This window comes from Elephas maximus, chromosome 4 (assembly GCF_024166365.1).
Source record: "Elephas maximus indicus isolate mEleMax1 chromosome 4, mEleMax1 primary haplotype, whole genome shotgun sequence".
NCBI classification, from domain to species: Eukaryota; Metazoa; Chordata; class Mammalia; order Proboscidea; family Elephantidae; genus Elephas; species Elephas maximus.
The window spans coordinates 39,059,539-39,131,627 of record NC_064822.1 but is presented as its reverse complement, the minus strand read 5'-3'; the positions used below and the strand labels follow the sequence as shown (position 1 = coordinate 39,131,627).

Here is a 72,089-nt window from a genome sequence, read left to right as displayed (position 1 = left end):
ACCCAGAAGTTTATATTAAAGGGAACATCAACCAAAATAATTGCCCTGGAATAGAACTGACTTTAGTCTCTTTGATTATCACTCCTTTTATATAGCACTGGTTGTTCCTTTTCCTTTTTTTTTTTTCTTTTTGGCTTTACCCATTATTCTTTGCTATAGCCTCTTTTTTATAGCCTCAGAAAGCTATTGGCATTCTATCAAATCATGTCAATTATTTCCTTTACTAGTTTTTCCTATGAGACGATAGCCTGACCTGAGCCCTTGATTCTGCCTTTAATGCTTTTTCCTTCTTTAGGATTTTCTTCACTCTTAAACTGTTAGCATTTAAGGTCCTCTTTCAACACTTTTAGGAGGCATTTTGAAAAAAAAAATTTCATAGTAAACACATTCTTACTGTGAAATGAGGATTATGTGCATTCTTTGGTGATCATGGACCAAATTATCAGTATTATTTGATAATGCCAGGTAAGAGTCTTCTTTGTGTTGTAAAATTATTGTGTATAGTTTAGGTTAAATTTCTCAATTATTATTAAGAATTTTAAAGACTTAAAAAAAAAAAAAAGAAAAGAAAACCTGAAAGCCCATATAGTTGGTTCCATTGTTATTTTTGTGTACTTGACTCTCATTTATATAAAATGATCAGGGAATCCAACTGTGGCTTGTAAATTTCATTTGCTAAGTTATCAATGAGAAAATTAAGTGGATTACTGCCCATCCACATAATGGAACATTGAGTATCTATTAGATATTTATCAGCATTAATAATAATATAAAATAATGCTCATGTTAAGTGAAAAAAAAAACTGGTACAAAACTGTACCTTCAGTGTGATTGCAGCTTTAGAAATAAAAATGTTTTCAAGACTTAAAGGAAATACACTGAAGTATTAATGGAGTTGAGATGCACATGATTATGTTGTTCACCAGTGGTTTTCAGGTGTTCTGCAAAAGCATATATCATCAATTCTAAGATGCACCTTTCACAGTTTAACATCTCTGAGATTGGAACGGATCTTAAAATCGTTGTCAGCCTTAAAATTCTGACAGAGCGCAGTTCTACTCTGCACACACGGGGTTGCCATAAATCGGAATCAATTTGACGGCAACCAAGAACAATATAATTTTATAGAAGCAGATCACCAGGCCTGCCTTCTGCAGAGCCCTGGGTGAGTCTGAACCACCAACCTTTAGGTTAGCAGCCCATCTCAACCCACTTGTACCACCCAGGCTCCACTTGGGGAAGAGTGAGGTATCTAAATGGAAATTTTCAAAAAATTTTCTGTGTGCAATTTTGAATAAACTCCTGCACAGCTTCTAAAAAGGTAACTTAGAAGAAAGGCCTTTCGGAGTCAGACTACTGCTACTGTTTCCGTTCTTTTTTGTAAAATACAGAGGAATGGGTCAAATGACACCCTAGTGAAGGTTTCAATTTTTTGAATTTTTTAAAAATGTTATTTTTCTTTCTCAGTGTCTTTCAGATGTATCCCTTTCTTTCTACCATGACTCACACCCTCATTATCATTGTCGTTAACTGCTATCCTGTCAGTTCTGACTCATGGTTACCTCACGCACAACAGAAAGAAACACTGCCCATTCTCATGCCATCCCCATAATCAATTGGGTTCTGGGCCATTTTGTTCTATAACGTTTTCACTGGCTGATTTTGGGAAGTAGATAGCCAGGTCTTTCTTCCTAGTCTGTCTTAGTCTGGAAGCTCTACTGAAACCTATTCAGCATCATAGCAAAACACACGTTTCCACTGACAGACAGGTGGGGGCTGCACTTGAGATGCATTAACTGGGAATAGAAACCAGATCTCAGTCACACATGGAAGATGAGAATTCTACCACTGAACCGCCAATGCTTAACACAGCTGCAAGGTACAAAACCTCACTTCTCTCCTGGCTATCCTCTGCCTGATCATCATATCGACTTACTCAAAGGCCACTTTAATGTAATTCGTCCTTGCAAAAACTTTCAACACTCAAGTCTAAATTCTTCAGCCTGGATCCAAGACTCCGGAATAAAGACCTCCTATGTTAGGGCTGGAATCCCTGGTGGCATAGTGGTTAAGAGCTACGGCTGGTAACCAAAAGGTCGGCCGTTGAAATCTGCCAGGTGCTCCTTGGAAAGTCTACAGGGCAGCTCTACTCTGTCCTATAGGGTCACTATGAGTTGGAATCCACTTGATGGCAATGGGTTTGGTTTGTTTTTTTCTTGGTTTGTGTTAGGGCTCCTAAGCAAAAGTTTAGTGGTTTGAACCCACCAGCCTCCCCTCAGAAAGAAGATGTGGCAGTCTGCTTCCATAAAGATTTACAGCCTTTAAAACCCTATGGGGCAGTTCTACTCTGCCCTGTTGGGTCTCTATGATTTGGAATCAACTTGATGGAAGCCAGTTTTTTTGTTTTTGTTTCTGTTTAGGTTAGTCAAAATTGTCTGTCACTGCTTTGAGGCCTAAATCTTTTCCTACAGATTAGCTGATACCCTCTTTAAAACTCCTGCCTTCCCTTTATCCTCTCACTCTTCAACTCACATGATTTACTCCTATATCCACACTTAAAAAAAACTCATACAATTTCAATCTGGAAGTTAATTCCACTGGAATTCTATACTTTTTTCCAGGACAAAACCAAATGAAACATTTACTTACCTTTTCAACCCATAATCAGCTTGTTGCTCTCTAAATGCTTGTCCATTTCACACACTTGGGTCAGAATACAGGGTATTAATTGGCTGCGAGCTCACTACGAATAGGCAGTATGGTATAAGTAACAAAATAGTGAATTACTGACTACTCTTGCCCTCCTTGGTTGTAAATATTGCAGACATTTCAGTGGAGAATGACATAATTAAATTATCCCAAGTGGGACTCAAAGAAAGCGTGAGATGTCTGGCCTTGCCTGCAGATATGCTGATGGCCTTTAATAAGGAGAGTTTGTCGATGGCAAATGGGAGAGAAAAAGAAGAGGGTTTATTTTGGTAGAATGTAGTTCTCACCCTCCAGACCCAAGAAAGCAAGCCCCCAAAAGAGTTAAGTTAAATATGTAGTTACATGGCCAAAGAGGAGAAACTGAAATCTTATTTACTGAGCCACATGGGTATGCCATCCCCAATACCATACTACCACCAATACCTCCACCCCAAGTCAGCTTCCCAAAAGGTATAGATCTGAGGCTATGAGGAATAGATGATGCAAATGGGGATTGCATGCTTGCTGGGAACTATTTCATTTAAGGTCAAAGAATGTGCACCAGAGGAATTAAGACTGATGTCACCAGCTGTAAAAACTTCTGTCAATTTAGGCTGAACTTCAGCCTGCACAAAAATACATGTAAATCTTAGAAGAGGTGGCCAATGACTAGAGGAGCCAGGAGAGGCTCCATATACCCGAGGTGAGCCTATAGGCAATTATTTAGATCAGTGGTTATGACTGACAGAGAGGAACCGGAAATCTCACCAATGTAGGGTTGTTCATATAAGGGAATGGCAAAAGGGGACAGACAGTTCTGGATTGGCAGTCGCACTAGGAAATGTGTTCTACTCCTCACTCTCTCCTCTCTGCACTGATATATTAACAAGTCACTCCCCATCTCTTCCATAACTGCTAGGACCTGAGTCCACCCAGTACTGGAGAAAGGAAAATTTTGGAATAGAATACTAGATTAGAGTTTTAAAGTCAAAAGAGGTGTACTAAAAAAGAGTGTTGCCATAACCAAAAAGGACTGAAAATTATGAAATCAAAATAAGATGCTGTTAATGGTAGTGAACCGGATACTCAAAGCAAGCCAGAGTTTCATTCAGCACAGTTGGTAGCAATTACTAGAAAAAGCAAATCATCTCATGTTTAGACATCAACTAGTTGAGAATTTCTAATCCAGCCAGTTATACATGGCTACTAAAAAGGTGAATGCAAACAAGTAATTTGGTAATAGAGATATAAAAAAAAAAAATTTTTTTTTTTTTTATAGAGATATAGAGGCCATGATATGGGCAATGATTGTAAAGATTTTTTTTTTTTTTTAATTTATGGTTTTAAGGAAGTACAAACTAAATGCAGAAGTATCTCAAAATCATATTTGAAGAAAAGAAAATGGTTATCTTTAACTTTTTTTTTTTATAGGTAACTGTCATAGATTGAATTGTGTCCCCCAAAATGTGTGTCAACTTGGCTAGGCCATGATTCCTAGTATTGTGTGGTTGTCCTCCTTTTTGTGATTTGATTTAATTTTTCCCATGTGTTGTAAATTCTAATCTCTATCTGAGGTTAATGAGGCAAGATTAGGTATGTCATAGAGGATTAGGGTGGAATGTAACACCCTTACTAAGGCCACATCCCTGATCTGAGGTAAGGGGAGTTTTCCTGGGGTGTGGCCTACATCATCTTTTATCTTACAAGAGATAAAAGGACAGAGAAGCCAGTAGGGAGATAGGGACCTCATGCCACCAAGAAAGAAGCACCTGGAGCAGAGTGCATCCTTTGGACCCAGGGTCCTTGCACTGAGAAGCTCCTAGACCAAGGGAAGATTGATAATAAGGACCTTCCCCCAGTCCCAACAAGGAGAGAATGCATTTTCTGGGAGCCAGTGCCCTGAATTTGGGCTTCTACCTCCTAGACTATGAGAGAATAAACTTCCGTTTGTTAAAGCCATCTACTTGCGGTATTTCTATTACAGCAGTACTAGGTTTCTAAGACAGTAACTGTCTTCATATATTGGAAGGGATGTCATGTACAAGTATTAGACTTATTCTCTGTGATTTCAGAAAGCAAACAAGGAGTATGTGTGTTAAAGTTATCGGGATAAAAATTTTGTGTCAATAGTGAGGATGGAAGAACATTCTGACAAGATTGTCCCCAAATGGATGGCATTTTCACCTGAAGTGTTCGTGCAGAGGCTAGACATGGAGAGAAGCCCTGTCTGTATTAGAGGGAAGCTGGACCAGAAGATCTCCAAGTTCCACTTCTCACCCTCACTTCTAAGAACAACATTTAATTATTTTCTATAGCTCCCTCCCTCCCCTCCCCCAGTATATAAATTGATTCCTCTTGGTTTGTTTTTTCATGTATGTACATTTTATCCCCTCATTTAATAGAAATTATCCACAAGGAGGAAATCCTGGTGGCGTACTGGTTAAGTGCTATGGCTGCTAACAAAAATGTCTGCAGTTCAAATACACCAGGTGCTTCTTGGAAACTCTACGGGGCAGTTCTACTCTGTTCTATACGGTTGCTATGAGTCAGAATCGACTCGATGGCAACAGGTTTTGGATCCACAAGGAAAATCTTCTATGCATTTAGTGTGCAATGACAAGCACACATAAGATGATTATTAAATACTTGAGTTCCTAAAATTATAATCTCATGAACAGAAGAAATCTTTAAGAACATCTGGTCTTGTCCCTCTTCTCATATTTAAGCCTTCTCTACAATATACCTCCCTAACGATCTCCACTTGAATACTTTCATTAATGATGAACTCATTACCTCACAGGGTGGTCCGCAACATTTTGGGGCAGCTCTAACTAACAGAAAGTTCACTGTCTCCTTTATCTGATGCTGAGTAACAAACAACACACAAACTTAGATCTGAATATAATATAAATATATTTTTTCCATAGATTGGCTAGGTGGTTCCTTTGCTAGTTTTGCCTGGGTTCAATTATGCAGCTGCTTTCAACAGGAGGATTGTCTGTGCTAGCTGGTCCAAGATGGCCTCACTCACATGACTGGCTGTTGATACTGGCTGTTGGCTCAAGCACTTTGGTTCTCTACTACCTGACCTCTCATCCTCCTCTACACTAGACTGGCTTCATTGTATGATCCAGGACAATGTTCAAAAGAATAAAGGCAAAAATACCAGAGCTTCTTCAGGCCTAGACTCCAGAACTCAAACAATTCACTTCCTTTTGTGTGTGTGTATGTGCTTTAGATGAAGGTTTACAGAGCAAATGAGTTTATCATTAAATAATTAATACACATATTGTTTTGTGACATTGGGTGCCAACCCCATAACATGTAAACACTCCCCCTTTCTTGACCTTGGGTTCCCCATTTCCATTTGTCCAGCTTTTCTATACCCTCCTGCCCTCTCATCCTTGCCTCTGGGCTGCTGTGCCCATTTAGTCTCATGTACATGGTTGAGGTACATGTATTATTGTTTGCTTTATGGGCCTGTCTAATCTTTGGCTGAAGAGTGAACCTCAAGAGTGACTTCAGTACTGAGTTAAAAGGATGTTGGGGTGAATACAATATCACTTCTGTCATACTCTTTTGGTCAAAGCAAGGCACAAGGCCAGTCCACACACAAGAGGGTCAAGAAATAGACTCCACTTCTGAAAGGAAGAATGGCAAAGTCACATTGCACAGGGACATGAATATTAGGATGAGTGAAATTTGTGGCTGTGAAACAATCTTCAAGAGTCAAGAAAATTACAAAGAAATTTTTCTCCTTGTAACTCTTCCTATTGGTCTTCAACCTTCATTCAAGAATCAAGTAAAAGAAGGCCAATCTTCTTTTTTCCAAATAAAAGCTTTTCCCAACATCTGACTTCATCCTAAATGGAGAGAGCCTGAAGCATTTCCCTTGATAAATGATGCCCTTTATCACCACTCTTATTCAACATTGTGCTGGAGGTTCTAGCCAGAGCAATTAGGCTAGAAAAAGAAATTAAGGACATCCAGATTGGTAAAGAATAAGTAGAAGTATCTCTACTTACAGATGAAATGATCTTATACACAGAAAACCCTAAAGAATTCACAAGAAAACTACGGGAACTAATAGAAGATTTCAGTAAAGTATCCGGATACAAGATAAACATACAAAAATCAGTTGGATTCCTCTATACCAACAAAGACTCCAAAGAAGAAATCACCAAATCAATACCATTTACAATAGCCCCGAAGAAGATAAAACACTTCAGAATAAATCTAACCAGAGACAAAAAAGATCTGTACAAAGAAAACTACAAGACATTACTGCAAGAAACCAAAAGAGACCAATATAAGTGGAACAATATACCTTGTTTATGGATAGGAACACTCAACATTGTGAAAATGTCTCTTCTACCCAAAGCGATCTACAGATACAATGCAATCCTGATCCAAATTCCAATGGCATTTTTTAATGACATGGGGAAACAAGTCACCAACTTCATGTGGAAAGGGAAGGGGCCCTGGATAAGTAAAGCATCACTGAAGAAGAACAAAGTGGGAGGCCTCATGCTACCTGATTTGAGAACTTATTATACGGCCACAGTAGTCAAAACAGCCTGGTACTGGTACAAAAACAGATGCATAGACCAATGGAACAGAATTGAGAACCCAGACATAAATTCATCCACCTATGAGTTGCTGATATTTGATAAACGTCCAAAGTCTTTAAGAAATGGTGCTGGCATAACTGAATATCCATCTGCAAAAAAATGAAACAAGAACCGTGCCTCACACCATGCACAAAAACTAACTCAAAATGGATCAAATACCTAAATATAAAATCTAAAATGATAAAGATTATGGAAGAAAAAATAGGGACAATGCTAGGAGCCCTAATACATGGCAAAGACAGAATACAAAACATTACTAACAATGCACAAACACCAGAAGAGAAACTAGATAATTGGGAGCTCCTAAAAATCAAACACGCTCATCAAAAGGCTTCACCAAAAGAGTAAAAAGACAACCTACAGACTGCGAAAAAAATTTTGGCTATGACAAATCCGATCAGCATCTAATCTCTAAAATCTATAAGATACTGCAAAACCCCAACAACAAAAGGACAAATAAGCTAATTAAAAAATGGGCAAAGGATATGAACAGGCATTTCACCAAAAAAGACTTTCAGGTGGCTAGCAGATACATGAGCAAATGCTCACAATCATTAGCCATTATAGAAATGCAAATCAAAACTATAATGAGATACCATCTTAAAAAAAATAATAAGTTTTTTTTTTTTTTTTTACCCCAAGATTAATCCAGAAAACACAATATAATAAATGTTGGAGAGGTTGTGGAGAGACTGGAACACTTATACACTCCTGGTGGGTAAAAAAAATGGTACGACCACTTTGGAAATCAATTTGGCACTTCCTTAAAAGCTAAAATTGAACTACCATATGATTCAGCAATCCCATTCCTTCAAATATGTCCTAGAGAAATAAGAGCCCTCACACAAATAGATGTATACTCACCCATGTTCATTGCAGCACTGTTCACGATAGCAAAAAGATGGAAACAACCTAGGTGCCTATCAACGAATGAATGGATAAACAAATTATGATATATTCACATGATGGAATACTAGGCACAGATAAAGAACAACAGTGAATCCTCAAAATATCTCATAATATGGATGAATCTGAAAGGCATTATGCTGAGTGAAATTAGTCAGTCACAAAAGGACAAATACTGTACAAGACCACTATTATAAGAACCCAAGAAAAGGTTTAAAGACAGAAGAAAACATTCTTTGATGGTTACAAGGGTGGGGAGGGAGGGAGAGGGGTATTCAATAACTAGATAAACCAAACCCACTGCTGTCAAGTCGATTCTGACTCATAGCAACCCTGTAGGAGAGAGTAGAACTGCCCGACAGAGTTTCCAAGGAGGGACTGGCAGATTCGAACTGCCGACCTCTTGGTTAGCAGCCGTAGCACTTAACCACTATGTCACTACGGTTTCCCAATAAGTAGATAGTACACAAGAATTACCTTAGGTGAAGGGAAGGACAACACACAATACAGGGGAAGTCAGCGTAACTGGACTAAACCAAAAGCTAAGAAGTTTTTCCTGAATACAACCAAACACTTCAAGGGACAGAGTAGCAGGGTAGGGGGTCTGGGGACCATGGTTTCAGGCAACGTCTAGGTCAATTGCCATAACAAAGTTTCTTAAGAAAAAGTTCTGCATCCCGCTTTGGTGAGTGGCATCTGGGGTCTTAAAAGCTAACAAGCAGCCATCTAAGATGCATCAGTTGATCCCAGCTCACCTGGAGCAAAGGAGAATGAAGAACACCAAAGACACAAGGAAAATATGAGCCCAAGAGACAGAAAGGGCCACATAAACTAGAGACTGCATCAGCCTGAGACCAGAAGCACTAGATGGTACTTGGCTACCACCAATGACTGCCCTTACAGGGAACACAACAGAGAGGCCCTGGTGGAGCAGGAGAAAAGTGGGGTGCAGAACTCAAATTCCAGTAGAAAGACGAGACTTAATAGTCTGACTGAGACTGGAGGGACCCCAGAAGACATGGCCCCCAGGCCCTCTGTTAGCCCAAAACTAAAACCATTCCTGAAGCCAACTCTTCAGACAAAGATTAGACTGGACTATAAGACATAAAATGATACTTGTGAAGACAGTGCTTCTTAGCTCAAGTAGACACATAAGACTATGTGGGCAGCTTCTGTCCAGAGGCGAGATGAGAAGGCAGAAAGGTTCAGGAGCTGGTTGAATGGACACAGGAAATACAGGGTAGAAAGGAGGAGTGTGTTATCACATTATAGGGAGGGCAACTAGGGTCACATAACAATGTGTGTATAAATTTTTGTATGAGAAGCTAACTTGAACTGTAAACTTCCACTTAAAGCACAATTTTTTAAAAAGGAAAAATAAATAAATGAAAGCTTTTCAACTGGTTGAAGAGAGTTGTTCTATAATTTATGTCTTCCTTTGTTATTTTCACTGCTCCTCAACTTGACTTGTTGACTTTACCATAGGATTATAGACAAAGCCAGAGTAAATACTTCCACTTAAGAGCATGGTCAGGCTCAGTAAATGTGGCTAATGAGGAAAACGGCTGGTGATCTCTACTTACTAGGAAGGGCTCCTCCCTCATTGGAGCTTTAATTCATCTAGTCCACTGTGGTCCCCCGATCAGCAGCAACGGCATCATCTGGGAACTAGTTAGGAATAAAAATTCCCTAGCCCCAACCCATACCTCCTGTTATGGATTGAATTGTGTCCCCCCAAAATGCGTATCAAGTTAACTAGGCCATGATTCCCAGTATTGTGTGATCGTCCACCATTTTGTGATCTGATGTGATTTTCATATGTGTTGTAAATCCTATGAGGCAAAATTAGAGACAGTTATGTTAATGAGACAGGACTCAATCTACAGGATGAGGTTGTAGCTGGAGTCAATCTCTTTTGAGGTATAAAAGAGAGAAGCAAGCAGAGAGACGGGGGGGGGGCCTCCTACCACCAAGAATGCAGACCCAGGTGTGGAGCACATCCTTTGAACCTGGGATCCCTGTTCTGAGAAGCTCCTAGACCAGGGGAAAATTGATGACAAAACCTTCCCCCAGAGCAGACAGAAAGAGAAAGGCTTCCCCTGGAGTTGGCACCCTGAATTCGGACTTCTAGCTTCCTAGACTGTTAGAGAAAAAATTTCTCTTCATTAAAGCCATTCACTTGTGGTATTTCTGTTATAGCAACACTAGATGACTAAAACAACTCCAGAATCAGAAACTTTGCTGAGTAGGGCCCAGCAGTCTGTTTTAACAAGCCCTCCAGATGACTGTGATACATGTTAAAGTTTGAGCACCGCTGATCTAGTCCTCTTTGTTTGATCAGCTCTGTATGGTTTTTATAAGCAATATTTTTATAATTTATCTGCTTTTTTACTAACTTTTGCATCAAGAGACATGATGCTGCTGCTACTGACTATACCCCACCCAGAGGCAAACGTGCCCTACGCTTGTTCTTGATTGTTAGGAAAGAAATAGACTTGAATATTGCTATTTGTCAATATTATCTCCTTTCTTGTTGATGACATCTCATTTTTTCGGAAATTGGATTGCACAGCATACAGTCTGAATGGTGCTAACTCCATCTTCTTTTGCATGCAAAAAGCTGGATAATGAACAAGGAAGACCAAAGAAGAATTGATGCCTTTGAATTGCGGTGTTGGCGAAGAATACTGAATATACCATGGACTGCCAATAGAATGAACAAATCTGTCTTGGAAGAAGTACAACCAGAATGCTCCTTAGACGCAAGGATGGTGAGACTATGTCTCACATACTTTGGACATGTTATCAGGAGGGATCAATCCCTGGAAATGGACATCCCACTACCCACTGCCATCGAGTCGATTCTGACTCATAGTGACCCATAGGACAGAGTAGAAGTGCCCCATAGAGTTTTCAAAAAGCACCTGGTGGATTCGAACTGCTGACCATAGCCATAGCACTTAACCACTATGCCACCAGGGTTTCCAAGAAGGACATCATGCTTGGTAAAATAGAGGGTCAGCAAAAAAGAGGAAGACTCTCAACGAGATGGATTGACACAGTGGCTGCAGCAATGGGCTCAAGCATAGCAACAGTTGTTAGGGAGGCATAGGAACGGGCAGCATTTCATTCTGACGTGCATGCAGTTGCTATGAGCCAGAACCCACTCAACGGCAACCACAACTCCATCTTCAGCTCCAGAAATAGATCCTGATTGGCATAACCAATTGGGTTATTTCACCCACTAGTCTTGCTCAAAGGAAGCCTGGTGGCACAGTGCTTAAAGAGTTTAGCTGCTAACCAAAAGGTCGGCCATTCAAAACCACCAGTGGTTCCATGAGAGAAAGATGTGGCAGTCTGCTTCCGTAAAGGTTTACAGCCTTGGAAACCCTGTGGGGTCAGTATGAGTCAGAATCAACTCGAGAGCAGTGGGTTTTAGTCTGGCTCAAGAGTGGACATAGACCATAAACCCCCAAAGTCTGGTGATGCCTGAGTGGTTTTGGAAGAGAGAAGATTTTTCACTTCCACTGCTTTTGGCGGGATGGGAAAATAAAGATAAGCTTCACTTCTTTTGACTAAAAATAAAGTTCCTGAAACTGCTGGTGGCCACTTTGTAAAGCCTAAGAATGCAGTCTACCCTGAATCTGACCGAAGAGGTAGCAGCCAGATGACACTGGGTCCTGAATCAAGCCACTCCTGAATCCTATACTACCTATAGAATTTTCATCTACAGTTAGGGTGACCGACTATCCTAATTTGCCTGAGACTAAGAGATTTCCCCAGAAAAGGGACTTTCAGTGCTAAAACTGGGAAATTCCCAGGCAAATTGGGACAGGTTTGTTCTCCTAGATGCAAAATATATTTATAACTATATGTCTTTATATTGTATCATTGGAATAAGATGCAAATTGTCACTACAAGAAAAGAGCTTACACGATCATTAGCCATTAGAGAAATGCAAATCAAAACTACAATGAGATTCCATCTCACTCCAACAAGGCTGGCATTCATCCAAAAACCACAAAATAATAAATGTTGGAGAGGTTGTAGAGAGACTGGAACACTTACACACTGCTGGTGGGAATGTAAAATGGTACAACCACTTTGGAAATTGATTTGACACTTCTCTAAAAAGCTAGAAATAGAACTACCATATGATCCAGCAATCTCATTCCTTGGAATATATCCTAGAGAAATAAGAGCCTTTACACGAACAGATATATGCACACTCACGTTCATTGCTGCACTGTTTACAATAGCAAAAAGATGGAAGCAACCAAGGTACCCGTCAATGGATGAATGGATAAATAAATTATGGTATATTCACCATACTACACAATGATTAAGAACAATGATCAATCTGTGAAACATGTCATAACATGGAGGAACATGGAAGGCATTATGCTGAGTGAAATTAGTCACTTGCAAAAGGACAAATATTGCATGAGACCGTTATTATAAGAACTCAAGAAATAGTTCAAACACAGAAGAAAATATTCTTTGATGGTTATGAGGGTGGGGAGGGAGGGAGAGGGTTAGATAGTAGACAAGAACTATTTTGGGTGAAGGGAAAGACAACACACAATACAGGAGAGGTCAGCACAACTGGGCTAAACCAAAAGCAAAGAAGTTTCCTGAATACAACCAAACACTTTGAAGGCCAGAGTAGCAGGGACAGAGGTCTGGGGACCATGGTTTCAGGGGACACCTAGATCAATCGGCATAACAAAATGTAATAAGAGAACGTTCTGCATCCCACTTTGGTGAGTGGTGTCTGGAGTCTTAAATGCTAGCAAGCTGCTATCTAAGATGCATCAATTGGTCTCAACCCAACTGGAGCAAAGGAGAATGAAGAACACCAAAGACACAAGGTAAATATGAGCCCAAGAAACAGAAAAGGCCACATAAACCAGAGACTGACCATCAGCCTGAAACCATCAGCCTGAAAACCCATGTTTTCCTAGAAGAACTAGATGGTGCCCTGTTACAACTGATGACTGCCCTGACAGGGAACAAAACAGGGAGTCCCTGATGGAGCAGAAGAACAGTGGAATGCAGACCTCAAATTCTCCTAAAAAGACTAGACTTAATGGTTTAATGGTTTGACTGAGATTAGAGGCACCCCAGAGGTCATGGTCCCCAGATCTTCCGTTGGCCCAAGACTGGAACCATTCCCAAAGCCAACTCTTCAGACAGGGATTGGACTGGACTGTAAGACAGTAATTTTGCTGGTGAGGAGTGAGCTTCTTGACTCAAGTAGACACATGAGACTATGTGGGCAGCTCCTGTCGGGAGGTGAGATGAGAAGCCAGAGGGGGACAGGAACTGGTTGAACGGACATGGGGAGTACAGGGGGGAGAGGAGGAATGTGATGTCTTATTCGGGGAAGAGCAGCTATGAGTACATAACAAGGTGTATGTAAGTTTTTGTATGAGAGATTGACTTGATTTGTAAACTTTAAACTTTCACTTAAAGCACAATAAATTTTTAAAAATCTGGGAAAAAAGAAAAGAGCTTAGACATTTTCATGATGTCATATTTCTCACTAGATTTTTCTTTCATTTTGTTTCATTAAAGCCTTTGGAAAGGTGATATGTTTTAAACTTACATCACAATATTTCCCTTTTCAGTTGCAAAATTACTACATGGTTGTAAAACAGGCTAAACCACGTAGTATATTAATCTAAACCCATTCATCAAAGTGATGAACGAGTAGGAATATACTTAAAGCGCACCATTAACAGTTTTCCAGGCAAGTATTGGGTGAGTTCAATTCCCTAGGAAGTAATGAACTAGGAATGAACAAAACACAGTTAATACTAATAATCTTAATTTACATAAATTTTCATAAAGTGTGCTTTCAAAATGCCTGAAGAAATGCTTGTGAAGCATACAGCAGTAGCAGAAGCTGCCCCGCTTGGCAAGATAGAGGTTAAGGCATGTAATTACAATATTTTATTCCGTTCGTCCGTATGACTTAACCTTTATGTGTGTCTGTATCCTTAGCTGTTAAAAAGTTATAAGGTTTATAACCTCTTGCATTTGGCCACTGTGAAGAGAAAAAAAAACTACTGTAACCACAGGATGAATATAAATTACTATTTCATTAATAATGAATGACTTTCAGCCAGGTTACTCTCCCTGTCTTGACATCTGAGGTTTATAGAACAATCTTGGAGGAGTCTTTTGGTACCTTAAGGAAAAAAAAAAAGACGGTGACATAACTCAAAAGTGTGAAGTTGCAAAACTCATTATTTTGAGAGCATGATCCTGATATAGTAGCACAGAATAAACCCTTACCTTTTCTTTTCTGTGACACAACTGTCATCTTAGCTTTGACCACAGCTGTTAATTTAGTCTCTGACTACTTAAATTCCAGCCGAGCCTGAGAAACTGCAGTTCATTAAAATCCATTTCTCAGTTCAAACAACTGCCAACCATACAAGCTGCCCCAGCAATTAAGGAAATGTAAAGTGATCCCCCACAGAGAGGAACGAAGTCAAGTCAGAAGCAAGGCCAGCAAATCATTTTCTCCTTACGGCTTCCCAGAAAAGCTTTGGCAGGAGGCATGACCAGACAGTGAACTATAATAAATAGATGAAGGTTTGTTTGTATAATGCCTCTGCATATTCACCACATGGAAGAACTATTTTTCCCTGAACTGCACTAGATTCTGGATTCTGTCCAGATTCCAAACACTTCCAATAACTGTGCTTAAAGCATATTTTATATCATCAAGAAATCTGGAGATTCTTAAAAATGATCATAACATTGGGTATATCAAGTATCTTAGTCATCTAGTGCTGCCATAACAGAAATACCACAAGTGGATGGCTTTAACAAAGAGAAATTTACTTTCTCACAGTCTAGTAGGTTACAAGTCCAAATTCAGGGCTTCAGCTCCAGGGGGAGACTTTCCCTCTCTGTTGGCTCTGGAGGAAGGTCCTTGTCCTCAATCATTCCCTGATCCAGGAGCTTCTCAGGCTCAGGGACCCCAGGTCCAAAGCGTGTGCTCTGCTCCCAGTGCTGCTTTCTTGGTGGTATGAAGTGCCCAATTCTCTGCTTGCTTCCCTTTCTTTTTATCCCTTGAGAGATAAAAGGTGGTGCAGGCCATACCCCAGGGAAAATCCTTTTACATTGGATGAGGGATGAGGCCTGAGCAAGGGTGTTACACCCCACCCTTATGCTCTTTAACCACAGGCAGAGATTATGATTTGTAACACGTAAGAAAATCACAAAATGGAAGACAACCACATGTGGTCTAACCAAGTTGACACATATTTTGGGGGGACACAATTCAATCCATTAGAATCAAGTCTACACTGTTTTTCTTCTGAATTCCCTTTATTATATATGCAAATAAACCTCAGGCAGCTATAATTCTACCTTTCAATGTATTCTCAGAACTGAACTATAAATTTCCTTGCACTGGAAGTAATTCTTTTTGTCCTTTAGCATAAGGAAATACAAATTCTGCACACTATTATTGCAGTGTTTATTCAAAAAGTCATTTATTCCATGTTTTCCTGAAAAACAAAATTATTTTCTTAAATACCAGCTTGCTACCTTCCTGAGAGCACTTTTACATGTCCTTGATAGTTTGCTTAACTAGTATTAGGGTAAAAAATGAGACTTGAATTCAGTTCACTGCCATTAATGACTCATTCTGTAACCGTGCTAAACCAGAAATTAATAATCAAGTCCAAAGTTTGCCCTAACAAGTCTGACTATTCAGAAGTAACTTGTAATCCATAAAGTCATGAAAGAAATGTACTAGAATGATTATCATGTGAACCCCAAACAATTTACTAGCTCACTGTTTGGACCCCAGTCCCCCCACAATGTCTAACCACCTCTCTTTGTCCTTCCTCACGTCTCCCCCTTCTTGTCACAGGCGAACCAAGACACACACACTCATCTGTAGTCTGAGAGATTTAAATCAACCAAATAAGAAAACTGGCTCCAGAAAATTAAGTGGTCGACTTCTTCTTTCACGATACACATGGTCTTTCTTACTACTGCTTATATCTCTATCCTCACCTTCTATCGTTTCTCAGAAGACAGCTTGTGTGCCAGCCACACAGAATTTCTTGGTTTCCTACATCAAACTCTTTCAGATGCAGGGCTTTGAACAGGTTCGTTCCCTTTTGAACCCCTGCTGAGAATTTGCATTTCTAACAAGTTCCCAAGCGTTGCTAATGCTGCTGGTTAGGAACCAATTCCTGGTAGAGCAGTGGGTCTCAAAATTTATTATTCATATGAATCACCTGGGGATCTTGTTAAAATGTAGATCCTGATTCAGTATGTCTGGGGTGGAAATGCAAATTCTCAGCAGTGGTCTGAATAGGAACACACTGGTTTGAAGCCCTGTTCAGAACTGTAGGCCTTGGCTCAGTCCGCAGTGCCTCTGCCCAGCACATCCTGCCCCTCCCCCTTTCCCACTAAAGTGAAGTCTACACAGTCCTTCAGGACTCAGCCCTCACACCTGCCCTCCTCTCTGGAGTCACTCCTGAGTCAGTGGCCCCTCCTTTGTGCTCTCACAGATATACTAACAAAGCACTTGCCACACAGATTGTTAATTGCAAGTTTACTTGTCTTTTTTTTTTTTTTTTTTTAAATAGACTGTAGGTCCCTTGAGGGCAGGAACCTTTTATCTTTGCAACCGAGAGCCCAGTGTTGGCATACAAAGAATTATGCAGTAAATACGCTGCATGGTTGATTGAATGAAATCTATGGTTTAGACCTATTTGGAAAAATGATTCTGAAATCACTTGTTAACCCAACACCCATACCTCAAAGTTTTCACTTTTTGTTAGGATGAAGTCACATAGTTATTAAATTTAGTAATTTGCAAAGATAAGATTTGTTAATATTTGGCTTTTTTGGCCAGTTTCAGAAATTCATAATGAGTTGCTTCTCTTTACACATTAGATGCTTATATGTTACAAGCAAGGATTAAGAATGGGCACATTTAGTACACACTTATGGACTTCAATTTTCTGTGAATATAATTCATTTATTCATTTCATAAATATTTCAATATCTACAATGCACTAAGTTGTTCTAAATACTGGGGATGCAGCAATGAAAGAAAAAATAAAAACAGACCAAAATGCCTGCCCTCACTGAGTTTATGTTCTATATAGGGAAAGACACAAACTCTACAGGTATGTATTTTGTTAAATATTATGAAGAAAGTTAAAGTGGGGTAAGACGGATATAGAATGCAGGTGGGAGGAAGATGGTTGTTGACTCATAATAGGGTAGTCAGGGAAGGCCATCCGGATAAAGTGACATTTTGAGCAACATTCTATAAACGGAAGAGCATTCCAGGCAGAGGGAACAGCAAGTGCAATGGCCCTGAGGTAGGGACATATTTGGCATTTCCACAACAGCAAGGCATCAAGTGTAGCTGCACCAAAGCAACAAAGGAAAATAAGGTAGAAGACGATTGTAGTGATTGGGGAGAAGCAGCGGATCATGTAGAGATTGGTAGGCCATAGTTAGAACTTTGGCGTTTAATCAGAGTGAAGTGGGGGATTACTGTAAAGTTTTTAGAAGAGGAATGAAATAATTTTTCTTTCATTTTAGGAATCCCAGGTGGTACAAACAATTAGGCACTTGGCTACCAACCAGAGGTTTGGAGGTTCTAGTCTACCCAGAGGTACCTCAGAAGAAAAGCCTACTGATCTACTTCTGAAGAAATGAGCCATTAAAAACCCTATGGAGCCTAGTTTTACTCTGACATATGTGGGGTCGCCATGAGTTGGAATCAACTCAATGGCAACTGGTAACCATTAACTTTCATTTTAAAAATTAACTCTGACTGCTGTGGTAAGAAGTCTATACAAAGGCCAGAGATGAATTGGGGAAACTAGTTAGGAGAATATGGCAATAATACAAGCAAAAGAAAATGGTGGCTAGGCCCAGGATGATATTAGCAGAGGAGGTGTGAAATGAGAGAAAATGAGAAATCAATGATGACTGAAAAGTCAAAGGCATAGTAGAATAGATTTGCCAAATACTGATGCTTGGGATTCCATTATTGTAGATCTTCGGGGGAAATATAGACAATGCCTTCTTTATTTTCTTTTTCTATTAGATGATAAGGTCATATTTATAATTTATATACTTAAAAATTCTAAGGATTGTCTTAGTGTGCACCTTTTTCTTTTCCATTACTGCAAACCCTTAGCTTCTTTCTCAAAAATGTCTCATTGGCCTTTACCTTTTCACTCATGTTCCCTCCGTTTAGGCTCTCGGAACACCTCTCTTGGAATAACACAGCCACCGCCTCCTAATTGGTCTCCAGCTCCTCCAGCCTCCCCTATACTGAAGAAAGCACAGATGGGATTGTCACCACCATGTTCAAAAGTCTTCAATGGCTTTTGTCTGCCTGCCGAATAAAGATGATGTCTCTGAGTGTGATACGGATCCACACACTGTGAGTTGAATCTACTTTTCTAGTTTTTCATCTTGTTACATGGCCCAGCTTTTTCTATCTTACATGCTCCTTGCTTCTACTTTGGAGCCCTGGTGGTACAGTGGTTAAGCACTTGGCTTCTAATCAAAAGGCCTGTGATTCTAACTTACCAGCACTCCAAGGAAGAAAGTAGAGGTGGTCTGCTTTTGTAAGGATTTACAGCCTTGGAAACCTCATGGTGCAGTTTTACTCTGTCCAATAGGGTTGCTATGAGTTGGAACCAACTCGATGGCAATGAGTCTTACCTCTACTTTAGTTGGTTTGCACTGCTGTTCCCAAACCTGTCCCAACCTTAAACTCATTTCTTACTGTGCATGTTGAAATGTTGCCAATGCTTTGAGATTCATCATTGTCATGAAGTCTTCCAAACTTCATCCCATATGAGTTAATCTCTTTTTCTCTCACATACCCACACCTCTTTGGCCTCTAATTAGCACTCTGTATCAATTATTTCCATCACCTGTTTGTCAGTTTGTCGTACTGTAATGGCTTATGTGTTGCTATGATGCTGGAAGCTATGCCACTGGTATTTCAAATACCAGCAGGGTCACCCATAGTAGACAGGTTTCAGTGGCACTTCCAGACTAAGTCAGACTAGGAAGAAAGACCTGGCAATCTACTTCAGAAAAGTAGCCAATGAAAATCCTATGGATCACAACAGAATATTGTCTAATATAGTGCTGGAAGATGAACCCATAGGTTAGAAGGCACTCAAAACACACAGTGGCTGCAACAATGGACTTGAGCATACCAATGATCCTGAAGATGGTGCAGGACCAGGAAACATCTCCTTCTGTTGTACATGGTGTCACCATAAGTTGGAGCTGACTCAACAGCAACTAATAACAACAACGATAGCTATTTAAGTATAGGTTCTGTATCTCCTTTTAGACAGTAACCTACTTGAGAATGTAGAATTTGTTTTATTAACCATACCTCCACAGTGCTCAGCAGACTACTACACATAATAGGTCTTCAATAAATATCCATCGTGGGTTTTAATAGTAAATTGCTGTCCCATTGAGAATGGTCTTAATATTGAGAAAATATTTGCAGAATTTTTGGTTGGCCCTCACACATAAACAGTTCATATGCATTATTTTTAACTGCATTTTCTTCTGTCGGTTATTATTATAATAGTCTCTTTAGAACAAAACAATATGGGTATTTTAAAGGTCATATTCAGAAACTGCCCATAAATATAAGGCTTCTGGAATAATACTTAGAAAACATTGCAAAATAAATTAGATGTTTTGTTCCTCTGGGGCCAACTATGTTTTCATTTTCTTGTGCAAATAAAAAAACATCGATTTTTCTTTTTGCTAATTTTTTTTTTTTAAAAACACACCGGGCAAGCTGCTTATGTGCTGCGGAAAGTCAGCTGTCTAAGGGCACAGCAATAAAAAAATAAGTCCTGTACTCATAACTTAGGGATATCTTAAGGGAAAACTGATGAAGGCTGTCATTTGGAAACTTGAGGCAAGCTCCTAATAGTCTGCTTCATACCAGGAGAGCCACCAGCACCCACTTCGCCGCTTTTATTATTGTTATTGGTTTAAATGTCTTCTTTCTTACTAGATACTTGCCTCAAGTTCATTTCACTCCTGTGTGTTAAAATTATTGGTATAAATATATTTTTCCTCACCAGATTATAAATCCCTTGAGGGTTATATTTCCTAAAATTGGTGGTATTAATTTTTTTTTCCTCATTAGATTTTAAGTTCCTTGAGGGCAGGGACTGTCCTTACTTTATTTTCCTGACAGCTCTCACCATAGAGCTTTGTACGTAGCAGTCACTAGATAAATGCTGAAGTGCATCTTTTGCCTGGACTGCTGCTCCTTTTGACTTCCCTTTCTCTGCTGAAGTACCACTAAAACCCAAGTCACTATCCCTGACTTCAAATCTTGTATTACATGTAATATAAATTTGGATGCTGTAACAGAGATCCAAAATAACAGTGGTTCAAACAGTCCAGGTGCAAGCTCCCAAAATAGAGTCCCCCAGGCTACCCTTCCCACTCGGGTGGCTCTGGCCCCCTATGTGTGGTTGTGCAGGTTGTGTACCGCACAGCCCTGGGGGTACTGTCCACATGGCAGTCTATGGGAACGGTGCCCGCTGTGCTAATGTAGTATAACTGCACAGCTGTGTTCAGCAGCCTTGAGGCTGCTCCACAGTGGTTAGAGACCCAGGCTCCCCCTCTCCCATCGCTCCCCTGTTCCTAGGGAGTTGTTCTCCTCTTCCAAGACGCATCACCATCCCCACAACCACATTGCTGTACAAACATGCTTCCTGGAAGTCGTACATGCCGCTTCCACTCACATTCCTTTGTCTAGGACTTGATTATGCAGGAGACTAAAATACATCTGTATACTAAGGCCAAGTTAAAACTCAAGGGCTTTGATTACTATAAAAGTAGAGAACAGATTTGGGAGACAATTAGAAGTCTCTATTACAAACCATAATGCCGCCTTTCATTTTGTAAAGTCACTTAAATTTCTATTTAGGAAGTCTTTATTAAAGCTATCATGTCTTATTTATTCCTGACACCACAAGAGGTTTCAGCCCCACTTTATCTGCTGCTTCAACTGCTGTAACAGTCTTCTCACACTCCCCGGCCTCCAGCTGATCGACTCCAATCCATGACTAATGTAAAGTACCTGCTAATCTGATGTAAATCCATGTACTCATCCTTAATTTTTCCTGCACTCTTTCTTTGGGTTCAGCTAAACTTCCCACTCTCCCTGGACACGCTGTGTACTTTCCCACCTATGACTTTCCTATTCTGTTCTTTTTGCCAAGATTGTCTTTCTGTCCATGATTACATGTCCCTATCTTAACTGTCCTTTTAATCCCAGCTCAAAAATACCCAGGGACAGATTACCCAATAAGTAAGGTAAGTATCTGCTTAGGGCATCAACAAAACAGTGGTGCCAGTTGTCCAAAGCAAAGATCCATATATACCAAGCAGACAGGACACAAGGAACAGCAAGAGCCACAGTGGAAGGGAACTGGCAGGGCACTAAATGAAATTGATACCTTTTTAGAAATATTGTGTACGATAACAATTATATATCTCTTTTCATTTCAGACCAATCAGGTATAATCTCATATTCAGTTCCCTGTCATCGACCACATAAGAATGCGCCAGCGGCATTATAATCACATGACGTATTTGATCCCGCACAAAGCTGTAGCAAAAATGCATCTTCAGGTTGAGTATACCCTTGTATTTCTATCATGCTCTCTTCAATGGCTCTCGCCCCCATGAGGTATTAGCAGTAGTCCAATGAACTGTGAAGATGCAGCGTTAAAGGATGGTAAGTGCCTAAGCTTGTAAGTTTTATTTCAGGATAAAAAACACTTGTGGAGATCTGTGAAGGGCCTGCCAACAAACATCATACGACAAAAGAATGAAATTCTTTCTGACTGCCTTGTAAGTGCTATTTCTTTTGACTTTCTCAAACCTGAAGAACAAAATTACATGTTCCAAATCAATTTTTTATTTACTAATTATCAAATATAAATTTTTGTGATAACATCTAGATTCAAATATAAATGTTATTTTATAAATTTTACTTGTTTTTATAAATTTTATTTATTTTCAATTATTCATATTTATTTGCTACAGTAGAACCAAATTTAAAAAGTGACATAATTCTATATCCAGGTAAATGAAACAGCAACAACTAAGTGGACCGCAAAAACCAAAGCTCACGGAAGATAAAAAGAATTTGTGAATCCTTAAACACAATTCCAAAATCAACTTCCTTTTTAAAACCTAATGAATCAGAAGAGACTTCTCCTGTTGAATGAGTTTAATAGGTGCCAATCATTGTACTAGTACCACTAGTGCTGGAATCACTGATAGCAATATGAACATAACAGAATTTGTTCCAAATTCTGCATCCATTCCCTGCTGTAGTAAAAAAATTGATAATGGTGTAGGAAGTGAAACTAGCTTAGAATCTGAAATTGTCACATCTGCAGACCCCATAAATTACAGAAATACAGATCCTCCTTTGTGGAATATTTTATCTTCCAATGATGTAAATTACTGGACTGAAAGAGGGCCAAGTGATTGTCAACATCACAGTGGATCATGCAAAAATTCATGTAGAAAATACCTGAATGATAAACAAAAAAGTTCTACATCCAGAACTTATTTCTAGGGTGTAAAATAAAGGGTGAAAATTATAAGAGGGAGTGGCTACTGTATTCTCCATCAGCCAGCTCAGTATATTGTTTTGTTTGCAAACTATTCAGTCCTAAATCATTTAATTTTTGATTTACTACGGATGGATTTAGCAATTGCCAAAACTCAAATATGATTGATAAACATGAAAACAGTTCAATTCACAGATATTGTATGTTGTCATATTTAAAACAAAGACATGGTTTTGGCTTAACTCATAAACTGGAAACACAAATGAAAGAAGAACAACAGTATTGGAAAGCCATTTTACAGTGTGTTGTTGCTGTCATTTTAACAATCGCTGAGTGTGGACTATCTTTTCAAGGAAGAAATAAAATATTTGGGTTCCCACAAAATGGAAATAAATTTTTTGAGTTTTTTGAACTTGTTACTCAGTTTGATCTATTTTCAACAGGCCACATCTCAAAATATGGTAAAAAGGGAAGGGCAACCCATCATATATGTCTAAAACAATGTGTGAAAAATCAAATAAACATGTGATAAAGTTGAATCAACTATTTTCAGAGAAATAAGTATAGCTATATATTTCCATTTTTTCTGTATATTCCACTCCTGATCTTTCTCACACAGATAAGGTAAGTATTGTTTTAAGATATATGTATCTCCAACAGATGAAACACCTGTCCAGTGATTTATCACATTTACTAGCTTAAAAAGTCATACTGGTGAAGAAATTGCAAATCAAATACTTCATTATTTTTGTGCAGTTTGAAAAATTGATTTTTCTAAGTGCAGAGGCCAGTCCTATGGCAATGCTGCAATTACGTCAGGGCATTGTAAAGGCATGCAACAGAAAATTATGGAATGTAATGAATATGCTATTTTCATACCATTTGCTACTCATTCACTTAATCTTGTAGGACATAGTTTAGTACATTACTGTGCAGAAGCAGTTAATTTTTTTTTCTACAGTTCAGTTACTCTACACATTTTTTGCCACCTCTACTCACTGATGGGCAGTTCTTAAAACATATTTAGGCAATGATTCAGTATTAAAACATCTTTCTAATACATGTTGGGAAGTGCAAGCTGTAGCAATGAGTGCAATCCTGGAATAATACACTCAGATTCTAGATGTCTTAGAAAATATTGCTGAAGAACAAACACAAAAAGGAGATATCAAAAAAAGAAGCAGAAAACATCAACAAAAAAATGCAAACATAAGAGTATGCATTTATGTTGGTTGCGTGGAATAATATATTGCAGCATTTTCATTAGACAAGTCAAGCTTTTCAAGATTCAGAAATAAATTTAAAGACACACAAAGATCTCTTACCAGTCATTAACAGGGTATTTACATACTTTAAGAAAAGATTTTGAAAATACAACAGCAACAAAAAAAATACTACCAAATACTGAGTATGAAGCAACTCACTGTCTCAGAAGCATTAGAAAGAAACAAGTAAATGTTGGAAGTGCTCCAGAAGTAATGATTGCCAGAGATCAATTTTGCGTAACCACATACTACACCGTCATTGACACACTTGAAGCTTGCATGAAAAAAAGGGCAGAAGTGTATGAAGTTCTTTCAGATAGATTTTCCTTCTTAAATAATGTGGATATACTCAATGAAGAATGTACGAAGACATCCAAGAAATTAGTGCAGCCTTATCCTGATGACTTAAACGCAAAGTTTTATGAAGAAGTGTAACAATTTCATTCTTACATGAGAACTAAGTTTACAGATTCAAGGAAGGCCAGTTTTACTCATGTAGTTATGTATGACTCCATAATAGAAGATAAAATGCAGTGTGTATTTCCCAGTGTTGAAATTGCTATATCCATATTCCTAACTTTAATGACCACAAACAATGGTTCAAGAAAGACTCGATTCATTACCCACATTATGTATGGAAGTAGATATTGTTCAGCAGCTTAACTGTTACAAAATCGTTGAAGAACTTGTAAGAGCAAAGAATTGAAAGAAATATTTTTAATTATGACATGTTAGAGATGAAAGATCTAGCTAAAAATATAGTAATTTGTTGTATTATTTTTCTGATCACTAAATTTTCTTTTACGACATCTTTTCATTTGTTCATTTATGATTACAGCATTTATTATGAAACAAGCACCAAAACTGAAGTATGAGCCGTTTAAGGCAAAATTGGTGAAAGTCAATTTTTTGCTGTGGGAGGTCAACACAATTTTACATTGATTGTTGAAACAACTAAGTTCACTGATTCTTTTTCTTTGTTGTAGAATATGTGGAATATTCTTTTTGTAGAAAATGTGGTATACAGTAAAAATCTTAGCACCTCACATCCACAAAAATTTTTAAAATCCACTTCATCTCATTCTGCTAATATGGCATACACCACTTTTGCACTCAATCACTAATACTGTGTTGTGTTTGAAAAGAAGTTACATCATGGATAGCTAAGACACACACACACGTATATACATAGCTCACGTATCCTGTTCAAAGGTGTGAGGAAGCAGAGGAGGGGGCACCACAGATTATCAATGCTTAGGGCTCTCACATGCCATGATTCAGCCCTGAAAATACCCCATCCCTCATTAAGCATTACCTGATCCCTAGTCAGTTCTAAGAAGTCCTTGGGGTGGTGCAGTTAACACAATTGCTGCACATCAAATTGTTGGAGGTCTGAGTCCACTCAGAAGTGCTTCAGAAGAAGGGCAGTTTACTTCTGAAAAATTAGCCACTGAAAACCCTATGCAGTAGAGTTCTACTTTGACACAAATGGAGTCACCATGAGTCGGCATTGACTCGATGGCAATTGGGTGGTAGGTGAATCAGTTCTATTTCACTAGAATAGCCCTCTACTAATTTTCATTTTTATTGAGATAGAACATACATATAATAAGGTGTGCATATCTTAAGTGGGTTGTTACGTACAGATATACCTATTACAAAACCCAAAAACCCAGGGCCATCAAGTTGATTCCGACTCATAGCGACCCTATAGGAGAGAGTAGAACTGCCCCATAGAGTTTCCAAGGAGCGCCTGGCGGATTCGAACTGCTGACCCTTTGGTTAGCAGCCGTAGCACTTAACCACTATGCCACCAGGGTTTCCGATATACCTATTGTCGTAGGCCAAATTTTGGCTTCCATGACCTTTACCCCCTGGCGTCATGCCTGTGAACATATTACATCACTTGGAAAAAGGAACTTTGCAGATATCATTTAGTTGATCTTAAGAAGGGGAGATTATACTGGATCACCCAGAAGGACCTAGTGTAGTCACATGAGCCCTTCAAGTTTTCTTCCAGCTGAAGGCAAAAGAGGAAGTCAGAGATGCAGCAGCAGAGGAACTCAGAGAGATTCAGTGTGAGGACTTGGTGCACATTGCTCCTTTGAAGGTGGAGGCGGCCACGTGAGAAGGAACATTGATAAGCTAAGGGCAGCCCCTAGCTGACAGCAAGAAAACGGGGGCCTCAGTCCTACAACAACAAGGAACTGGAGTCGGCCAACAACCTGAATGAGTTTGAAAGTGAATTCTTCCTCAGATCCTCCAGGTAATAGCCTAGCTCAGCTGACACCTTGATTTTGCCCTTGTGAGACCCTAAGGAAAAACCCAGCCAAGTCCACTGGGATTTCTGACCTATAGAAGGGTGAGATAATAAATTTTTGTTGTTGTGTGCCATCAAGTCAATTCCAATTTATAGCAACCCTATATGACAGAGTAGTGCTGCTCCACACGGTTTTCTAGGCTGTAATCTTTACAGGAGATCGATAAGTCTTTTCTCCTGTGGAGTGACTGGTAGACTCGAACTGCCTACCTTTCAGTTAGCAGCCAAGTGCTTAACCGTTGCACCACCAGGGCTCCTTGAGATAATAAATAGGTGCTATTTTAAGCTGCTGAACTTGTTATAATTTGATACACAAAAGTAGAAAACTAATACATGCACATAACCTGTGTCTGGATCCAGATTTCTGTACTTTATGTTTCCTGAGTCAACGAGCCCCCACCAAAATGTTACCTGTATTCTGATTTCAATCATCATAGGTTAGATTTGCTTATTTTTGATCTTCATTTAAATGGAATCATGTAGTATGTTCTCTTTTCCATTGCCTTCTTTCACTCAACATGTGTCTATGATATTCTTTGGTGTTGCATATTGTAGTGGCTTGTTCTTATTTATTCAGTCATGTTGTTGTTGTGTGCTGCCGAGTCAATTTTGAACTCATAATGACCCCATGTGACAGAGTAGAACTGCCACATAGGGTTGTCTAGGCTGTAATCTTTGCAGAAGCAGATTGCCAGGTCTTTCTCATGAAGAGCTCCTGGGTGGGTTTGAACCATCACCTTTCAGTTAGCAGCCTAGCACTTAACCATTGGACCACCAGAGCTCCTTTACTGATTTATAGAACTCTATTATTTATCTGTTCTACTGACAATTAACATTTGAGTGTGGGGCTATAATGAAGAATACTATTATGAACATTCTTTTACATATCTTTCAGTGGATATATGCCCCATTTCTCTTAGGTGTGTATCTAGGAATGGAATTGCTGGGTCTTGGGGTGGGTGTGTACATATATATAAGTTATTGTCCATTTTTTAAACTAGTTGTACCAATTTACCCTTCCAGCAGCACCGTATGAGAGTTAAAGTTGCTCCATGCCAGCAACAATATATTGTACATCATTTTAGTTTTAACCATTCTAGTCTGTTGTAATATTTCATTGCAGTGTTAGTATTTCTCTGCTGTTTAATGGTTTTGAGCACCTTTTCATAAGCTTATTGTACATCTGGATACTCTCTTTTGTGAAGTACCATTCTAGTTTTTTGCCATTTTTTATTAGATGGTCTTTTTCTCATTTACTTTTTGGAGTTCTTTACTTATTTCAGATAGGGATCCTTTGTTGGATATGTGTATTGCAAATATATTCTCCCAGACTGCCTATGGGATTGCCTATTTATTCTCTAAAAGAAATCTTTTAATAACAGAACTTCCTAATTTTAATGAAGCTCAATTCATTTTTTATGTTTAGTGCTTTTTCTGTTCTGTTTAAGCAATCTTTCCTGACTCCAAGGTCATGAAGTTCTCCTGTTTTCTTCTAAAAGCTTGATATTACTTTCAAATTTGTCTTTGACTTACCTTATATTTTGTGTATGGTGTGAGGTAGGTAACACTGTCCATTTTTTTCCAGATATCTAACTGGTCCAGCACTATTATTGAAAAGACCATCTGTAATGGTTAATGTTATGTGTCAACTTGTCTAGCCCATGATTCTCAGTATTATGTAATTATCCTCCACTTTGTGATCTGATGCAATCATCCTTCATTTTGTGATATGATGTAATCATCCTCCGTTTTGTGATCTGATGTAAGACAGTTTCCTTGGTGGTGTGGCCTGCATCCAATATATATACAGATGCTCCAGCAAAACTTTTGCTTGCTCTCAATTCTGCATCCAGCTTGTCATCTTCTGACCTCCAGCCAGAAGCCTACTGATTTTGTGATTTGCCACCTTCTGCAGCCCTGTGAGTCATCAGCCTGCCATTTGACCTGCTGATTTTCAGTTTGTCTGCCCCTGCCCCTGCAACCACATGAGTCAGGAGAAGCCTCCAGCCTGATGCATGACCCACAGATTTGGGACTTGCCAGCCTCCACAACTCTGTGAGCAGATTCCTTGAGATAAATTTCTGTGTGTGTGTGTGTGTATACTTCATTAGTTTTGCCTCTCTAGACAACACAGCCTAAGACACCATCTTACACACGTGGGTCTATTTCTAGTCTCTATTCTGTCAGTTTGTCGTACTGTGGGGGCTTGTGTGTTGCTGTGATGCTGGAAGCTATGCCACCGGTATTCAGATACCAGCAGGGTCACCCATGGAAGACAGGTTTCAGCTGAGCTTCCAGACTAAGACAGACTAGGAAGAAGGACCTGGCAGTCTACTTCTAAAAAGCATTACCCAGTGAAAACCTTATGAATAGCAGTGGAACATTGTCTGATATAGTGCTGGAAGATGAGCCCCCAGGTTGGAAGGCACTCAAAAGATGACTAGGGAAGAGTTGCCTCCTCAAAGTAGAGTCGACCTTAATGATGTTGATGGAGTAAAGCTTTCGGGACCTTCATTTGCTGATGTGGCATGACTCAAAATGAGAAGAAACAGCTGCAAACATCCGTTAATAATCAGAACCTGGAATTTACCGAGTATGAATGTAGGAAAATTGGAAATCATCAAAAATGAAATGGAACACATAAACATCGATATCCTAGGCATTAGTGAGCTGAAATGGACTGGTATTGGCCATTTTGAATCGGAAAATCATATAGTCTACTATGCGGGGAATGACAACTTGAAGAGGAATAGTGTTGCGTTCATGATCAAAAATAATGTTTCAAGATCTATCCTGAAGTACAACGCTGTCAGTGATAGGATAATATCCATACGCCTACAAGGAAGACCAGTTAATACGACTATTATTCAAATTTATGCATCAACCACTCGGGCCAAAGATGAAGAAATAGAAGATTTGTATCAGCTGCTGCAGTCTGAAATTGATCGAACATGCAATCAAGATGCACTGATAATTACTGGTGATTGGAATGCAAAAGTTGGGAACAAAGAAGAAGGATCAGTAGTTGGAAACTATGGCCTTGGTGATCGAAACAATGCCGGAGATCAATGATAGACTTTTGCAAGACCAACGACTTCTTCATTGCAAATAACTTCTTTCACCAACATAAATGGCAACTATACACGTGGACCTCGCCAGACGAAACACACAGAAATCAAATTGACTACACCTGTGGAAAGAAACGATGGAAAAGCTCAATATCATCAGTCAGAACAAGGCCGGGGCCGACTGTGGAACAGACCATCAATTGCTCATATGCAAGCTCAAGCTGAAACTGAAGTAAATCAGAGCAAGCCCACGAGAGCCAAAATATGACCTTGAGTATATCCCACCTGAGTTTAGAGACCATCTCAAGGATAGATTTGACACATTGGACACTAGTGACCACAGACCAGATGCATTGTGGAATGACATCAAGGACATCATCCATGAAGAAAGAGGTCACTGAAAAGACAGGAAAGAAAGAAAAGACCAAGACGGATGTCAGAGGAGACTCAAACTTGCTCTTGAGCGTCAAGCAGCTAAAGCAAAAGGAAGAACTGATGAAGTAAAAGAACTGAACAGAAGATTTCAAAGGTCCTCTCGAGAAGACAAAGTAAAGTATTATAATGACACGTGCAAAGAGCTGGAGATGGAAAACCCAAAGGGAAGAACACGCTCAGCGTTTTTCAAGCTGAAAGAACTGAAGAAAAAATTCAAGCCTCGAGTTGCAATAGTGAAGGATTCCATGGGGAAAATATTAAATGACGCAGGAAGCATCAAAAGAAGATGGAAAGAATACACAGAGTCATTATACCAAAAAGAATTAGTCTATATTCAACCATTTCAAGAGGTGGCATATGATCAGGAACTGATGGTACTGAAGAAAGAAGTCCAAGCTGCTCTGAAGGCATTGGTGAAAAACAAGGCTCCAGGAATTGGTGGAATATCAATTGAGATGTTTCAACAAACAGATGCAGCGCTGGAGGTGCTCACTCGTCTATGCCAAGAAATATGGAAGACAGCTTCCTGGCCAACTGACTAGAAGAGATCCATATTTATGCCTATTCCCAAGAAAGGTGATCCTACCAATGTGGAAATTACAGAACAATATCATTAATATCACACACAAGCAAAATTTTGCTGAAGATCATTCAAAAATGGCTGCAGCAGTATATCAACAGGGAACAGCCAGAAATTCAGGCCGGTTTCAGAAGAGGACGTGGAACCAGGAATATCATTGCTGATGTCAGATGGATCCTGGCTGAAAGCAGAGAATACCAGAAGGATGTTTACCTGTGTTTTACTGGCTATGCAAATGCATTTGACTGTGTGGATCATAACAAACTATGGATAACACTAAGAAGAATGGGAATTCCAGAACACTTAATTGTGCTCATGAGGAACCTTTACATGGATCAAGAGGCAGTTGTTTGGACAGAACAAGGGGATACTGATTGGTTTAAAGTCAGGAAAGGTGTGCGTCAGGGTTGTATTCTTTCACCATACCTACTTAATCTGTATGCTGAACAAATAATACAAGAAGCTGGACTATATGAAGAACAGGGCATCAGGATTAGAGGAAGACTTATTAACAACCTGCGCTATGCAGATGACACAACTTTGCTTCCTGAAAGTGAAGAGGACTTGAAGCACTTACTGATGAAGATCAAAGACCACAGCCTTCAGTATGGATTACACCTCAACATCAAGAAAACAAAAATCCTCACAACTGGACCAACGAGCAACATCATGATAAACAGAGAAAAGACTGAAGTTGTTAAGGATTTCATTTTACTTGGATCCACAATCAACAGCCATGGAAGCAGCAGTCAAGAAATCAAGATGCATTGCATCGGCCAAATCTGCTGCAAAGGACCTCTTTAACGTGTTGAGGAGCAAAAATGTCACCTTGAAGGCTAACGTGCGCCAGACCCAAGCCATGGTATTTTCAATCGCATCATATGCATGTGAAAGCTGGACAATGAATAAGGAAGACCGAAGAAGAGTTGACACCTTTGAATTGTGGTGTTGGCATAGAATATTGAATATACCATGGACTGCCAAAAGAACGAGCAAATCTGTCTTGGAAGAAGTGCTGCCAGAATGCTCCTTAGAGGCAAGGATGGCGAGACTGTGTCTTACATACTTTGGACATGTTGTCAAGAGAGATCAGTCCCTGGAGAAGGACATCATGCTTGGCAGAGTACAGGGTCAGTGGAAAAGAGGAAGACCCTCAACAAGGTGGACTGACACAGTGGCTGCAACAATGAGCCCAAGCATAACAATGATTGTAAGGATGGTGCGGGACCGGGCAGTGTTTCGGTCTGTTGTGCATAGGGTCGCTATGAGTCTGAACTGACTCGATGGCACCTAACAACAACATTCTGTTCCAAGTGTTAAAAAGCAAAGATGTCACTTTGAGGACTAAGGTGCGCCTGACCCATGCCATGGTATTTTCAGTCATACGTGTGAGAAGTCTGGTCAATGAATAATGAAGACCAAAGAAGAATTAGTGCATTTGAATTATGTTGGCAAAGAATATTGAATATACCACAGACTGCCGGAAGAACAAACAAATCTGTTTTGGAAGGTGCGGTCAGAATGCTTCGTCTCATATACTTTGGACATGTTATCAGGAACCAGTCCCTGGAGAAGGACATCATGCTTGGCAAAGTAGGGCAGCGCAAGAAAGGCTCTCAAGGAGATAGATGGACACAGTGGCTGCAACGATGGGCTCAAGCATAGCAATGATTGTGAGGATGGCGCAGCAACAATTTGTGAGGATGGAGCAGCAATTGTGAGGATGGCACACACTGGTCAGTGTTTTGTTCTGTTGTACAGTGTCTCTGTAAGTCAGAACTGATTCAATGGCACCTAACAACAACATTCTGTTCCAGTTTCTATTTGCCTATCCTTGTACTGTATTAAAAACACTCTTTTAAATACTGAAGCTTAAATAAGTCTTGACATCTGGTAGTGTATATCCTTATTTTCTTCGAGATTATCATTCATGGCTAATGTTGTCCCTTTGCACGTCCATATAAATTTTAGAACCCACCTGACGACTTTTACAAAAATTTCTGCTAGGATCTTAATTGGATTTGCATTGAATCTATTGATCAATTTGGGGAGAATTGTCACCTTAACAATATTGAGTTGGCCAACCTATGAGCATGTTAAGTATTTCCATTCTATTTAGATCTTCTTTAATTTCAGTATTCTGCAGTTTCTGAGTAGAGGTTTTGTCCATCTTTAACTTTATTCCTATGTGAGTGATTTTTCAATGCTATTGTAAATGGCACTTTGACCAGTTCATTTTTGGTTTGTTGCTAGTACACAGAAAACACAACTGACTTCATAAAAATACAATTGGCTCTGTGTTGACTTTGTATTCAGTGAACTTGACAAATTCATTTGTTTACTGTTAAATTCAGTTTATTTGTAGATTCTTCTGTATTCCCTTTTTCTACATACCTGACGCCATCGTGAACGAGTTCTTTCTGCCTCATTTTTATGCTCTCCTCCCCTCTAACACATCCCCCTCCCTTATTTCACTGGCAAGGACCTCCAAAACAAAGGTGAATTGAAAATGTTAAATAGTGGATTTGTATTTGTTACTGAACTCAGGAAAACATTCTGTATGTCTCCTTCACTATGATGTCTGCTGCAGGATCTTTGTAAAAGCAAGTTATTGGATTAACAGAATTCCCTTTTATTCCCAATTCACAGGGCAAAGCAGCTACAAGCAAAAGTTTTTGAGAAGTGAAATATCTTTTGAGCCTCGAGCATTCCCTTTCTAGCCTCTCTGAGGCTTCTTCTGAGGCTTAGGGATTCATTTTCCTCCCAGTCTGTGCCCTTTGTCAAACAAACTCTTGCTTTAGAATGTAAATTAAGATGTTTTATCCCAATCGGTGATAACAATGCTTATCTTGTTGTTCGTTCATTCATTCATTCATTTTAATTTATAAAAGATTTCAGTAGATTCATAAGGGTCATATATCAAACTGGAAAAGTACAAAGAGATAACAATTAACCTCAGGGAAAATATACCTACCATAGAAAATCATCACAAAGAAATAGCATGTACATTTATGCAGGTCATATCCTACAGTTTATTAAATTTGACCTATACATTTTTCTGATTTTCTTTACATAAAATGTTGCAAGTTTTGCATTGACTATAAGAAACCACCGTAACAATTCCTCACAAGAAATAACGATTTCCTAGCACAAAGATTTTAAAGAATTTTCTTTACTGATCTTCGTATAGATGATGTGGACTACAATATTATCCACAACCCTGAAATAAATGCAGTAGCAGATTGCCTGTGACTATCTCCTGTAGTTACTGTAGTTTTCCTCAAGACAAGCCGAGGGCATAAATCACTAAAACACAAAAGCAAAACTCATCAAACATAATTTCTCAAACTACCAAAATATTTTAGACTAAGTGCCCTGTTTCTGATGCTCCTCCTTGATCCAGGGGTAGAAGAAATCTGAATTTCTTTGAAGAATCGTCTTATCTTTCTTCAAGAAGTTTGTAATTTTCTCATACGTATATTTATTTATTTCATATATATATATATATCATATATGGAGTCCTGGTGGCTTCGTGGTTAAGAACTCAGCAGCTAACCAAAGGTGGGCAGTTTGAACACACCAGCCTTTCCTTGGAAATCTCAGGGGGCAGTTCTGCTCTGTCCTATGGAGTCGTTATGAGTTGGAATCGACTCGATGGCAACGGGTTTCGTTTTCTGGTTTTACATCATATACACAAATTGTGTATATATGTGTGTGTATATATATACGCACACACATATACATGTACACGTGTATACACACATATATAACCAAAAAAAAAAAAAATGTCATTGAGTTGATTCCAACTCATAGTGACCCTATAGGACAGAGTAGAACTGCCCCACAGGGTTTCCAAGCTGTAATCTTACGGAAGCAAACTGCCACATCTTTCTCCCACAAAGCAGCTGGTGGCTTTGAATGGTTGATCTTTCAGTTAGCAGCTGAGTGCTTAACCACTGTACCACCACATACATCGCATATATGTTGCAGTGGATATTTTAGTTATAATTTCTGGCAAAGGCTTTCTTACTTCCTGTGGCTGATTAAAGACGGTTACACATTATTCGCAACTCTCCACATCAGGAGGTGACCTTACTTCCCCCTCCCTTGACTCCAGGTTGGCCCTGGGTCTGCCTAATTGAGAAATTGTGGTGTAAGTGACACTGGGCCAGTTCTAGGTCCAACTTGTATGAAGACATGTTGCCCTTCTTTCCTCGTGGAGCATACCCTCTCAAAACCCAACCATTATGGAGAAGCCCAAGCCATACAGAAAGGCCATGTATAGATACTGCAGTTGATGGCCCAGCTGAGCTCCAGATGCCACCCAGCATCAGAAGCCAGCCACATGTATGAGTCATCTTGGATGTTCCAGCCCCAGTGAGTCCCTAGGTGACTGCAGCCTCAGCTGACATCACTTGGAGCCAAAGAACTGCACAGCTCAGCCAAGTAACAGGCTGGTGAGGAAGTGTAACATGACTGTTGTTTTAAGTCATTAAGTTTTGGGAGGAAGGGCACCCTTAACTCAGCAGTACTACTTCTCATAGTATTACACAGAATAACAACACTACTTCTCACTCATATTTCAGTGCACTGCATGCAGTGTTGCTTCTGTCATTAACACGCCAAAGAATCTCTTCTGGCAAAGTTTATAATTTGTTAGCAAACATGACAGACACCTTCCAGTCTCTGCCTTACTGAACTCCCTGCTGCAGTTGATTATGGCCCACTCCTTTAAAAAAAAAAGTTAATACATAACACTTCAACACTGTTCATATAGTTCAAAACTTTATCATCAGTAAGAGAAATCTCCCTCCAGCTTTTTTCCCTCATTTGTCCAGTTCTATCTGAACAACCCCCAGTCAGTAAACACTATTCTTATTTTCTTAGGTGTCTTTCTCTATATGCACGTATTATTTTTCTTCCTACCCTTCATTTAAAAAAAAAAAATGGCCATCTTCATTTAACAAAAAATGGCCCACTCCTTAAAAAAAAAGTTAATAATACTTCAACACCATTCAAAAACTATAGTTCAAAAGGTTATCATCAGTGAGAGAAATTTCCCTCCAGCTTTTTTCCCCACATCTGTCCACTTCTATCTGAACAACCCCCAGTCAGTAAACACTATTCTTATTTTCTTAGGCGTCTTTCTGTATATGTACCTATTATTCTTCTTCCTTCCCTTCATTTAAAAATAAAATGGCCATCTTAGACACACTATTCTGTCCTCGTTTTCCCCGTTAACCACTGTTATGGATTGAATTGTGTCCCCCCAAAATATGTCAGCTTGCCCAGGCCATGATTCCCAATACTGTGTGGTTGTCCACCATTTTGTCATCTGATGTGATTTTCCTATGTGTTGTAAATCCTACTTCTACGTTAAAGAGGCACATTTAGAAGCAGTTACGTTAATTAGGCAGGACTCTATCCAAAAGATTAGGTTGTGTCTAAAGCCAACCTCTTTTGAGATATAAAAGACAGAAGCAAGCAGAGACGAGTAGACCTCCTACCACCAAGAAAGTAGAGCCAGGAGTGTGCATCCTTTGGACCCAGGGTCCCTGCACTGAGAAGCTCCTAGACCAGAGGATGATTGATGGCAAGACAGAGAAAGCCTCTCTCTGGAGTTGGCACCCTGTATTTGGACTTCTAGCCTCCTAGACCGTGAGAATAAATTTCTCTTTGTTAAAGCCATGCACTTATGGTAATTCTGTTATAGTAGTAGATCACCAGGACAACAATTTATCTAAAGGATTTTTATATGTATGAAGTTAAAGTTTAAAACCATATTCCTTAAAAAAAATATATTGCTACTTCTAGATTAAAATGTTGTATGTCCCACTAACAGATTTCTAGACAGCCTACAATGAGGGTAAAAAATTTTAGAAGGCAGATGGCTCTCCTTCTCTTCTGAATTCATAAACAGTAAAATATGCCATTTATAAATGAGGATGGCCCTTGCAAGAAAAGATAAGAAGTGGATCACAAATGGGTTTTTAAAACCTATTTCTTCTTCATCAAGAAAATATTTCAATTTGATAGGGAAAAGTAGATTTGTGTTTATGTTTCAAGAGCCATGGAGACAAAAACAGAGGAAAGAATGGAAATTGAAGCACACAAATCCATTATACATGTGATAAGTACAAGAATTTTACCCTTGAATCCAGCAGTGTCCCTGATATATACTGTAGGCAATACTTCATTTTGATGGGAGAAAGGAAGGTCTATTCAATGAATTCTTAGAATAATTTGAGGTCCATACAGGTAGAAATAAAATTACATCCCTAGCATACACCACAGACACTCAAAATTACAAATGAAAATAGTTTCACAAGCTGTAAAAATAAAAAATGTATACTTAAAATTTCGAGGTGGATAGGTTTTCTTCAGCAAGACAAAATCAAGGAAAAGACTTGAAAGGTTTTAGTATATAAAATTTTAAGACTACCTGGGTGGTGGAAACAGTTAATGCACTTGCTGCTAACAGAAAGGTTGGCAGTTTGAGTCCACCCAGAGGAGCCTTGGAAGAAAGGCCTGGCAATCTACTTCCAAAATATCAGCCACTGAAAACTCTATGAAGCACAGTTCTACTATGACACAGATGGGGTTGCCAAGAGTTGGAATCAACTTGATGGCAACTGTGTGTGTGTGTTTTTTTTTCTTAGATTTTTTAATATACGAGAAAAGTCATCGTAAATGAAGTTAAACACAAGCACCAGATGAAAACTATTTACATATATATAACAGATATATGCACTTACAAATTAATTAAAAAAAAGAGTAAGAATCCAATAGAAAAGTGGGAAAACAATATAAAGTGCAATTCATACATCCAAAAAAAAAAAAAAAACCAATAAACATATGAGCTTATGTTCCGTTTTAATTATCAGGTAAATACAAATTGGGAAAAAAAAAATTGAGGTTTACACTGTTCAGTGTCAGAATGTAGCCCTGGTGGCGCAGTGGTTAAGAAGCTATGGCTGCTAACCAAAAGGTCTGAATCCACCAGCCAGCCACTCCTTGGAAACCCTATGGGGCAGTTCTACTACTGTCCTATACAGGCACTATGAGTTGGAATCGACTAATGGCAACAGGTTTGGTTTTTTTGGTTTTGTGTCAGAATATGACTCTCACAGGTTGTTGGGATTAAATTGATAGCTAGATAGAGCACAATCTAGCAATATTTATAAGACTTTAAAATGTGTGTACCCTTTAATTTAAAATTTTTACCTACAGTAATCTCCCTTACATGTATACATTTGCACAAAGGTATAATGTACGTGGATCTGTCATTGAACTTCTCTGAGACTAATTCCTTGTTGGTATAATGTTTATTATAATAATGTGTACCTCATTTGGTGATTATTTTAAAATAAGATAGTAAATTAGTATGTGGCCTTGTACATAACTTTCAGTAAGTGTTATCTACTGGTATTACTTTTATTATCATCATTATTCATGGTTACTTTTGTGTATTTATAATTAATCATAAATTGCAAACAAAAACGTCCATCAATAGGGAAATATATAGTATGAAATAACACGCATACACGTCACACACATGGATCTCCAAGTTTTGTAAGACAGATGCACAGATGATTACCATTTATTTAACAAACGTATGTGTGTGTATAAAAGAAAAGAAAGAATGGATATGTGTTTTATAATGGTCTGAAAAGAAACCAAACTGTCACCAATGCCCTAAGTATTGGTACAAGTGGAAGAAATGGCAGTGAACTCATATTTTGCTGTCTTTTTGTATGGTTTGAATTTTGTCCTCTCTGAACAGCCCATAGAAGCTGCAACATTCCCACTGAAACTAGTGAATTTAACTCATCTGAAAGCACTATAGCTGGAACATTTCCTTCAGTCAATTCTAATCAATTTCGTTATAAGAGTTTTTGGCCCACTGAAAAGATGAAAAATGGTAATTTATAAATCTATATTCTACATAACATTTAGGATGAGAAGGATTTACATCTAATTTTTCCTTTTTGATAATGTGGAGTTAATATGAGTTTAATCTTTTTGGAAAATCATCTTACTGCTAATAATGGCAGATTAATGATGCATTTCTGAACAAAATTATTTCATCATATTCTGATTAAGGAGCTCATTTGAAAAAGACATAAAATATTTATAGTCTTCCAGATTAGTACCATATGTACAAATTATTAACAACACACTAATACAACAGAATGGATATTCTCTAAAAGGATCTCCTGTTGTAAAGACAGTGGTCACACTGCCCTTGTCCCTGTGACTCTATCAGTGGATTAAAGTCCCAGTACTCCCCCTTGCCTGTGAGCACTGTGTGGGGTAGGGGGAGCAGGCTGGCTGGAAAATATCTCACCACAGTTTCTCCCTTATTTGAAATACTGTCAAAAAAACATGACCGTCGGGATACCTCAGATAGCCTAACAGGAGTCTAATTTATAGGTAGCTCCTCTCCACTGTTCTACAACTAAATGAAACTGCAGACTTCTAATTCAAGATAAGGAGAACAGATAATCTTTCAAACCAATAAAAGTTGAAAAAATAGAGGGAAAGAAAATTTACCAGGACAGCTCTCATAAGTGATATTAAATTCCACCCAAGAAACAAGTCACCCAGGTGTCTGTCAGTTTGTCGTACTGTGGGGGCTTGCATGTTGCTGTGATGCTGGAAGGTATGCCACCAGTATTCAAATATAAGCAGGGTCACCCATGGCGGACAGGTTTCAGCTGAGCTTCCATACTGACAGAGACTAAGAAGAAGGAATCAGCAGTCTACTTCTGAAAAGAATAAGTCAGTGAAAACCTTATGAATAGCAATGGAACATTATCTGATATAGTGCCAGAAGGTGAGCCTCTCAGGTTGTAAGGCACTCAAAATATGACTGCGGAAAAGTTGCCTCCTCAAAGTAGAGTCAACCTTAAAGACATGGATGGAGTCAAGCTTTTAGGACGTTCATTTGCTGATGCGGCACAACTCCAAACGAGAAGAAACAACTGCAAACATCCATTAATAATTGGAACATGGAATGTATGAAGTATGAATCTAGGAAAATTAGAAATCATTAAAATTGAAATGAAACACATAAACATAGATATCCTAGACATTAGTGAGCTGAAACGGACTGGCACTGGCCATTCTGAATTGGACAATCATATGGTCTGTTATGCCAGGAATGACAACTTGAAGAGAAATGGTATTGCATTCACTGACAAAAAGATCTTTTCAAGATCTATCCTGAAGTACAACACTGTCAGTGACAAGATAATGTCCATACACCTAGCCACTCCTTGGAAACCCTATAAGGCAGTTCTACTCTGTCCTACAGGGTCGCTATGAGTTAGAACTGACTCAATGGCACCTAACAACAACAGGAAGGAAGACCAGTTAATACGGCTATCATTCAAACTCACGCACCAACCACTAAGGCCAAAGATGAAGAAATTGAAGATTTTTACCAACTTCTGCAGTCTGAACTTCATCGAATGTACAATCTGGATGCACTGGTAACTACTGGTGATTGGAATGCGAAAGTTGAAAACAAAGAAGGATCGGTAGTTGGAGAATACGGCACTGATAGAAATGATACCAGAGATCGCATGACAGAATTCTGCAAGACCAATGACTTCACTGAGAATATCTTTTTTCATCAACATAAACGGCGACTATACATGAGCCCACCACACGGAGTACACAGGAATCAAATCGGCTATATGTGTGGAAAAAGATGATGGAAAAGCTCAATATCATCCATCAGAATAAGGCCAGGAACTGACTGCAGAAAAGACCATCAATTGCTCCTATGCAAGTTCAAGCTGAAGCTGAAGAAAATTAGAACAAATTCATGAGAGCCAAAATACAACCTTGAGTACATCCCACCTGAATTCAGAGACCATCTTAAGAATAGATCTGACACACTGAACACTAACGACCAAAGACCAGACGAGTTATGGGACAAAATCAAGGACATCATACATGAAGCAAGAAGTCATTAAAAAGACAGGAAAGAAAGAAAAGACCAAAACAGATGTCAGAAGAGACTTTGAAACTTGCTCTTGAATGTCAAGTAGCTAAAGTAAAAGGAAAAAATGATGAAGTAAAACAGCTAAACAGAAGATGTCAAAGTGCTGCTCGAGAAGACAAAGTAAAATATAATGACAGGTGCAAAGACCTAGAGATAGAAAACCAGAAGTGAAGAACACGCTCAACATTTCTCAAGCTGAAAGAACTGAAGAAAAAATTCAAGCCTCGAGTTTCAATACTGAAGGATTCTACAGGGCAAATTATGTACGACGCAGGAAGCATAAAAAGATGGAAGGAATACAAAAAAGTCACTATACCAAAAAGAATTGGTCAATGTTCAACCATTTCGGGAAGTAGCATATGCTCAGGAATCCATGATACTGAAGGAAGAAGCCCAAGCTGCACTGAAGACTTTGATGAAAAACAAGCCTCCAGGAACTGACGGAATACCAATTGAGAAGTTTCAATAAATGGATACAGTGCTAGAAGTGCTCACGCATTTATGCCAAGAAATTTGGAAGACAGCTACCTGGTCAACTGACTGGAAGAGATCCATATTTATGCCTATCTCCAAAAAGGTGATCCAACCGAACACAGAGATTATGGAACAACATCATTAACATCATACGCAAGTAAAATTTTGTTGAAGATCATTCAAAAGCAGCTGCAGCAGTACATTGACAGGGAACTGCCAAAAATTCAAGCCAGATTCAGAAGAGTACAACAATGCCAAACTCTGCGCTACGTATTTACAGATGTTATCTCATTTGCTCCTCATTTTACAGATGAGGACTCTGAGGCTTAAGGAAGTTAAATACTTCTCCCCAAGAGCTAGGATTCAAGTCCAGCTTGGGCCTCATTCCCAAACTCCAGTTCTTACCCATTACACAAGCCACCGTTCTAGCACTAAATGTGGCCAAGAAGAGAAAAATTTAATACCTGTCATCAGAATTTAGTAACACTAATATCCTAACATACTGTTTATAATTTTTTTATTTTGTTAATATTTGCTGAGAAATAAATCCATGTATTCTTTACCCTGAAATAAATACTCATAACTATAAATTAATCTGTCTCATGCACTGTATGACTAGAATTGATACTAATACACTGGACTCATGTCACACAAAACTTCCAAATAGGTGTGGCAATGATTTTTCTTCTTTTAATGTTCACCCAACTAAAAACATATTTCAAAGCAAAGAAACTCGGTGTGTTCACAAGGTATAATGCATCTAAAGTAAATTCACATCAAATACGTTTAAAATACTTTTTCAAACCCAACCTAGATACATTTTTACAGAAAGCAGATAACAACTCCAGTGATTAGGAATTTTCCAGGGCCAAAAATGCCCTATAACTATGAACATGAACAATCTGGAAATTAACTAATATTTTCATTAAATAATTTTCAAAAACCTTTTTACTAGCTATGCTCATTCCTAATTTGTGCTACCTGTCACGTTGATTCACACTACTTAATACAGTCAGTAACAACTCTTCCGCAAAAAAAAAAAAAAACCCTATTCTAAAATTTTTACTTTCATTATCATTAAAAAGATGTAATACACCTCTAACGCTACAAATTCAGTCTGTTATAGGATACCACATATATGTTGATTTTGGACTGGAAATTAAAAAAGTGATACTGGATTTCATACCAAATGTACATACATGCAAATAAAATAAATGGTAACTTTGAAAAAATTATTTGACTCTCAAAAATCTACGTTCTGCCAGCCGAACACTATTTAAAAAGTCATTTTTCTTTCTTGAGTACACTTAGTATAGATTAACCTCTCCACGTCCTCAGTTCTGAAGATTAATTTCTGTTCTAAAAGTTCAGTTCAAGTTTAATTCAATAGAAACCAGCTTCTGAACACAAAACACAAACCTATTTTAGTCAACTTTGATTAAGTTAAAATCATTCAGGCAAATTATAATTACTTTCTGTCATGCATATTTCTCAGAAACAAGACTATATACCTTTTCTACAATCTTGAGCATATTCCTCTTTTTTGGTTTATTTATACAAAAAAAAAAAAATGAACAATGAAAACACCACTCAACAAAAACCCTTTAACAGAGTTTCTAACTGTCCATTTATTTCAAGCTATTAAATTCCATACAACAACAAAAAAAACTGACTACTACTTTGGATTTTACTCGTTACCACTTTCATGTTCCACATCACTCAAACGAATGGACAAATAAACTGAATCAGTTTTTTTGTTTTTTTTTAAGATATAAAAAAAAAAAAAACGAACATACAAAATGTCTTGCTACTCCATAGTATGCAAACATCAAGTTTTTCATTTTATAAACTTGGAACTACATCTTCATTCTGATTCGAAATTAAAGGGCTGGTGTACGACTGCTGTTTTTTTTTTTTCAGTTATATTAAGTACACTGATAGGGCATTTGTGGCACGTCTTCTTCCTGCCATCCCCTATGGCTATTTCCCTGTTCCAGTATTTTTCCAAGGCGGGTGGAACAATTCAATTGCCTGCATCAGAATTGCTTAGCATCTTGCTAAAAATGCCAATTTCTCTACCCCACAGCAACTGTTGCGAAATCACTAAAGGTAAGGGCTCTGGGGTCCTCAGACGACTCAGAAAAACTGTGGTCTGAGAAACATGCTTCTGTGGTCATGATCCTCCAAGGAAAACCACAAGTGTTAAGAGAGCTTAAGAATAATTTTTAATTGTCCAAATTGCATTTAAAAATGTAGGGGTAAGGTACTTTCATAAATCAAGAAATAAATAATAAGGCATTTTTCATAAGTGAAACAATCTCAATATTGTATTATTCATAATGTTAGGTAAGGCTGAATATGGTAAGAGTACAAAATGTAGAACAGAATGCTGTAAAGAAATTTTGAACAAAACCAAAGTATATTAATTCACCACAGAGTTTGAGAGAGCATAATCTAGGGGCATAAAGTCAATATAAAGATTGAGTTAATAATATGCCTGGAAATTACATGAATATAAAGATTTAGTACTTTTTAAGCACTTATAAAGACACCGATCTTCATGTATCAGAACACAGGCATATTAATTTGGTTAAAAAAAAAAACTTTGAAATAAAATGTTTTATTTCAAAGGCAGACTCCTACGAATTAGATCAAAAGGACTTCTATTATTAAAATACCTACATGCTACCCTGCAACCAAAATATTAAATCAAAAAAACCCTAAAACATCAAAGTTAACATCACTTGTACTAGAACAAACATTTCTGCCCCAAAAAAATGGATAAATTAAATCTTACTGCAAGGAAACATCAAACAAACTCAAATTGAGGGACTTTCTACAAAATGAGCATCAATTCAAGCTTTAGTTGATTCAAGCCCTGGCTGGCCTTTTAAAAAGGAAGTTATGGTGACGTAGGATCAAATCCAAAAATGGGGTCACATAGAGCAAGGGCAAAGGAATTTCAAATACGTTCTCTTTTAAAAATCAAACTACCTTTTAGCACTTTGTTTTCTACACAAATGACAGTTTTGAACTGCTTGAATGTAAAAGATACAGAAGATAAACTAAATCTAAAGTTTAGACGTTCAGTATATTAATATAGGTCATTGAGTAGGTTGATGCTTTTTCATCTTTATTAAATTACAATTCCTACTTCAAGATATTCTACATCTTAAGGGGAAGAAAAAAAAAACAACAAGGGTATTACAGCTTCTTGAACAGAGTCGAAATTAAATTATTTCAAATTTCAGGAATAGGATTTAAAATATTTTTCACAAGACTTCCAATAAGATAAATAAGTAAACTTCTTATACTAAGCTATCAAAATAACTTCCTAAGCATTTCTGCCATATAAAAATTCAGAATGAAAAGCTGATCAAAGAGAGTAAGAGCAGAATGAACAGTATTTTGAGAATTAGTAACCTAATACATCTTGCTCATTAAAACATTCAGCTACAGAGGAAATATTAAAACATAATATAATAAAAGAAACAGCACCTTTGAAAAATTAAGTTATTAAAACAGTTTGCAAAAACATTCTGAACTACAAACCTACATGAAAAAAAATTTGAAAAGGAGGTGGTAACACAAAACAAGTGATTTTGAAAAATACAGTATTACATGTTGATTGTGAACAATATAGAACACTTAAAGCCAAAATTTCACCCACATATCTCCAGTAGGCAGAAGGTTCATTTTCTTTTAATCATGTATTTAATATTCTCTCTTAACTGAGTCAATCAGCATGCCTTAATAAAGGGGTACAGTTTTAAAGGACCTACTTATGAATTAAAGCAGTATTAAAGAATCTGCAGTGTATTTTTTTTTTTTATTAAACATGTAGACAGGAGCTTTATTATAAGACTTTTTGCTATATAATGGAATTCAGAATAAAATGTCTTTTTCAGTTCACACCCTGAAACTGTTAGTTACCTAACAAGTACAAAGGGGTTGTTATAAGCGTGACTTTCACAAGACAACTCCATAGTACAGAGCAGCCTTTCTCAACCAGGGCTCTGAGTACAACATGGTCTGATGCCATGGTATTTTTTAACAAATGGGGACAAGTATATACCTACACTCTTTCTAACCCCTTAAAGTACTTAAAGTCAGAAAGATGGTCCTTGAGTGGTTAATTCAAACAAAAATAAATTTACTTAATGGTAGAAATAAATTCAACAGACTAGACATATTTTCAAAGAAAACCTTCCAATTGTGACATCTATTTGAATATTTTTACGCTGCCACTTTGTATCGAACGTCTTACCATAGCAAATTATGTCTATGCTTCCAAAATTCTTATTAATCATAAATGCTGCTGCATAACTTTTAAAAAATTGATCCTGGGTTCAAGAAATACCGATACATTATTAACAAGTTCTTATAATTCTGTATTTACTTTCATTTGTAAATATCACATAAATACCATAATGCCATAATGTTAAATCATTAAACAAATTTCTAAATATTGATTTAAAAAGTTTTGAGCATACATTGCCAAAATATTTAGTAAAATTAACAAAATTTTTTTTTTTTTTTTTAAGGTAATAGGCCCAATTATTTTCTTCATGCTTGACTCCTACTCAGGAGTTGGTAATACCTGCATAGTTCTTGTAGAAAATGGATCTGGCACAATGTGAAGACAAATACCGGCAAAAACCATGTGTTTCAAGTTATATTTTAAGAAATCATACAATCCATGATATTTCATGAAGTTGTTTATTCTTGTTATTAAACTTGGACTCAAGTAATCCTGGTTATTCTGGAAAAAGCACCTCGTTTGTAGGGATCATTCAATCATCCTTTTCCACAATCACCTCTCCGTGAAGTACCTTTCTTCTTTGACGTAACATATGAAAATAGAGTTGTGGAAACACTTAATTGAAAAAAAGAAAACAGAAAAATAAGCTGTTGGTTTAAGTTATTCATACTTGAAACTAACACATGTTAAAGGTGGCAAAGTCTGAGAGTATGTACATTACACAGTTAACTCTCCACCCCTAACTTACTGCCATTCGTAACATTATAGAGCTCACCGTTAGAGTACAAATAGAGGCCCACATACCACATTCATGGAATTCATGGTCCAAGATACCCAGAATGTGCTCTACAAGGGAAGGGGAGCCTGTGTAGGCGGATGACCTGTGGAAAGCCAGAACAGGACCTCCTAAAACATGGCACAGAGAAGCAGCTCCTCTTGGCTGGGTCTAAGGGTAGTCTGTTTTATGCAAACATATAACGTATATGCATGAGGTCAGCTGGGCAAACGGTTATTTGCCCAGTCAAATCTGGAGAATTATTTTGAGCCACTGCTTTAAGTCAGGGTACGAGCACAATAATAAATGTTGGTTGAGTAACATCAGTTATAAACAATATAAATGTAAAAAGACCTCTGAAAATGATAAACAGAATAACCAAAATAATGAACCTAATAACAAGACAAGCTTTCAATATCTTGCTTAGGCAACTTTGGGTAACAATTTATTCTTAAAACTTAGCTCAAACATAGCAAAAATGCATAACAGATTTTCATTTTTAAATTTAGACACTACCCATTTTATAATGCAATCATCATATTACACCAATGAGCCTAAAAGTGTTCAAGTCATGTATACTTAAAGCTAACTGACCAATTACTGCAAATACTTCTATAAAATTCTGAGCTTAGTAGGAGGCCTTGTCACTTATTAGCTGGGTGCCTTTTTCACAATTTCCTTGACTTCTCTGATTTTTAATGTCCTTATTGGTAAATGGGAGATAATAGTAATATCACTATTTTGTAGTACTCAATGAGAAGATTTATGTGAATGCATTTAATAAGCAAAGGAAAATAAAATTAGTTGTTATATACTCATATCAACCCAGAGTGGAAAAGCATCATCCTGGTTCACTGGTACTCTGCAAGAGGGACTCTCAAGTAACTGTCACCTATTGCCATATGCCAGGTGGTGCAAAGAGTAAATGCACTCTGCTGCTCACACAAAGGCTGGGGTGTGGTTCGAGTCTACTCAGAGGCACCTCAGGAGAAAGTCCCGGTGATCTACTTCTGAAAAATCAGCCAGTGAAAACCCTAGGGAGCACAGTCCTACTCTGACACATATCAGGTCACCGGGAGTTGGAACTGACTCCATGGCAACGGTAACAGGTTAAAAGTTTCCCAAGAGACCTGAAAAGACAGACAAAATTTACTGGTTTGGAGCTGTGAGCCACCATCCTTCAGTCTCTGGGTACCTGGGGAGATGCTTCAGTGGTCGTGAGGAAGAGGAGAGCCCAATGCTTCAACTTAGAACTGTGAAATGACAGATACTGATGCAGGCTCGGGTTGTGCTCCAGCCATGTTAACTAGATTACCTAAATGTTGGGAAAAGCAAGTGGTGTCAACTAATATTCTATATATACCATTCCTTAGCCCTATTCAATCTCCATCTGGCTCTGGTAGAAAATGTGACGACAGAATCAGGCTGTAACGGTTGAAGATGAGGGAGAAAAACACTATCTAAGTCAATTTTAATTTTAGAAGAGCTTAAAAGTTGAAGACCTCAAGGCACTGGCCAATTTTTATGCTTTTCCTCTTTAGGTAAAAATACAGATGTGTCAGTGTAGATTTCAGACTCTATAAGCTTTTCTCGCTTCCTTGCAACCCAATGACATCAAAGTCTCTAATTTTATTGAGAAAGGCAAGTGATAGCCTTGCTTTTTCCTCATATCTCCTGCTGTTACTGTTGGGTGCCGCTGAGCTGATGCCAACTCACTGCAACCCCATGTGGTAGAGTAGAAATAGGCTATAATCTTTAGGGGAACAGATCATCAGGTCCTTCTTGCACAGAACTGCTGGGTGGGTTCAAACTGCCAACCTTTCAGTTAGCAGCAGAGCTCAGCCAACCTGCTTAAGCATTGTGCCGCCAGGGCCCCAACGTCCTGCTACTATAAAGTTTCCACCGGTGGCACAAATGGTTTGTGCTCAACTGCTGACCTGAAGGTTGGCAGTTCAAACCCTCACAGTGGCATCACAAAATAAAAGTCTGCTGGTCTGCTCCCATTTAGGATTACAGCCAAGGTAACTTCATGGAGCAGTTCTACACATGAGGTCACCATGAGCTGGAATCAACTTCATGGCAACTACCAAGGATTTAAGGTGATGAGAAATTAGTGAAAAGACTGAATTATTCCAACTATTTTAAGAAAAGCAGCTTTATTATTCTCGTTTATAAACACAAATAAGATTAAAAAGCACTCCTAGATGGTTTTTCCAAGTGTATGCTTAATAAATAGAAAGGAATGGTATAAAATTTTCTTGAATACATGTTTATACTCAGATACATAATTCTAAATGCTTGCATAGAGTTCACTGATGCATGCTTAAAAAAAATCATACAATAGAGGAAGAAAGAGAGTCAGGCATAGGAGGAGGATGCACAATGTGTGGCTAATTGCCTCCATTAACAACTGTCTCCTTTGCCATGAGACCAGGACTGCTGGATGGTGGCCAGCTACCATTACTGAACATTCTGATCAAATATTCCATAGAAGAATCCTGATCAAAACAGGGAAAATGCAGAACTGAATTTAAAATTCTCATGGAATCCAGATTTCCTAGAGCCATGACAGTTGGATGAATCCTGAAACTACTGCGTTCAGATAATCTTTAAACTGTAAACCAAAAATATCCTCTGAAGTCTTCTTAGAACCAATCAATAGCTTAGTGTAACTAGTGAAAATGGTCTGCAGTGAGCATTATGCTCTTTTAAGAACTATCTGTATGAGATCAAATTGACACAAGCAACTAGAAAGATTACAGAGGGAGCTTAGGGGTAGTGAATTTATGTTAATGGGGAAGGAACAACTCAGAAAAGGAGAGTGAGACTGGTTACACAACTTGAAGAATGTAATCAATGTCACTAAACGGTACACATAGAAACTGATGAACTACTGTACGTTTTGCTGTGTATATTCTCAACAAAAAAATAAATAAAATTATATTTTAAAAATAAGATAAATCATACTGAGTTTACTTTTAAGGGATTTTGAGAAAGTAGTCATTTGTGTATCAACTTGTCCTTTTTCCTTAAAAGTCTTCTGACAAACTCCTCTTTCAATTATTTCAAATTACAAATAAATGTGGACTAAACAGAAGGTTGTATTTATAAGCAGTTATTTCTAATTATTTTTCCTTATTTATGAAACCAGTTTATTATGCTATCTCCCCCCAAAATTTAGTATGTTAAATGAAGGTAATAATAAGTATACTTACATGGTATATATGAGACCATGGTTATTAGAAGAAAATAATAGTAGTCAAAAGAGACATTGTATTTGTTTGGAAGTCTTATTGAAAACATTCCTGACTTCTTCACATACGGTAATGCAGCATATATTGTAAGAAGTTCACCAGCAACTCCAACAGGATATAAGATGATAAAAAAATTATATCTGGGGAAAGAAAAACCTTACAGAATTATTTTTCTAGAATAATTGTGGGATTTTATATCATGGTTCTTTTGCTACTATAGTATATCAAATTTTAAAATCCCCTTTCTGTACAGATTGACAATAACCTCACAAAAAAAATTAATTTTTCTATTTTAATCATTTCCTTAGTATCACCTTTTTTCTCTCATAGTAGTTTCAATTTTAAATGACACGATCTTAGTAAAATAAGAAGCCAACTTACTTAACAGGACTGAACTACTTCCATTTAAGAAATGTATATGCAGTATTTATTTATTTATTTATTTGTATTGTAAAGGTAACTTCTTCAACGCATGGAATCATACTGATTTTTTTTTTTCTCCTGCTAGTCATTTATTGGCCAAATGATGTGCTTAAAGGCCAATTATGATCCCAATCGTATATCTAAACCTTGAAATTATCAAAGTAGTTCTTAAGAGGCGTTTAAAAATCTTTTTGTGGTTACTAATTAAAAGACACTGACTTAACTATTACAGAAAACCTATAATACTACGTAAAGCATCAGTAACTACTGAGTGCATCTAAAACTTCTTTCATTAGAAAACGAGTTAGATAAGTAATCTGTTGAATTCCCACATTAAAGGAATATAGCTGAGAAGTCTCATTAAAATTCGAAAGTGCACCTGTTTATCTGTCTTGTGGCAAGCATTCTAACAGAGTATGCCAGCCATCCTTTATGCCTGCAGTTAGGGGAACACCCCACACCTCTACTGATCTCTAACAGGAAAAGCCTAAAGGACCTAAGAAAGTCATTTTCAGCAAGTCAGTTACTATATACTAGATACCACAGAAAATTAAGGTAAAAATGAATAAAATTTATTTATATTTTATCATTTCGTTGACATTGAGAAATAATTGTGAGGAAAAGTCGAATTAGTATTGTAAGAACCTGGAGACAATTTAGAAATCACCTTATTCCTATATGGCAAGAATATACTAGAATAAGAGACTGGAGAGCAGAGAGCAGGGTCATTTGCCAAAATAGATTAACTGGCAAAGAAAGAAGACTGATCCCTTTACGTCACCTGCCCACCCCCCTCCTCCTTCCTCAGATGTACCCCTGGTTTCTTACTAGCCTTCTGTAGTTTTGTTTTTTTTTTTTTTTGTATAATTTAAATCAATCATTTCCTATCTCAATTTTTAAAATCACATAACTGAACACTTTATATTCCCTTCTCAAATAAAATATCCAAATTAATTTTCTTTAAATTTGTTTTGTTTTTACTTTACGTGGCTCTCAATTTTTTTTTTGGTGGTATAGTTGTTTAATAGGGGGAAAAGGCTGGGCGGGGTGTTTAATATAGGGAAAAGCCAATTTAACACATCTACAATAAACTAGTTTAAAGCTATAAGATCAGTGAAAATTTTTAATAAAATGGTAATAAAGTATATAATTTGTTTGAATTTACAGGCACTTTTTTAAAAGTTGCGTTTCGTAAACTGTATCTAAGCTGTTCTGAGGGTGGTGTGGGAAATTTAACTGCCCACAGGCCACGATTAGGTAAAGACATAATGCTTCCTTGAAAATTTCTAATTGTCATTTAAACTTTGGGGGGAATGCATTTCCGAAATTAAAATGGAAATCAATATGAAAACATAACTCATTACACAATTACGTGTTTTGTGTACAAGTTTTCCAAGAACACTTCTAGTATATAAATAGAATCAAGTCTATTCAAACCACTACAGTAGGCCACAACAATTTATAAATAAGAAGCCATTCCTAAAGTGAATTTTTATTTGAGAACAGTAGCTTCAACATTTGAACACAAATATTATTTTAGGTAATTCAGTGGGGTTGGCATACATATTTAGGCAATCAAGAGCTTCAAGATTTTTGACTTGAAACCATTATTCATGATTATGACTGACACTGTATCATGCTAACACATGCATTTCAAAGTTGAAAAATTTTATAGTACCTTGTTTAACATTAAGGCAACTGACAAACATTTTCTAAACAGTGAATTCAAACATGCAGTGGCAGGGTTTTGAACTTTTCCAATAATTCAAGACGTGCAAATGCATTCCGAAACGCCTATGGATAAGGCTGTGAAGATCAACGTGCATGGCCTAAAAGGAATGTACAACATGCACTCTGTTATCTTCTTCAAACAAATCTGCAAATACAACAGATGAAAAAAGACTGCATCATGGTTAGTATTGTTAAAGGTTCTAGAAGCCCAGAAGACTGTGGTCATGCAAAACAGTACTGATATGCACACTCAGGGATTACAGTCCAGCAACATTCCAAACCACCAACCTTTTAAAAGGCCCAATCACTGAAAGTAAATAAATTTTCATGTACAATAAAGATAAATCCAACCATATATAAAAGGTAGCACAGCGTTCTCATGACAGACAGTATGTTTAAGCTCGAATTACAATTTTATAGCATTTACATGCAAAATGGTAAGCCACAAATGTCTAAAATGGCACTAAAAAAAAAAACACAAATGTCTAAAATGGCACTAGAGAATATAAAAAAAGTTTGAAAGAATACATATGTAATTAACAGAGATTATCCTTATATAGTGGGATTATAAGTAATTTTAAAGCTTTTTCCTCTTTTATTTATTTATATATCCTCATTTACTATATCTGAACATGTATAATACATGAGTAATAAAAAAAAGGAGTAATCGCTTAAGAAAAAATGTTAGGCTTTTACTCCATGGGGGATTTAAAACAAGTCCAACTAGCTAAGGACTATCCTCAAGAATGTATTAACATAAATATCAGAGTTTTTAAAAATAAATGAAGTATAGATACAACATTCTTTATATTATCTCAAAGCATTATTTATATTAGAAAAGTGGAAATAATCTAAATTCTAACAAAAGAACTGGTTGAGTCACACTGTGGAATATTGTGTAGCTTTAGTGTTAAAAAGAATTAAAGATCTACATGTACCTGTTCTGACAAAACAATAAAACTCTAAGATATAAACAAATAATAGCATTTATTTATGTTTAAAAAATTCACTTCTGGGTTTTGGCATTTTTGTTAGTATGGATAAATGGATGGATAAACTCCAAGCTGTGTTTCCTTCCGGGGAAAGGGTTGGGTTGGGTAGAGTAGAAACAGAAACTGCCCACGTTTATCCTATATACTTCTGTATTGTATGAACTTTGTACAAGGGAAACATTAATACATCTATAGTTTTAAAAAAGCAATTTCAAGAATGAAAAATTTTCAAACCCTTCTATTCCACATACACGAGATATGCACCTTTTAACCTGACTCCCTGCGCTTCTCATCATCTGTCTCCTCTGTTTCAAGAGGATACTGTTTTATTCATACCACATCTCAGGTACAAAATAGAAACACTCCATTTGTTTTTGTTTTTATTGTTACCACCGCTATAAGTACAATATAGAAAATGGAATGAAAAATCTATACTGGCTGTGATTTCTTCTCAAAAAAGCAATCTTATTTTATTACTTTGTAAAATGTCAGTTGCTTAAAGAGTTTAAACTGTTAAAAAAAAAAGGGGGGGGGCATCTTTTCTTTAAAAAAAATGTTGCTTTAGAATAGATATGTTTAGAATTCTTAATAGAAATTTGGTCTACATTCAAAATACAATTTCAAGTAAATGTGACTTTAAAGAAATGTCTGTCTCTGCTACTTAAAGAGAAAAATTTTATATATATATATATATATAAAGAAAACCAAACCCAGTACCATCGAGTTGATTCCAACTCATAGCAGCCCTATAGCACAGAGTAGAACTGCCCCATAGAGTTTCCAAGGAGCAGTTGGTGGATTCAAACTGCCAACCTTTTGGTTAGCAGCTGAACCACTGCACCATCAGGGCTCCATTATGTACCTAAGACACTAAAAACTGTGAATGCTGGATTTAATATCAAAATAATTTAAATCAATGTGATAAAAATGCCCTATTTTTGGCAATTATTTAATATGATTTCAAAAGTGCATATTATGCTTTCGAAGAAAGTTATTTAAGGTCCGGGGGAAAAAAAAGCCAAACTCATTGCCATAGAGTCAATTCCGACTCATAGTGACCCTATAGGGTTTTCCAAAGCTGTAAATCTTTACAGAAGCAGACTGCCATATCTGGTGGGTTGGAACTGCCAACCTTTTGGTTAGCAGCTGACTGTTTTAACCACTGTGCCACCAGGACTCCTTTATTTAAGGACAAGTAATGTAATCTGCCTTGCACTGATTTCACTCAAGAGATATATTAATATGATTCATCTCTGGTCATTAAATTAAGCTTTTAGGATGCAAGTTATGACACTACTAGTATCTAAAACAACAGCATTCTGGCATCATAGGGCTAAAACACAAGTTTTAACTCTGGTGTTGGCTCAGCACACATAAATTAGCATGCACAGGACTGTGAGAAACTAAACTGCAAGACATCGCCACCTGGCCCATTTAATGAAGTATGGCAAGTGGTTGAGAAGATTGAATGTGTAGAAGGAATAGCGAGTGATCTCTGTCACAGTCCACGCGACCAGAAAAAGCACCACACTCTCCTCATTCTGGATCTGCAGGATTACAAAGAAATCCACAGTGTGGTTCAAATTTGAACTTACTTTTCGGTGAAGATATTTTACTTATTACGTCTTTTATTATAATGGGATATGTTAAGTTAGACAAATTTAATGCAATACAGAAAACATAAATGCTTTCACCATCTTATAAGTGATTACAAACATGCAACTTAAATATGTCCTGTGTATAGGAATGGTCAAATATTCACTTGCTCCTCTCCCTCACCCTTTACTCCAGTCAGTAACAATCATCTCAGGATAATATCAACCACTGAAAACAGAACAGGAACAATCTGGCCCTCCTACTTTCTATTAGTCATTAAATGATATCCGTTTTACTATAGAATTAACTCTTGAATTTTGCCATTCCTCTTCGGCCCTACTACCATTATTTTAATGTAGAGCCATACCATCGCTCATCCAGACTACTGTAACAGTCTCTTATATAGTCTCTCCATTCTTTATTTTCTTCATGGATGGCAGTTTTCTCTTCAAAATAAAACAAAGTACCAAACAAACAAAAACCAAACTGGCATCAGCTAGTCCTATGATTTAAAAGTTTCATCGGTTTCCCATTGCTTAAGAGACTGGAAGGATAAAATCCTAACACTGGAGCGTGATTTTCAAAGTTCTTTAAAGGCCAAGCTCAGAAATCTCTCTAACTCCATCTACAATCACGCAAATCCCCTACACTTCTTTCTCTGGTGACACTAAGCTTTGTATTATTTCCAGAATATGTTCTGAACTTCTGCATCTTTATACATCATTCTCCCTAATTACAATGCTACTACCTTATTACTCCCCTAGAAAATCCTTTCTTATCTTTTAAGATCCAGCTAGAACACTGTGTCCTCTAGAAAACTCTTCTCAAACTCCCCCTCCCACCTTGAGCAGAGTTATTTGCTCACCTTCTTTTGCTGTCACAGTGCTTTGTTGATAACCACATAACTTGCCAATTTGTATTAAAATTTGCCTGGCTAATTCCTGTATTTCCATCAGCACTCAACTTATATATGCTTCCTCAGGGAAGCCTTCCTTCACCTCCCTCATCAGGCTAACTCCCAAGTATATCATACTGCATTGCATACTGGATTCTGGTTTTAAAGCACTTAACAAGAATAGAATTAAATAATGACTTGTATAACCACTTGTTTAACATCTCTCCCCTACTGTAGGCTCCACTGGCGAGAACCATTTGTACTGTTAGTCGCCATATCCCCAGCAGTCTAGCTGGCATAGAACAGGTGCACAATTAAAATCTGTTGAATGACTCAACATTTACATGACTAACCCCCTGCCCCACAGCCAGTACACTTGACAGCTGGGATTGATTTTTGTAAATCCAGAAAATTAGGTATATAGAATGCATTCAATAAACATTGGTTGAATTAATTAAAGAGTGGTGGACAGGTACCAATGGGAGGCTACTGTTAAAGAAAAATAAATAGTAATATTATGCAGAGATCCGCTGGAGGAAAAAAGAGCAAGTAGATCCTTGTCCTCTTTGGTACTAGCCACTCTCATGTTTTTGTTGTTGTCAGTTGCCATCAAGTTGGCTCCAATTCATGGTGACCTTATGTATAACTGAACGAAAATGTTGCCCAGTCCTGTGCCATCTTCATGAGACAACCTCTAGCTTCTCTTTAACTTCTGCTCTCTAGTTAATGTCAGCCATCTCGTCTTTGTCTTTATTCCTCCCCAGTCTTCAGACTTAGTGTGGTCTGAGTCCAGCTATTATATTCATTCACTCTCTGTAATAGTTTCTCCTTTATTCTGTTAATGTTGTACTCCTGCTTCTAACTACTGAGAAACTTAATAAAAAGTTGGGATTTCTGTGTGACATGTTTATGTTGCTATCTGTATGGCAACCACTGGTTGGAAACAGATAAATCAAGTAAGTTGAGTGAAAGATATAGTACAGAGGGCTAAAGTGTAGAGTAGTAAAAGGGCAGAAGGTCAGCAATCTGTCCCCACATAGACTGGAGGCCAGTGAGTCTAGCAGGAAATGCAAAAGAGGTTAAGTATCAGTCCCCGAGCAGAGGAGAGACAAGAAAGGCATCTGAGGAGTGGAAAACAAGCCAGGTATCTGTCCTCAAGTAGAAAGGAGGCTACAAAGACTGTCAAGAAGGTCAGGAAACTTGGTCTGGGAAATGTTTCTGTCATGGGTTTAATAAGCTCAAAAACTTGACATAGTCAGCATGGTGTTTGTCTCGTCAGAAAGGGTTAAGCCATTAACTAGATTCAGGTCTGTCTTCGGTTATGCCTCAATAAATAATATTTATTTATCCCCAAGTTCCTTAATGTTCCTAACTTCCAGTCTTTTCTATTTGTTCATATCTACAGAACTAGATTTACTTTTTAGGTCTGTTGCAACACTCAGTGCTAAAGAATGAAAAATAAACTGCTTATACAGACAACTTCAATTATATAATCAAAGAGAATATCCATAACTTCAACATAAAAGAAATTTTCAGTTAACTCTTCAACAGAATATGAATACTAATTTAAAAAACTGAAAAACATCAGACTATATTATGAATACGAAATGCCAATATTTGATTTTGCTTGTTTTGAAGCCACTCCATTAAAAAACTAAGTCAACGTAGTAAACCCTGGTGGCATAGTGGTTAAGAGCTATGGCTGCTAACCAAAAAGTCAACTTTTCAAATCCACCAGACATTCACTGGAAACTCTACAGGGCAGTTCTACTCTGTCCTACAGGGTCACTATTGAGTTGGAATCGACCTGACGGCAACGGTTTTTTTTTTTTTCTATGTCAATGTACAATCACACTTAAATTTCAACCCAACCCTTTTTTTCTCCAATGGTCCTGCTTCCTGAAATACACAAATGTTATTATTTTAGATTCCTATTAATAAAGATCTTTCCCTATGGGCTGAAGTAGAGAATATGTTCATGTCACTTACTGGTTTTATACTGTGAGTAACGAGCCACACCATAAAGATTCTTGAACTCACTTGGACCCCAGTCACAAGCACGGAAGTAGGTACAATTCCTTAAAGAGAAAAACAAGTCACCTATTGCCCTTAAGGCAATTTATAACAAAAATAAAAATGAAAGCAAAACTTACCAATTAAACAGTGGACTATCTGTAAGTAAAATAAAAAAAAAAATCACGAGTTAATAGCATAAAACATAAAATCAATCCCTGTTAACAATGGTATTAAATAAATCCACAGGTGGTATGCATTCAGAGAAATAAGATTGATTCTTCTCAACAAATAAAATTTCAAATAAATATTAGAACAGAAAATTGTATGATTAAAAACTTACCTCAAGAGAGGCAAATGTCTGGAAAAATTTAAGTGTCTTCTGAACACTTTTATATAAACCTCTGTGTGTTCCTTTCTCCACATAAAAACGTACCATGGCAATAGCTAGGACCAACCACCTAGAAAAAAAGAAAAGAATTTTGTAAACTTCTATCAACATGAATAACTCTGAACTTCCTGAAAAAAAATGCCATAATTTATATAGGAGCAGTATGTTTTATTATGTTCTCAGTTCATTACTTTAAAAAAAAAAAAAAAACCCACAGGAGGAAATGACAAGGGGATATGTAGACTCTATTACAGAACTACATATAGATTTAAAACAATGTCCATTATATTTTTCATTTCAGCAAATAAATCAACAGATTGAAGAAATTAGGTTTAGATACCAAATATGAGATTATCAGAAAACACTGACTAACTATATAAAGGTCCCTTTATAAAGCTGTCAAAAACTGTGTATATGAATAAATACATACTTTACACAAGTATATAATATATAATCAAATGCAGGTACAGAATCATTGTTGTGGATGGAATGGTGTCCCCCCAAAATATGCGCAGTAAATTCTAACCCCTATACCTGTGGCTATAATCCCATTTGGGATAGAGTTTTATTGTTATGTGAATGAGAGAGTATTTGTGTAGAGTGTATCTCAAGCATACATGGGGGAAGACAGATGCCACACCACATGACACCTCCAAGGAACCAAGAAACAGGGTCTGAAAAGAGACAAGGATCTTCCTCCAGAGCCAACAGAAAGCCTTCCTCTAGAGTCAGCACCCTGATTTCAGACTTCTGGCCTCCTAAACTGAGAAAATAAATTTGTTTGTTAAAGCCACCCACTTGAGTTACTTCTGTTACAGAAGCAATAGATAACTAAGACAATTAAAACTTATATTTGTTGTTAGGTGTCCTCAAATCAGTTCCAATTCATAGCAACCCTATGCACAACAAAATGAAACACTGCCCAGTCCTGTGCCATCCTTACAATCATTGCTATGTTTGAGCCCACTGTTGCAGCCGCTGTGTCAATCCATCTCGTCCAGGGTCTTCCTCTTTTTCACCGACCCTCTACCTTACCAAGCATGATGTCTTTCTCCAGGGACTGGTCTCTCCTGGTAACATGTCCAAAGTACATAAGTCTCACCATCCTTGAGTTTAAGAGGCATCGTGGCTGTGTTTCTTCGAAGACAGACTTGTTCTTTCTTCTGGAAGTCCACGATATAGTCAATATTCTTTGCCAACACCATAATTCAAAGACATCAATTCTTATGTCTTCTTTATTCATTGTTCAGCTTTCATGTGCCTATGAGGCAAATGAAAATACCATGGTTTGAGTCAGGCACCTTAGTCCTCAAAGTGACATCTTTGCTTTTTTACACTTTAAAGGGATCTTTTGCAGAAGATTTGCCTAATGCAATATGTCATTTGATTTCCTGACTGCTGCTTCTATGGGTGTTGATTGTGGATCCAAGTAAAATTAAATCCTTGATGACTTAATATTTTCACCATTTATTCACAATGTTGCTTATTCAAGTTGTGAGGGTTTTTGTTTTTTTTATGCTGAGGTGTAATCCATATTGAAGGCTGTAGTCTTTGATCTCCATCAATAAGTGCTTCAAGTCTTCTTCGCATTTAGCAAGTAAGGTTGTATCACCTGTGTATCACAGGTTGTTAATGAGTCTTCCTGCAATCCTGATGCCGCATTCTTCTTTATACAGTCTAGTTTCTTGCATTATTTGCCCAGCATACAGACTAAATAAGTATGGTGAAAAGATACAACCCTGACACACATCTCCTGATTTCAAACCACACAGTATCCCCTTGTTCTGTTCAAACAACTGACTCTTGATCTATATACAAATTCTTCAGGGGTGCAATTAAGTGTTTTGGGATTCCCATGTTTTGCAATGTTATCCATAATTTGTTATGATCCAGAGGTAACTGTCTTTGCATAGTCAATAAAACACAGGTAACCATCTTTCTGGTATTCTCTGCTTTTAGCCAAGATCCATCTGACAACAGCAATGCTATCTCTCATTCCACGTCCTCTTCTGAATCCAGTTTGAATTTCTGGTAGTTCCTTGTCAATGTACTGCTGCAACTGCTTTTGAATTACTTTCAGCAAAATTTTACTCGCATTTGGTATTAATGACGCTGCTCAATAATTTCTGCATTCCCTTGGGTAACCTCTCTTTGAAATGGGCAAAAATATGGATCTCTTCCAGTCGGTTAGCCAGGTAGCTGTCTTCCAAATTTCTTGGCATAAACGAGTGAGCACTTCCAGCGCTGCATTCATCGGTTGAAAGATCTCAACTGATATTCCGTCAATGCCTGGAGTCTTGTTTTTACCCATTGCCTTCATTGCAGCTTGGACTTCTTCCTGCAGTACCACTAGTTCTTCATCATACGCTACCTCCAGAAATGGCTGAACATTTACCAATTCTTTTTGGTACAGTGACTGTATTCCTTCCATCTTCTTTTGATGCTTCCTGTGTTTTTGCCCATAGAATCCTTCAATATTGCAACTTGAGGCTTGAATTTTTTCTTCAGTTCTTTCAGCTTGAGAAATGTCAAGTGTGTTCATCCCTTTTGATTTTCTAGCTCCAGGTCTTTGCACCTTTCATTATCATACTTTGTTTTCTTGAGCTGCCCTTTGAAATCTTCTGTTCAGCTCTTTTACTTCATTTCTTCCTTTTACTTTAGCTACTCTACATTCAAGAGCAAGTTTCAGCATCTCTTCTGACATCTATTTTGGTCTTTTCTTTCTTTCCTGTCTTTCTAATGACCATTTGCTTTCTTCATGTATGATGTCCTTCATGTCACCTCACAACTCGTCTGGTCTTCGGTCATTAGTGTTTAATGCATCAAATCTATTCTGGAGAAAAATTCAGGTGGGATATACTCAAGGTTACACTTTGGCTTTCATGGACTTCATTTAATTTTCTTCAGCTTCAACTTGAGCTTACATATGAGCAACTGATAGCCTGTTCCACAATTTGAAACAAACAACAGTTCAAGAATCCTTTATATCACTCAGACACAAGTCCTTTATTGGATATGTGATTTGCAAATATCTTCTCTTAGTCTGTGGCTTGTCTTTTCCTTCTCTTAACAGTGTCTCTCAAAGAGGTCTTAATTTTGATGAAGTCAGATTATTAGGTTATTTTTTTTTCTTTTATGGAACATTTAGCTTAACTCTTTATCAGCATGACCGCCTATACACAATAACTTGAAACATTCATTTATTGGCTGCTAAATGGAAGTCTAGATTTAATCTAGGAAGGCAGTAGAGACAAATCTGTAAAGAACATATGAAAGTACAAACTGTATGAAAGTTGAAAACCATCTCTACTACAAGCCTCCAAATGGTTACTATGTATGTCAGAGAAGAACTGTGCCCCATAAAGCTTTCAATGGCTGATTTTTCAGAAGTAGATCACCAGGCTTTTCTTCCAAGGCACCTCTGGATGGACCCAAATTTCCAACCATTTGGTTAGCACCCAAGTTGCAACTGCCTCAGGGAACTCTTCAATTAGTAAGTAGAAACAACAACACAGTGCTGTAACAAAAGATCCCATAATTTACAGAAGCCTTTCTTTCACACCACCTGGGCTACAACCCTAGATATTCTTAGAAAAGGAGAATCTCTTTTTTCTAGTTGTCTTCAAAAAACCAAAGAAAAATCAAACCAGTAGCCATCGAGTCGATTCTGACTCATGGTGACCCCATGTGTGTCAGAGCAGAACTGCACCCCTCAGGGTTTTCAAGACTGCAACCTTTTGATAGCAGATCGCCAGGTCTTTCTTCCAAGGCACCTGTGGGTGGGTTTGAGCCACCAATCTTTTAGTTAGCGCTCCAGTGTTTAACTTTTTGCACCACCCAGTATTTACATCCTTAAAATTGCTGGGCTCCACTGACCTCAGAGTCTATGTTCATAATCACTATGCTGAACTGTGTAAGTATATACTATGCCCTGAGATATTAGCTGATGATAGTAATTCATGTATTTAAGTTATAAATACATTTTAAAAGTGATATGGAGAGTTTACGCTCAAATATTTTTACTGATAGTGTGCTATCAAAAAAGTTTGAAGGACACTATTTCGGATGAGAAAATCATCATTCAGACATTAAGTTACTTACCTTAAGCATGAGAGTAAATTTACAGTAGAAATAGAACCACTGAGGTCTCCTAACCCACAGTCCTACTCTCTTTCCACCGTATCACAGTTATCACAGTTTTACTGGATTCACTGATGATTCATCTCATTTGAGAGCCAACACTGAATTCACTCCTGGGCTAATCTGAGAGTGCTGATCTGGATAATGTTTTAGGTACCTTCCAGGTTTAAAATGCCATTTCATTATCCTCAATGCCCAAGTCCCCATACTTTTAATAAGAAAACAAAAAGCTTAATAAACCAAAAACCTATTGCCATCTAATCAATTCTGACTCACAGCAACCTTATAGGACAGAGTAGAACTGCCCCATGGCATTTCCAAGGCTGTAAATCTTTACAGAAGCAGACTGCCACATCTTCCACCAGCAGAGCAGATGGTGGGTTCAAACCGCCAACCTTTCGGTCAGCAGTTGGGCACTTAACCACTGTGCCACAAGGGCTCCTTAATAAGATGTTTTAATTCACATTTTCTACAGATAATTGTTTTTTTAGGCAAACTCTAATCAGATTTTCATAAAATATAAATTTTAGAGGTAATTATTAACCTACCAGAGAATTTATCAAAAAGTTCATTTAAATGACAAGTTTTCTACATTTTTAAGCAGCATTATGCGAAGATTCAATTCATACATTTTAAGAGTATAACAAATTGTACTGCTGCTCCATAGGTGGCAGTATTGCACCAACTAGTCTAGTATCATGATAATGCCACAATAATAATGCCACCTGTTTGAAAGAAATTAAAGACTCGAGTTAGAAAGGTCCATGGAACCATCTAGTCTAACCTCTAATCTGTTTTTCTGCAAATATGAGCAGGAGCTAATCTAAACAAATCAGAGCTGACTTCCTAAGCCTGCCATCACAGGGTGACAAAGTCTCTCTAAGAGGCTACATTTAACTAACTTTGGCATTCCTTCATCCTTTAGTTTTATAATTGTAATAAAAAAAAACAAACTCCAAAAGCAATCAACATTTCTATAATAAGGAATTCTTTTCTGGAGAGTTGTTTCTTTAAAACATGGCAAGGCTATTTATTAAAATAGATGTGGTCTCCAATAAAACAAGATCTCTTAAGAAAAAAAAAAAAAGGTGTGTTCCTATAGAGAAGACTGCTTGGTTGCTTGCTTAATTTATTCATTCATTCATTCTCAGGCTCAACATTTATTGCTAAACCAGATACTGTGCTAGATTCTGGAGAATTAGAGATAAATAGGATATAGTTCTTGCCTCAAGGAACTCTTAAATTATTAAGTGAAGACAACAGCTCAGTGCTGTAACAAGAGATGTATCCCATAATTTACTAAATCCAGGAGTCTTTCTCTCACGCCACTCTGGCTACAAACCTGAATACTCTTATAAAAGGTGAAATCTTTTTCCTAGTTGTCTTGAAAACAAAAAGAAAGATGAAACCAGTAGCCACTGAGTAATTCTGATTCACGGTGACCCCATGGGTGTCACAGCAGAACTGCACTCTTCAGGGTTTTCAAGACTGCAACCTTTCAGAAGCAGATCACCAGGTCTTTTCTTCCAAGGCACATGTGGGTGGGCTCAAACTGCCAACCTTTCAGTTAGCAGTCCAGTATTTAACTGTTTGCACAAAACCGGTATTTTTTTTTTGGAAATTTAACATTGCTTTTTAAATTTTAATTATAAACAATTTCCAACGTATACAAAGATACAGAGAACAGTATAATGTATAGGCCCATCGCCCAGCTTCAACAATTACTGCCTTATGGACAATCCCGTTTCATCCAGACCTCTATTTCCCTCCTTCCTCAGCCCCTTCCCAGATTATTTTAATCTAATCACAGATATCCCATGACTCATAAATATTTTACTACGTATCTCAAAAGAAAAAGATTATTTTTATGAACATAACTATAATACTGCTATGCCATGGAAAAAAATTAATAATAATTTCTTAATATCACAAAACATCCAATCAGGGTGCAAATTTCTTCCACCCTCCAATAACTTTTCAAAATCATGATTGCAATAAGGTTCATACATTGTAATTAGTTGATATGTCTACTATGACTCTCTTAATCTACAGCTTTCTCCTCTCTCTCACCCCCTCATCCTCTCTTTTTCTCTTGTAATCTACCTCCTGAAGGTTATTTGTCCTATAGAGTTACCCACTGTCTGGATCTTGCAGGTTGGAAACCCACGTCATTTATTCTACTCTTCCCCCCTTGTTTTTCCTGTAAATTGGCAGTTAGTTCCAGGGGCTTGGAAACCCTGGTGGCGTAGTGATTAAGCGTTACAGCTGCTAACCAAAAGGTCAGCAGTTCTAGCCCACCGGGCGCTCCTTGGAAACCCTATGGTGCAGTTCTAAACCATCCTATAGGGTCGCTATGAGTCAGAATTGACTCGACAGCAGTGGGTTTTTTTTTTTTTTGGTCTAGGGGCTCGATCAGATTCATGTTTGATTTTCTAGCAAAACTAATTCGTAGGTTGTACTGTGTACTTCTATAAAACCAAACCTGTAGCTGTCAAGTCGGTTCCAACTCATGGCGACTCTGTGTGTGTTAGAGTAGAACTGTGCTCCATAAGGTTTTCAATGGCTGATTTTTCAGAAGCAGATCACCAGGCCTTTCTTGCAAAGCACCTCTGGGTGGACTCAAACTTCTAACCATCTGGTTAGCAGCTGAACATGTTAACCATTTGTACCACACAGGGACTCTGTGTACTTCTATAAGGAGCATAGAATACCTAGCTGTCTTTTTCCTGATGTTAGAAATCACTGGTTACCACTGCATAGAACCTCCATTTTTTTTTTTTTATTGAAATGGAGTTATTGAAAAATAATATTGTAATTTTATCATCCCTTCTTTATACCTTCTTTAACCGTTTGGAGGCTTATAGCAGAGGTGGTCTTCGGCTTTCATACAATCTGTACTTTCATATATTCTTTACTGACAAGTCTAAACTGCCTTCCTAGACTAAATCTAGACCTTCATTTACTGCCCAATAAATCAATGTTTCAAGTTATTGCATATAGGTACTCATGCTGATAGTGTTCAGCTGATTGTTCCGTTAAAAAAAAAAAAAAAAACTTGATAATCGGACTTCATCAAAACTAAGACCTTCTCTTTGAGAGACTCTGTTAAGAGAGGGAAAAAACAAGCCACAGACTAGGAGAATATATTTGCAAATCACATATCTGACAAAGGTCTTCTGTCCAGGCTGTATAAAGAATTCTCAAAACTCAATGAGTCAACTATCCCATAAAAAATGATCTAAAGGTTTGAACAGACACTATACCAAAAAAATACACAATTGGCATATGAAAGGAAGGTCAACGTTATCTTTAGTCACTAGGGAAATCCAAATTAAACTATGAGATAACACAACATGCCTATTAGAATGCCTGAACTTAGACTCACCTACCAAATGTTGGTGAGGATATGCACCAGTGAGAACTTTCATGTGCTGCTGCTGGGAATGTAAAATGACACAACCACTTTGGAAAACAGTATGGCAGTTTCTTAAGAAATTGAACATGTGACTACCCTATGACCCTGCCATTCTGCTCCTGGGTATTTACCCAAGGAAAATAAAGGGTATGTCCATACAAAGACTTGTATGTGAATGTTCATAGCTTTATTTGTAGTATACAAAAAGTAGAAACACCCAAATGTCCATCAGCGGATGAACAAACAGATAAGCAAGTTGTGACAGATCCATACAGTGGAAAACTTCTTAGCATTAAAATATATGGCTATTACTTAACATTTTGGGAAATGCATATTTCCTGGTATAACTTGGGTTTGATGTTCTACTAAGCCACACTTAGTAGAACTAAGTATACTGTGAAATACCTTGAATAGTTTCTCTTTCTGCAAGAAGTTCATTTATCAATTAACTACTAAGGATAAGAAATAACATTTTTAAACATCCACTGGAGCCCTGATGGCACAGTTGTTAAGTACTTGGCTGCTAACCAAAAGCTTGGTGGTTCAAACCCACCAGGCGCTCCACAGGAGAAAGACATGGCCGTCTGCTTACATAAAGGTTTACGGCCTTGGAAACCCTACGGAGCACTTCTACTCTGTCCTATAGGATCGCTATGAATCAGAACCAACTCAATGGCAATGGATTTGGTTTTGGTTTGGTGTGACAGGCACCCTGCTGAGCAGTTCATATCCATTACAGCATTTATTCCTTGTAGTAGTCTAGCAAAGTAGTTGTTTCAGTTTTACAGATGAGAAAACTAAAGGTCAGAGAGGTTAAGTAACTTGTTTGAGGTTACCCACCTAATAAAGAGTGAAGCACAGCCTTCAATCAAAAGTTCCCTGTACTGTTTACAGAATAAAATTCAAATGTGTCAGCAATGCATTTAAGGCCCTGTGCTATACTCAGGATACCCATTTGCCTTCATTTTCCAACCTATATTTCTGGTCCATTTGTTATTCCTCGACAGCAGAAATTTCACATTTCCCACTCATGCTATTTCCTCATTCATGCCTATTAAATTCTACTCATCTTTTTAGTAGGTTCAGTTTCAATGTCATGGTCTCCCCTGCACAGCTTTGATTCTGCCTTAGCTGTCTGTCCTCTGACACCTCTGTCGAGCATTTATTTCATTCTGTCTTTAATTGCAATTTTTGTTTATATATAAATGTCCCAGGTTACAATTCTTCAAGGACAGGGCCTTTCTTACGTCCCAATTGACCTAGAACAATGCACTTAACCTTTATATCCTCTAAAGTGTTTGTTGAAAAGCAAAGAGAAAAAGAAATGCTTCCTTTCCTAATCAAGAATCTATTATTAGCAAGTGCCTTAAAAATCCTCACCTCCTTAAAGGTATAATTCTACCCCTGGGAATTTATCATGAGGAAATAACTCAACAAAACAAATAAAAGCAAAATATCATTAGGGGCATGATTTAATCACTTATTGTACATTAACTCTACAGAGTATTACAAAAAAAAAAAAAAACTCGGGGCCGTTGAGTTGATTTCAACTCACGGTGACCCTATAGGACAGTGTACAAATGCCTCATACAGTTTCCAAGGAGCAGCTGGAGGATTTGAACTGCTGACCTTTTGGTTAGCAGCCACAGCTCTCAACTACTGTGCCACCAGGACTCCACAGATTATTATAATAAATTATAATTATGAACTATATATAGAAACACTTAATAGAACATTAAGTGAATATGGAATACACACTAAAGCAGATACTATAAATATATGCTCCAAAATTGTTTTCATTCATTCAATAAAACATTGTTTCATAGAGTTCAAATGCTACAAAATATGCATTTTTTCATTCATTCAATAAACACTGTTTCATAGACTTTATGCTGTACTGGCAATAACAGACAACAAACCAGACAAATTAGTAAAATACTGCACACCTGTTGTTGTTAGGTGCCGTCGAGTCATAGCGATCGTACGTGCAGATGGTAATAAGTGGTAGGGAGAGAAATCAAGCAGGCAAGGGGAATAAGAAGTATTTGAGGGGGTTGCTATCTGAATGACCATGACCAGGTAAAACCTCACTGAGAATGGAGGTTTGAGTAAAAACCTGGAGGTCGGATACCATGTGAAAGATAATAAGGAAAAATGAAAAGTTGTGCTGCTGTTGTTGTATGGCATCTAGTCGATTCCAACTCAGTGACCCTTAGAGCACTGAGTAGAACTGCCCCCCAGGGTTTCCTAGACTGAAATCTTTACAGGAGCAGATCACCAGGTCTTCTCTTCTGTGGAGCGACTGGTGGGTTCAAACTGCTGATCATACCTTCGGCTAGCAGCCAAGTGCTTAAGCACTGCGCCACCAGGGCTCCTTGAAAAGTTGTGCGAAGCCTATAGAACTAGGTGAATTTTTTTTTGCATTTATGATGTTTCTTAAATATTATTTTGTTTTCAAAACCACTATAAAAAAAACTAATAAACACTTCAAAGTTCCAGTAAAAGAGAAACAAGTTAAATTTAACAATAACCAAAAAGAACCTCAGCTAATCCTCTGCTACCCACCCTGTTAAATGTATACATTTTTGTCCCAATTTCAACACCACTTCTCCAAACTCATTTAGCACTCTTCCCCAATAGCACCCTCCAATATAAGTCATGAGGAATACACCAGGCTTATCTGCATCTCATGCTATTTTCCAGAATTTATCTCACTTGAAATTCTACCCTATGTGCAAATCCAACTTCTTCTTCAAATCTTAACCTCTCTAGAAAGCCTCCAAAGAGTTAGTTACATGGTGTCTCAGTTATCCAGTGCTGCTTTAACAGAAGTACCACACGTGGATGGCTTTATCAAAAAGAAATTTATTCTCTCACAGTCTAGGAGGCTAGAAGTCCAACTTGAGGGTGCCAGCTCCAGGGGAAGGCTTTCTCTCTCTGCCGGCTCTGGGGGAAGGTCCTTGTCATCAATCTTCCCTTGGTCTAGGAGCTTCTCTGTACAGGAACCTCCAGTCCAAAGGACACGCTCTGCTCCTGGCACTACTTTCTTGGTGGTATGAGGTCTCCCACTCTCTGCTCATTTCTCTTTCCTTTAATCTTTTGTAAGATAAAAGGCGGTGCAGGCCACATCCCAGGGAAACTCCCTTTACAGTGGATCAGGGATGTGACCCTAGTAAGGGTGTTACAATCCCACCCTAATCCTTCTGAACATAATTCAATCTTGCCTCATTAACCACAGAGTTTAGGATTTACAACACACAGGAAAACTGTAACCACAAAATGGAGGACAACCACACAACACTGGGAATCATGGCCTAGCCAAATTGATACACATATTTTGGGGCGACACAATTCAATCCATGGCACATGGATTACTCTATCTTCATTACTCTTGCCTTAGAACTACAGCTGCTAACCAAAAGGCTGACAGTTCGAATCCACCAGGCGCTCCTTAGAAACTCTATGGACAGTTCTACTTTGTCCTATAGGGTTCCCATGAGTTGAATTCAACTTGATGGCAACAGGTTTGGTTTTTTTTTTGGTTTTGCCTTAGAACAGAAATGAAAAAGATAAGGTCCCTTCTCAATACAGGCACTGTATTTAGCAAAAAATAAGTTTAGGACAAGTTCAGGATAAGCAATAATTTGCTGGGGGAGGGTATAAACGAAAAGAATAAAGTGTGAAAACACAAAGGAGAGTGCACTTAACCCTGCTCTGAATAGGGTAAGAGACCTAGAAGACTTCAAAGCGGTTGATTTGGTGTTATGGATTGAATTCTGTCCCCCCAAAATATGTGTTGTAAATCCTGACCTCTATGCCTGTGGTTCTAATCAAATTTGGGAGCAGGCTGTCTTTGTAATGCTAATGAGGCAGGATTATTGTAGGGTGTTTCTTCAGTCAATCTCTTTTGAGATATCTTGTTGTTGTCAGGTGCCCTGGGGTCTGTTCTGACTCACAGCGGCTCAGGGAAACCCTACGTATAAGGACGAAACACTGTCCAGTCCTGTGCCATCCTCACAAGCACTGCTATCTTTGAGCCCACTGTTGCAGCCACTGTGTCAATCTGTTTCGTTGAGGGTCTTCCTCTTTTTCACTGACCCTCTACTTTACTAATCATGATGTACTTTTCCAGGGATTGGTCCCTTCTGATAACATGTCCAAAGTATGTGAGACAAAGTCTTGCCATCCACACTTCTAAGGAGCACTCTGGCTGTATGTCTTCCAAGACAGACTTGTTCGTTCTTTGACAGTCTATGGTATATTCAATATTCTTCGCCAACATAGTAACTCAAATGCATCAATTCTTCTTTGGTCTTCTTTACTTATTTGAGATACAAAGAGATTAAACAGAGATGGGAGAAGATAGATGTCAAGCCACGTGAAGATCACCTAGGTGCAGAAGCTCAAAGAGACAAGTACCTTCCTCCAGAGCCAACAGAGAAAGCTAGCCAGCACCCTGAATTCAGACTTCTAGCCTCCTAAACTGTGAAGAAATAAATTTCTCTTTGTTAAAGCCACCCATTTGTGGTACTTCTGTTACAGCAGCACTAGATAACTAAGACACTTGGTTAGAAGTCACGGAAGGAATAAGAAGGACATTATACAAAGAGTGAACAGCTGAAAAAGTGGGGCAAGCTCTGCTTTAAGGGAACAGTCAGAAGATTTCAAAGGCAATAAAGAAAAGGTAGATAGAAGAATCAGGGAGCATATTGCAAAGTGCCTTGAATGACAGTCTAATTCTCTTACAGTGTAGGTGATGCAGAGTCACTCAAGGCTTTAAACTAGAGTTACACAGTGGATTTTCATTTTTTAAAAGATAACGTGGGCTTCAAAATGGAGAACAGACTGGAAAGGCACGGGATGGCACACAGTTAACACACAGCAGGTATTCAAAAAATGTCTATAAATTAGATGAGTCTATCACAGAGGACAGAGAATTCTTCCAGCCCCTACAGCGTCTAAAGGCAACATGGCATGTGTAGTACTCAAACGCTCGCAGGTTGCTTTGGATATATTAGTTTTCTTTCCTTTCAATGTAATAAAATCTAGGAAAACAGAAAGGCACAAAACAGTACTGGCTTCGGAGTGAGACTAGATTGAAACCCACGTCCTAACACTTGCTGGCTGTGCGATCTTGAACAAGTTGCTTAACTTTGTTATGCCTCAGTTTCCTAATCTGTAAAATGTAACATCATGTATCTCACATACGATTGCAGAGGATTAAAAGTGAGATAACACATCTAAATTAACCAGCATGGCACACAGTAAATCCACAATATTACAATTTTTTTTCATGAACTGTACTTGGTATTACACTCTAAGCACTCACAGATACTCAAATACTGTGTCAAATCATTTATTAAATTTTTGTAAGTCATGTTTTCCTAGAAATCCTGGAGAAAGTTTAAAATATTAAACTTTCCCCCACACTTGTACAGATTTATAACATTTCACGCACTAATGAGAAAATAACTTTTAAAAAAGGCAATGCAATTTAGAAACAGCATAGCTTCTTCCCAACACATTTCAAAAAGCGGTTGACATAGAAGTCACTTTGACAGCTCTTTGAAGAGCGACAGTCATTGTGTAACCTTAACTTGTAAGTCACATTCGAAGCCAGAAATAAAAAGTACAGGGTATCAGTAATGGGGCATGAGGCAATAAGGATGCTGCACACGAGTGCCAAGGTCTGATAAGACAGGGTTTTTAAAACACCGTCCCAAGTAAGAAGCTGTCGGATCTACCCTTGCGTTTAAAAAAAAAAAAAAAGTGGCGAAATTGACAGCTGCGAAAACTCTGCCCACAGATCTGCAGCAGCAGGAAACGAATCCCCGGGGCCGGCGGCCGGGAAGCACTTTGAGCCACTGGCTCGACAGCTCCGGGCTCGGGGCTGCGGCGTGGCCAGACCCAGGCGTTTCTTCAACAGCAGCGGGAGGCAGCGGCGCCCGGGCCGTAGCCGCCTCCCCCGCGGGTCGGCCCCGCATTCCTGCCCGGCTCTATACTTAACCTCCGGCCCGCGCCCCGCCGCAGCCGCGCCACGCCGTGCACCGTATTAGGCAATGCCCAGCGAGCTGCGCCGGCCCCCCCTCCCCGCTCCATTCACCCCGCGGCGGCACCCGCGCCCCTCCCCCACGGCTGCCGCCCGCGCCCCCGGCCCCCACCCGCCCGCCGCCGGGCCCCGCGCGCGCCCCGCGCGCCCCGCGCGCCTCGCGCCCTTCGCCCCACGCCGGGCGCTCCGGCCGCCGAGCTCACTCCCCGGGTCCCGAGTGTCCGCGTCCGCAGAGCTAGGAGGGCCCGAGTCTGGTCGCGGACTTTCGGGGTGCACGTACCCCGCGGTCATGGCGATGTTGTAAAAGATGAGCCAGGCGGTGGCCAAGAAGCCGAGGCGCCTCCTGTTGCCCGTGGCCTCCCTCTCTTCACTGGCCTCCGAGGCGCCGCCGTTGGTGCCGTCCTCCTCGCTAGACGCCATGGTGGCCGCGCAGCCGGGGGAGGTGGAAGAGAGGGGAAGGGGAGTGGGAGGGGGCCCGGCCGAGCGCGCAGCTGAAGCGCCGCCGCCGGCTACCGCCGCCTCCGTCAGGCTCCCCATGTGCCGCGCGCAGGGGGCTCGGCGCCGCCAGCTCGACCGCCCCGCGGGGGAGGAGCGGGCGCCCCCGGCTGCGGCCCGCCCCGCCCCTGCCCCTCGGGAGCGCGCGCGGGGCCGGGGCCCGGGCCGGGTCGGTCGGCTTCGGCCGGAGGGCTCGGGTCCTGCGAGCCACTGCGGTGATTTTAAGGCGGCAGTGTGGATCCCACCCCCGTGGGAAATCTCTCCGCCTTGGTAGCCGTGGGAACCACTTCCTGCAGAGATGCCTCAGACGCCCTGTGCCTTGACGATGTGAGCCTTGCTAGCGCGTTTAGTGGGGAAAGTCTGAACACATCTGGACTTGGCGTTGCCCTGTTCCGCCCAGCGTTTTTTAAAGTAGTTTCTGGACAGCTAGCGGGATCTTCCCGCCAAAGACTCACTCTGAAGAACTTCAGGGGAGGAAGTGCGCGCGTCACTGTTTCATTTTTCCTGGCCGATCGCGCATGTAGAAAGTGAATACAATAAAATTGTTCCACTTTTGCGGATTCTACTGGAGGGAGCGAGTGCTCTGTTGCTTTGTGTGCAAGTCGATTCCGACTCATAGCCACCCTACAGGA

General features: G+C 38.4%; 1 protein-coding gene across 1 annotated transcript; it reads right to left on the bottom strand.

Moving 5' to 3' along the window:
• Window positions 1–45,462: 45,462 nt before the first annotated feature.
• On the bottom strand, window positions 45,463–71,864 carry HACD1 (3-hydroxyacyl-CoA dehydratase 1). The gene is made up of 7 exons (XM_049881907.1): window positions 71,243–71,864; window positions 57,311–57,428; window positions 57,108–57,126; window positions 56,944–57,032; window positions 53,889–54,010; window positions 49,279–49,457; window positions 45,463–45,903 (listed from the first exon to the last, which is right to left on the bottom strand). Exons 1-7 carry the CDS (start codon window positions 71,497–71,499, stop codon window positions 45,821–45,823), a joined length of 867 nt encoding a protein of 288 aa, XP_049737864.1. The 5' UTR covers window positions 71,500–71,864; the 3' UTR covers window positions 45,463–45,820.
• Between the last annotated feature and the right edge of the window lie 225 nt (window positions 71,865–72,089).

What these genes read in the sequence shown, in the direction of transcription:
- HACD1 (XM_049881907.1), bottom strand. Translation starts at nt 71,499, where the DNA reads ATGGGGAGCCTGACGGAGGCGGCGGTAGCCGGCGGCGGCGCTTCAGCT. An exon ending in TTACTCACAGTATAAAACCA is followed by an intron (nt 54,011 to 56,943) that starts GTAAGTGACATG and finishes GTAATCCTGCAG; the next exon opens with ATCCAGAATGAGGAGAGTGT. An exon ending in TACTTCATTAAATGGGCCAG is followed by an intron (nt 49,458 to 53,888) that starts GTGGCGATGTCT and finishes TTCTTTCCCCAG; the next exon opens with ATATAATTTTTTTATCATCT.